Source organism: Triticum aestivum, chromosome 4A, assembly GCF_018294505.1.
Source record: "Triticum aestivum cultivar Chinese Spring chromosome 4A, IWGSC CS RefSeq v2.1, whole genome shotgun sequence".
Classification (NCBI taxonomy): Eukaryota; Viridiplantae; Streptophyta; class Magnoliopsida; order Poales; family Poaceae; genus Triticum; species Triticum aestivum.
Genome location: NC_057803.1, coordinates 713,388,982 through 713,461,070, shown reverse-complemented (window position 1 = coordinate 713,461,070; position 72,089 = coordinate 713,388,982). Strand labels below are relative to the sequence as shown.

General features: G+C 45.0%; 4 protein-coding genes and 2 pseudogenes across 4 annotated transcripts in view; 3 read left to right on the top strand and 3 right to left on the bottom strand.

Moving 5' to 3' along the window:
* Positions 1-3,596, bottom strand: part of LOC123088294 (uncharacterized) — a 3,719-nt gene extending 123 nt beyond the window's left edge. The window contains exons 1-2 of the mRNA XM_044510486.1: positions 2,850-3,596; positions 1-1,759 (exon numbers count right to left, since the gene is read on the bottom strand). The exon at positions 1-1,759 is cut by the window's left edge and continues 123 nt beyond it. Of these exons, the coding sequence (XP_044366421.1) occupies positions 35-1,759; positions 2,850-3,542 (2,418 nt within the window). The 5' untranslated portion in view covers positions 3,543-3,596 and the 3' untranslated portion in view covers positions 1-34. The remainder of the gene's footprint in view (positions 1,760-2,849) is intronic.
* Positions 3,597-11,604: 8,008 nt separating this feature from the next.
* On the top strand, positions 11,605-12,486 carry LOC123083330 (uncharacterized). Its single transcript, XM_044505396.1, has one exon. The coding sequence runs from the start codon at positions 11,645-11,647 to the stop codon at positions 12,320-12,322; it is 678 nt and encodes a 225-aa protein (XP_044361331.1). The 5' UTR covers positions 11,605-11,644; the 3' UTR covers positions 12,323-12,486.
* Positions 12,487-30,456: 17,970 nt separating this feature from the next.
* On the top strand, positions 30,457-32,444 carry LOC123083329 (aspartyl protease family protein At5g10770-like; annotated as a pseudogene).
* Positions 32,445-39,395: 6,951 nt separating this feature from the next.
* LOC123088293 (succinate dehydrogenase subunit 8A, mitochondrial) lies at positions 39,396-41,834 on the top strand. Its single transcript, XM_044510485.1, has 2 exons — positions 39,396-39,632; positions 41,500-41,834. Exons 1-2 carry the CDS (start codon positions 39,534-39,536, stop codon positions 41,575-41,577), a joined length of 177 nt encoding a protein of 58 aa, XP_044366420.1. The 5' UTR covers positions 39,396-39,533; the 3' UTR covers positions 41,578-41,834.
* A 3,530-nt stretch (positions 41,835-45,364) lies between these two features.
* On the bottom strand, positions 45,365-47,874 carry LOC123084372 (uncharacterized; annotated as a pseudogene).
* A 1,308-nt stretch (positions 47,875-49,182) lies between these two features.
* On the bottom strand, positions 49,183-51,569 carry LOC123083328 (glutaminyl-peptide cyclotransferase). The gene is made up of 7 exons (XM_044505395.1): positions 51,375-51,569; positions 50,998-51,054; positions 50,610-50,645; positions 50,331-50,395; positions 50,136-50,199; positions 49,522-49,576; positions 49,183-49,429 (listed from the first exon to the last, which is right to left on the bottom strand). Exons 1-7 carry the CDS (start codon positions 51,531-51,533, stop codon positions 49,278-49,280), a joined length of 588 nt encoding a protein of 195 aa, XP_044361330.1. The 5' UTR covers positions 51,534-51,569; the 3' UTR covers positions 49,183-49,277.
* Between the last annotated feature and the right edge of the window lie 20,520 nt (positions 51,570-72,089).

The following is a 72,089-nucleotide window of genomic DNA, read 5'->3' as shown; positions in this document are numbered from 1 at the left end:
TAGGCCAAAACGCACACGGAGCAAAGACATCATACTACTTTTCCGGGCGGGTTATTCCAGTGTGGGTGGTCAAGGCCCAAAGCACGGTGATGAACTCGCCGCCCTGCACCAGCACACTCTCGTGCCCCATCACACGCTCCTCGTCGCTCGACGGCGCCAGGTACACGAGGAGCTCCGTCCACACGTCGGCAAGCAGCTTCCATGTCTGCTCCCGCTGGGTGTCGCGGTCCCCCGTAGGTTCCTCCCTCAGCATGTTCCCTAGTTTTGTGCCATTGTGGACCACCTTGCCGTCCTCCCAGGCCGCCGTCGCCTCCCTGTTGGGGGCCGCCATGACCTTGTCGACCCTCGAGCGCCAACACAAGAGGTAGTAGGGGGCGCATTTGAGCGTGGCCTTGAGCTCCTCCTTGGCGGCCTCGAAGACGTGCTCTGACTTTTCTTGGTTGTCCGGGAGGAGTTCGGGGTGGAAGGCCACAAGGTAGGCGCAGTACTTGGACAGCCTCGTTGCCACCATGTGGTACTGGGAAGCCTTGCTTTGCTTTCCCTTGTTAGGAGAGTACTTTGCCTCCATGATGCTGGTGGCGACGTGCCAGGTGAGGATGACCTCCGCGAGGCTATCGCTCCGGCACGCCGGCAAGAGGTCTTCCCTGTTCACGAGAACAGAGCTTCCATTGTTGAGATCAGTGCCATCATGGATGTGCTTCACAAGCGATTCCATGATGGCGTGTTTGGCGCCTTTTGGCACAGGTGCCGTCTCAAGCACCAGAGAGAACATGGATGGCAGGCCGAGGACGAGCGGCCACCGAAGGTTTAGCAGTGAGAACTGCTTGAAGCCAAGGACGGGCTGGCTCAACTTTTTGCGTAACCATAGGATGCGATGAACAAAGCTTGTGAACATCTGGCTTTTACGCCATGACTGCTTTGTCACATAGCTATGGATCAGTGACACCATGAACCAGTTTGAGAGGAGGAAGACGATGAACTCCCACATCTCCTCGTAGAAAAAGATGGCCAGGAGGAGGAAGGTGATGGCGAAGTCCACCGTCGTGAAGAAGGCCGACGGATTGGAGATGGACTTGACAAGGAGGCACATGGTGGTGTTTACGATGCCCGACTTTATGGCGAAGTTGTCCGTGGTGATGCTGGCGAAGGCGAAGCCCGCGTCGCCGAAGCCACAGAGGACGACCGTCATGACGCACAGGCCCAGCACCACCACAGGGAGCAGGAAGTAGTTGGCGAGTAAGAAGAAAGGGCTCGCAAGGACGACGGGGATGACGGAGTGGTAGTACTCACACAGGAAGTTCACTTCGTCGTTCATCATCTGGAATAGCTCCGCCGCCGCCTTCTCTGACCTGTCATGGTAGACGCCGTCGAAGAGTAGGTCACGGCACTCACGAGTCTCTTCCTTGGTCACCGGCGGCAGGTGCTCGAATCTCCTCCGTAGCAGCTTGAAGAGCGCGAAGGAGAAGCACAGCCGCCTGAGTCGCAGCCGTAGGGGTTCCTCGAGGTTGGAATAGGCATGATCCCAGATTTTTCCAACGGTGAGAACGGTGTCGTTGGGGGATATATCCTTCAGCTTGTAGCCGTCAGCAGTTGGTTCTATAACCAGGTCTTCTTCACCCATGACGATGAACTTGCACCTCTTCAACATGGCCTCGCCGCCACCACCTTGGTTATTTCCGGCAGCCGCCCGGTGCTCAACGTCCTCAACGTCGAGGACATGGGCCGACGGCGAATAGTGCTGCTGGTGATCTTGCTGAGCCTGTTGTTGAAATATAATAAGTGAAGGGCGAGCGTTATGTAGGAAAAAAATGGACGAGCATTAAAGCACATGCATTGTCAACTTTTTTAGTTATTGGTTAGCCCATGTAATTTAATACTTCTTCCTTCGTCTCAAAATAAGTATCTCAACTTTAATACTATCTCCGTTTTCTTATAAAGGCCACTATGAAAAATACATTTTGCATCTATATAAGGCCACCAATAGTAATCGAGGCAAAAAATAATGATGTTTTCTCGTACTAGTAACTTGTTTAATATTTACATGCATGTAGTCATAATGACACATACCTACTTTCTACTTATTCCTTCCTTGCATGTATGCAACATATTAATAATCCTGGTGAACAAAAAGAAAAATTAGCTTGCAAAGCAATCATTAAATTCTGAAAACTGCTCTAGGCACGATACAACTGGCAGATCTATGCATGCATGACATCTAAATCCTGCGGCCGGCGCCCTCTTCAATCATGCATATGTCTGGCCAGATTTTATTATCGTCCGTGCATCGTCCAAAGTCTGTCGTGTGCATAGCACGACTTTTAAATTTTACCTTGGTGCCTGGAATCTGAGTTTGTGGACTTGTCTAACCAAAAAAGTTTTCGCCCCGCTTTATATATAAAGCAAACCATCAAGCCACAAGGTCCAACAAGAGTTCACACTGATGCACGCACACACATAGCTGCACACAAGATAGCACAACACAAAGTACAAGAAGGTTCTGCTGAGGTACAACTCAACAAGCCTAGAAAAAAAAGGAAAAAACAGCGATGGTGCTGATGAAGAGAGTACAACTTTATACTATAGCTAGCATAAAGTTAAGAAACTTATTTTAGGACCGAGGAAGGGAGTTGTACACAATAGCTACATGTAAGTTGTCTTACTTTTAAATTTACGGTAAGTCGCTTTTGTGGGAGGAGAAACAATTGGAGGACTTAGAAAGCAAGAGGATGAACAATAAAAGGGCGACCGTTGGATCTTTATCTAATGCCCTAGAATTGGTTCAAAAAAATCTAATGACTCAGAAAATTGTCTAGCCTAAAATAAATTTTCAGGCCACTCAATAGTAATACCTGTGGTTGTGGTCGACCTGGCTGCAATATTTGTGACATGTAGGAGGTGATGAGACGCGTGTTCTTCCCATGTGCGTAGGATCGCTTGCCAACCTCGGTGAAGGCAATCCTCTGCACCACCTTGGTGGCGCAGAGCACCCAAAAGATGCCGAACACGGCCTTGCGGCCGACTCTCTTGAGGTTGAAGAAGACGAGGCTGCCGAGCCAGACAACGCGTCCGGCACGCTGGATGGTGCCGGAGTAGCCGCGCATGCGGATCTCGTCCACCTTCTTGCGGAGGAGCTCCACCAGGAGCATCCAGAGGAGGATCAAGCCGGCCTGCAGCGAGAGGTCTGGCTCCTCGCGGCGGCCAACCCCAGCGGCAGCGGCCACCTTGCCGGCATTCTTGGCCTCGGACAAGAGGTAGGACATAACGGGGAGGAAGAGGGAGAGCAAGGAGGAGAGGAAGATCCGGACCTTGGGGTCGAGGATGGCGCTGACGTCGGAGAAGCGGCTGAAGAGGTTGAGGTTGAAGAAGATGCCGGCGAGGGCGAACATGATGACGGAGGCGGCCACCATGGACGACTCATTGCTCGTGTCGGTGTACGAGGCGGTGACGTTGCCCACGTACTTGTCGACGCTCGCCGACGTGTTGGGGTCGCAGAAGCGATGCAAGAGATAGTCGCCGGTTGAGTTGGGCGCGAAGCTGATCATGGCGTTTCAATCTTGTCTTAGTTTTCTACGTGCATACGTAGCATGCATGCAGCTAAGTTTTTGTAGTTGGCTGGCGCAATGCAAAAGCTGGTGACCTTGCATGCACGCCAGAATACTTGTGATGGGCATCGCGTGCTCGAATGGCAAGGCTTTTGATTCGTTTGATCGCGCTCCATCGAAAGCTAGATCAGCCACGTAATGTGTATGACATCATTGCTTGCCGTTGCTCCTGATTCCATAGCATACCTGCTTTCGTCTCTCCCACGATAACACTTCCTTTTTTTCTCTTTATAAGATGGAGATGGAGCGGATGATGCAAATGCGAGAGAGGCTACGTCCAGATCGGCATGGAAATATTTAATCAGTCTTGCCAAGTCTTAGTCCATTTGAACTTGATTATGTCTTAGTCGATGCATATGCTATATTCGTGAGATTTTATGTTGAAATCTATGAGGAAAAATGATTTTTCTTTTCTTTCTTACATGTTCTCCCACTTAGCCGTGAGACCTAGCCACACCTATATTTAATATTTAATAGGTGAACGCGTGGCATACGCTGCTCCATCCTTTTCGTCCACTAGCTGCAGCTGCATCCGGCACATCGCCGGATAAGATGGCCACAATACGTTAACTCGGGAATGTCCTTCAACATTTTCCGAGGAAATTGCACTAATAGCCAACATTTGAGTTTGAGTAACGAAAATCATACTCCCTCCGTCTGGGTGTATAAGTCATTCGCGTAGTTCTAGGTCATCGATTTGAGAAATTAAATATGTGTTATATGTCATGAAAAGTATACCACTAGATTTCCACGCGGATGTAGTTTCTAAATATATATTTTTTGTCACATATAATACATATTTAGATAGTTAAATTATCGACCTAGAACTACGCGAATGACTTATACACCGGGACGGAGGTAGTACAATAGATCAACTAATCAGTAAAAAACATTGCTTCGATTAATGACTTAATAATGAGAAATAGGACTTGCAGGTCCCAAGTGCCAAGTGGCTAAAGGAACGCTTGGATTGAGCCTAGTCAAGCCGAGCTCAGCTCTAGGATTTTTTTTTATTTTACAATATTCAAAGTTTCAACAATACTGTTTGCAAATCTGTCTTTTTGCAAGAAAAACAAAAACCTTTGAGAAATTTAATAAACCCGGACAGAGGAATTACATGATAGTCCAAACAGGGTATTTTGAAATCTTTTTATTTTCTTTGAGTCAAAATATTTAGATTGATAACTTGTAAGTACCATATATTTATATAATAAAATTTAATGGCGACGAAGACTATGGCAGAATTTTTCACAAAATATAGGAACATATGGTCATTGGTTTGGTGGGTCCGCTGTTAGATCTATGTAACCTATCCGTTATTTTGCGAACCTACATTATGTAGCATCAAAATAGAAATCTCATGTATTTTCCAATCAACCGCGTCACATACAAACCAACTATGTTCTCGAAAGTCCTCTTCTTATCTCATTGGTGTGTTGGTCTTGGTCAAAAATAAATCATGCTCCAAAATGCTACTCCCTCCAATCCATAATAAGCGTCATAGTTTTGAACTAATGTTGAGCTAACCTTAATTTAAAGTTGCAACACTTATTTTGGATCGGAGGTAGTACCAAAATCAAAGGTTTTAAAGGACAATCTTTTCCAGACCTATACGAATGTGATTTCATCGCAAAAATTTGCCCGCATATGAGACACACATCAATATTTGCTTACCAAGTTTTCCCTGTTTTTTTTTATTTTACTGTTCACCCGAGTTGAAACGAGCTCAAGCTAAGAAACTTCAGGTCCCTATGTTCTACTACACATACAACTCTTTCTTTTGATCGTTGTTATTATAACCAAGTAAGTATCCAATGGCGAACAATGATTCACATGTATGAAAAGCAAGAGAAGCTCAACTCAGTTTGTGGATTGGCGTTGAAGCGGCCAGGCATGAATGTATGTGAGCCTGCCAGACTGACTGCATAGTGGGAAACTAGCCGCTAGTGACATATGGGACGACTCTTCAATAGTTGGGCTATGCCCACCATACACACTTGGTTTATACAATGGCTAAAAGTTATCATAATTTAGAAGCTCGGTTCAACATGTGTGTTGCATTTTAATAATTAGATCTACAAAGAAACCAAGAAAATCAACCTGAGCCATACAACCGCCGGGCACGACAAGTGTCGTAGAAGGAGTCTTCCATCTGGTTGTACTCACTCCTACTCTCCTAGCACTTGTCGTGTGTGGAGACACTGAAAAGTAACGTTGTGCCTTTTTTTAACTTAATATTTGCTTAATATTCACTCCTTTTCCAACTATATTGAATCTTAGGTCTAGCCAACCGTAGTATATAGGCAAGCATCATGTGTCATTTAAGCATTAAGATAATGTTGCACTTCAATTAAAGATGAGACAGGTGATAGCGGTATCATGCTATGATACAACATCATAGCGCACAAAACATTGAAACTTAATGGCAAATAGGTCTTTTACACAAATTCACACTGGGATTATACAAATAAATAAATTAGATGGTACCATTACACTAGACTATGATGCTACGCAATCGGAAGATACAAAGTAAGGTGGTACCATGAAGTATGATACTAGCCAGTAGCCACTAGCAACAACTTGTATATCAAGGAGGAGTTACAATGAGATGTTTATGCTTCACGTGTTGATTCATCGTGCTTCAGTGTCCTAGCACAGATGTAATATGAAAATATAATTACAAGTCAAGAGGCACTATATTTTGAAATGGATGAACTATGGTCTGGCATCTACGGGGGCATATAACATGCATTAACACACTTGATATGTGCTAGTATAGTATAGTATATATACTGGAACTAGATTAGAAATGGGGCATATCTAAAATTCATAAAAAAGCTTGAAAATATATTCAAGATGTAAGGATAATATACAACTACATGCCATATAATTTCAACTCCAAATCCAATCAACAACTAGATTAGAAAAGAGCCAATCCATGTTGTGAGTAGCACCATATTGAAATCAGAAGTTAGTGTTATCATGATGGCAATGTTTATGATTGTTATTTGGAGTTGTGTATTTAATTTGACCTGAAAAGCTGTCACACAGTGCACTGAAAAGTGTAACATACTACTCCCTCTGTAACTACAGTTCGAACTATAAAACATCTTATATTTAGTTACAGAGGTATTATATACTACATGTAATTGCTGCAAAAAAAATTTAAGGACAACCTAATACTGAATTAGGAAATTTAGCCCAAAACTCAGTTTAGCCTCACTAGCAAACCAAACAGACGGTGGTGCGTGCAATATGCTCTGGGATTTTATTCCTCATTTCACCAAAGGAAAGGTAAAAGGCAGCAAACCATCAAGGCTACTGACAATAGTTCCGAGCGAAAATATTGTCACCTTCAAGGATAGTTCCAGGAGATCAGGACATATCCTCTCCTTGATTAGCAAGTTCAGAAAGATGGGAATATTGTGCCCTTATGATGTTCTAGAGAAAAGCAGGACAGTTGGCACGGATGCATGGCTTAATGGCCATACCACGCGAATTTTGATCTCCACATAAGGGATGGACACATACACACACGCGAGGTATATATACTTGTGGACCGCTTATGCATCACTTAAATGAAAAGTTTTTATTTTCAGTCAGATGGATAGGAAACGGACGGCCCGACAAACTTAATGAAAAATGGTTCCCCCGCTTTGTATTACAAAGCAACCATCCGAGACAACCAACGATAGATGCTGGGGCAGAAACAACACAGTCACGCCCAAAAGAAATGCAATAGAAAATACAAAAGAAACAAATGCCGATAACGGCGGATCGACAAAAACGGCGAAGCCACGTGGCCGCTGCGTCCACCGAAGATCACCCACCAAGCTCCGAGACTCCAAAGCGCCGGTACCAAACAACACCTCCAAGAAGGGACACGACAATGACGACGCTGCTGCCAAGGGTTTCCCCCGGTACGTGGCGAGGAGAGAGAAAGGGTAGCCCCGACGCCCTCTAGGAAGATCCGGCGGCACCCTCAGGTGCCACCACGTCGGTGTCGGCCAAGCCAACAGGGATTTCTCCCGATCCCAACCTTCACCTCAGGAACTCCGGAGCTCGCCACCAAACCGACCACCACCCTACGTCAACACGGTCATGAAGTTTCCCACGCCATATCACCACGGCACCACGAAGTATGGCCTGCACAAAGAAGAAGACGAGCCGAGACTAGGGCGGCAGCACCGTCGGCACGCGGGAGGGCTCCAACTCCACCGTCCTCGACGGTAGCCGACCAGACGCAATGGCAGGAGCCTACTAGGCCCGTGGCCCCACAGGCCCGGCAGGGCGCTCAAAGGCCCGGACAACTCCCGCCTTCGCGCTGCAACCGGCACGCCGTCGGTGTCGCCGCCCCTGTCCAAGCCGCTCCCGTGCTTCCCTGCACAGAGGGTGTCAAGGTCGCGCGGGAGCCGGCCCGCAAGGGCCTAGATGGGGCCCTATGGGCCAAGATCTGGGCCGGGGTCGCGGCACCGACCGCGCAGCACCACCGGATAGCCCCGCCGCCAAGTGGAGGCACCACCCCTGCGCTCTACGTCGGCCGTCGCCGCTAGGACACCGGACCTCCATCAGCTGAGCACAACTGCCGCCTCCCTCCGCCCCGGGAAGGAGGAGCACGCGCGGGAACAGGAGGACCCGCTGCCGCCGACACCACCTGGCCAGATCCGGGGGCGACCGCCGGCAGCGGTGGGAGGAAGGAAGGAGGGGGTGGACGAGGGGAAAGGGAGCGCGCGTCGCCCCGGCTGCCTCCTGGGGAGACGGCAAAGGCGGCGGGACGGGGGGGAGGGGAGAGGGGGGGGCGGAGCGGGCCGGGGCGCTCGCGCCGTGCGGCCGGCGGCGGCGGAAGAAAGGGGTTGGGGCGTCGCTGGCGGTGGGGGAAACCCTAGCGAGAGGAGGAGTCGGGGCCTTGAGCCCCCGCCAATCTTCTTCTACCTGACAACATATTTTTTTCACTATTCAACTTTTTTCCTCCTAATGCCCTGCCACCAGCACCGGCCTGACTGCAGCACTCCCCCCCCCCCCCCCCCCCCCCCACACACACACACACTCTATGGGCAGCGGTGCTTCGATGGGCTGCTCGCGGTCCCGCTCTCCCCATGTGGCCGCACATTGCTGTGTTGTCGCCAGCCCGACCATCCCTTTAAACTCCCACCTCATGTTCTTCTCATGCACTGGCTACCCTCCTCCCCTAGAACCAGTAAACACTAGGACTTTCCTCCACTTGCAACGCAACTGCCGCGTCATCGCCGACTCTAGTTCATTCCTAGCACAAGCTCCGCTGACGCTCGCCATCACCTTCTTTGTCTGCGTTTCTAGGGACTTGGCAAAGTGGAAAAACAACTCGACGGTGCGTTTGCCAAGTTCGGCCCTCGGTGTAGGGGACTTGGCTGGGCTTGGTCGACAATCAGTAATACTGCTGAGTTCTTATTATCAGGAACTTGGCAAGCCGGAAAAATGACAATTGACGAGTACATGTTTGCAAGAACTCCACAAACAAGGGGTGGTTGACAGGACGGGCCGTTAACGGCGATGACACGTGGTGCTCACGTTTGCCAAGTTTCAACTCAGCACACGTTCAACGCATGTGGTGCTGACGCATTGCATATCATGTTTGTCGAGTTCCTCCTTACAGGGACTCGGACTCGGCAACCTTCGCTGAGTTTTTAACTCGGTAGATGTTCTATGCATGTGTAGCTGACGCGTGGCATATCGTGCTTGCCTCCCCTGGCAGGTACTCGGCAATCATTCATCGAGTTTTGAACTCAGCAGACGTTCTACGCATGTGATGCTGACGCGTTGCAAGAAAATGCCTTTTTTGGAAGTGGTGGATACACACATGACAAAAAAAAACATATCCATCCAAACGAAGGAATAGTTGTTGAATATGGCCCAAAACAACTAATAAAGAACATGTACCTTAAGGAATTAATCAAAGAAGGCTAGTGAAGCTCCGCCATAATAGTTCTGTAAGGGCATAAAATATATCCTCCACATCGTTTGTAAAAGACAATACATGTCTTCATCAAAACATTAAAGTTTGATTACGCACTTAACAACTTTAAACCAGCTTTACAAACCTATTTCTTTACTAACACAAGTATTCATAGATCGTCACGATTACAGAATACCTGGAGCACACAAGAAGAAATGCCAAAGTACACATCTACTACTTGTGTATCTCCTAAACATCTCAGGAGATGGAACCAAAACAACCAAATAACAGCAGACCCTAAGGAAAATCAAGAAAAGAATACCACATACACGCACTTGCACCAGATGAAACGTGCACATCAACATAAAGCCACCAAAAGCAAAATGTCATTAAGCAGTGCAATTGATTGGCGGCGCGGTGACGTTGGATGACCCTTCTACCGGGAAGTAGACGCGAGGGCAGGAGACCTTGATGTCGTACACCCTCGTGCGGAGCCTGCCAACTCGGAACCGCACCGACGCCGACACCACCACCGTGAACCCTGTCCCGTTCAGCCGGCGGCTGACGAACAACCCGGACGTGCCGGTGGCCAGAACGCCGACCGACGCATTGAAGATTGCTGGCGCCGTGCCCGGCCGCAGGTAGTCGTCCGTTGGAGGCGCGGCATAGACCTTAGCATGCATCGTGTTCCGCCCGGCCGCGCTCGTGCTGTTCTTCAGGTCGACGAAGACGCTCCGGTACCGCACCGCCGCGCGCTTCCGGCTGCCGTTCGTGGCGGTGATGGTGAGATTTAGGTACGGGATCTGCTGGGTGCCACCCTTGATGGCTCTGGGATCGCTCCTTGAGGCATGGACGATGGAGAAGCTGATGTGGGCGGGGCCGAGGATGACGGAGACGATGATGATGATGGCGGTGACGGCGAGTGTCCCGCCGAGCGATGCCAGGATGTAGTTCCTGGGAGTCCAAAATTTGGTCTCATCGGCCGTAGCCTTGGTGTTGGTGGTAGGGGTCGTAATATCAGAATGCATCTTGCAGCTGCTGCGTGCACGGTGGCCGGCCGGTGCACGCCTTGTAGCTGCTGCGTTCATGCACGAATTAGAATAAAGTGCGTTGCACGCTAGGGTCCTAATTAAGCAAAGCACTTCTTTTTGTTCGCTCTGCAGATCTCTGTGTGTGTCTCTCACTCGTTACACTCAGAGTCGAATCGCGCTCACATATCTAATTGCGTCGTGGTCTTGTTCACCATGGAGGGCTTAAATCAAACAAGCCCTTTCTCTGTAAAAAAAAGATAATTCAAGGCAGAGCCCGGGCTCAGATGAGCCTGGTGAACAGTACCCAGATTTGAAATAAAAAATGTTAAAAAAATTCCAAATTTTTTTGTGGTGCAAGATACTCCTGTGCGTGAACCCCGTGCCAATTTTTTTGAAATTTGGACATTCGAGAACCCCGTGGAAAAGAGACAAAACCAGGCATGGCTCATCTGAGCCCGGGCATCAAATCGCCGCACTAATATCCCTTTTTTTACAGTGTCCTTTTATTTTTACGGCATGGCTTTTCCAGAAAGAGCTGTCCTTTGAAAAAAAGTACTACTTTGAACCACATCACATAGTTGAATTGTTAGGAGAACAATGATATCCTCACAGTGGTACCCTTAGTTCACCAAGGTTCAAGTTCTGGACTTTAAACTGCTACTCGCATTTTCTTAGATTTATTCCAGTCTTTCTGCGATGTGCGTTCATTAGAGCCAACATTTCCGTCGACTACAAAGACATCTGTGACGACTTTGTCAAACTCAAGATAACGTGCCGGCTCAATCTCTCGAAGATGCTCATAGAGATAAGATGTGATGTGTACGTTCATAACGATGAGTGTATGCGCATTTGCACGAGTGTGAAAAAATTATTACTAGAGGTGGGTGGCCCATACATGCATCATCGCATGTGCTTACTTTGCGTGCGGTGGCTCGCGATGCCATGTAGGAATACGTGTCGGTCCGTCTATTAGAGCCCATGTAAATATGGTGTAAGGCTTGCTATATATTCGTCCATGTAGATGCGTACACGCCGAAGCTGCGCCGACGGGAAAAGCAGGTAATCCAAGACTCCTACGCATGTCGCCGACGGCAGACGATGCCCTCGACGGTGGCGACGAGAAATCAATCTTCCGGTGCCTCGACGCGGCGCGCTACGTGGTGGCCGCGGCGGTGACCGTGCTCATCGTGACGGTCATCGTGTACGCCATCACCGTGGTGCTCCGCCCAGCGGAGCTCTATCTCGGGGTCGTCGGAGGCTCCGTCTCCGTCTCCGTCTCGGTTGTGGGAGGCGACAAGCCTTTCAGAGCCGTGGTCAACGGCGACAACCTCACCTTCTCGCTGACCGTCCGGGCCATCAACCCCAGCGGCCGCGTCACCATCTACTACACCGGCATCGTCGCCAAGCTCAAGAGCAACATGTCGTCGGACTCTTTCCTCACCCTCAATTTGCCCCGCGTGGCCTTGGGGCCGCAGTCGAGTGTGGACATCACCGTTGCGATTAGTACGTTCATGATTGTTCCTGAGCAAGGGTACTATTTCAAGCTGTTGGCCAACGGCACCAGCCTCGACGACGCCATGATTTTGCTCACCGGCACCCGCACCGTCGAGATTTACTCCAGCAAGTACAAGCCCAAGGAGACTGTCGTCTACTACTGCTCGCCCATCGCCATCGGCGGCGGTGAGGACAAGGACGACGACAGTACGGCTGCAGTCGACGTGCGGTGCACCGATCAGAATCAGCCGGCCAGCATCTAGCTAGGCGACGTGAAAGGTCGACGGATGCGCGCGTGTGTGTCCAATGATTGTTAATACTTCCCGTTTGTTTTCTTGATTCGCCTAATTGACTGTAGATATTTAATTCATGTTGGTGTGAATGATTGATATAACTTTTGTTGTCTTTCAAAGGGGTGAATGATAAATTTCACAGCGTGCAAACTTAATTTGAAAACGACCAACGCCGTCCACCTTCCTTTTCTCCCTGACATCTCTTAACTGCTTCAACAGGCTACATGATCATAACTGCACTCACTGACCCATTTATCTTGCTTGCTGCAAATTCATCAGCTGGGCAATGCGAATTTTCTTTCTGATTTCAGTACAAACATAACATCAAATGGCATAACAATTTTAATTTCCTAGGTTGTGAAGTATTTTGACAGCAAATATTTTTGCAAGCATAACAAAGAGGAGGAAGTAGGGTTCACCATTAGGGCTCGGGGACGAGGGCCGCAGCGTCGGAGTTGAGGTACGCGGCGGCGGTGGTGAGGGCGATGGCGTCAGGAAAGACGGTCGTGAAGTTCGGGACCAGGACGACGACGCCGCCCGACAGGAACTATCATTTTAGGTGGCTGTTGTGATCTATGATAGATATTCATATACTTTGAAAACACGGTCATATATTTTCCTTAAAAATAAAAAAGTAAATTAGAACAAAAACTTACCAGAAAACAATAAAAGACAAGAAAAAAGATGAAATGGTACAAAAGGTTTTTTACAAGGTGAAGAGAAATTGCTACATACAAATAACATCAATAAAAGAGAAAAGAAATAAAGAAACGTAAGGAAAATGTAAATGGGCCTGGCCCAGTACTACACGATTTGCTTGCCTATTCCCTGCAGCGAGCGGACAATAGGATTTGTCAGCATATCCTAGCTGCCTTATTTGGGCAACTAGTTAACAAGCGCTCCTTCGGAAGGCTCATAATGATCAGCGCCACTTGGTGCGCTCTCAGCCGCAGGCCTCGTATCGCGCTCTGCGCGCTCCCTCCGGATTTTTTTTCTGCACGCGTTTTCAGCTTTCTAAACGTTTTTTTTTTGAAGTTTCGGTTTTTCACTGGTCTTCCTTAACTTTCGGAACAAAAAAATCAAACAAAAAAAATCACAAAAAATGTGTTTCTTTTTTTATTATTTCGCAACGGTTTTGCTTTCGCGGGATTCATGGTCGTGACTCTTGGAAACGGGAAAAAACGTGTTTTCTATTTTTTTTTTCTTCCGCGAGAGGCACAGTTTTGCTTTCCAGAGAGGCACAGTTGTACTTTCGCGAGAGGAACGGACGTGCCTCTCGGAAACGGAAAAAAATGTGTTTTTTGTTTTTTTTCCTTTCGAGAGAGGCACGATTTTGCTTCCGTGAGAGGCACGATTGTGCTTTCACGAGAGGCACGGACGTGCGTCCAAAATGAAAAAAACGTGTTTTCTGTTTCTTTTTCTTTCGCGAGAGGCACGGTTTTGCTCCGCGAGAGGCATGGTTGTGCTTTCGCCAGAGGAACGGCAGTGCCTCCCCTGAAATGAAAAAAAAAACATTTTTTCTCTTCTTTTTTTCCTTACGGTTGTGATTTCGCAGAGGCACGGGTGTGCCTCTTTCGGAAAGTGAAACACCCCATGCTTCCGGTTTGTTTTTTTCGTCCGGTTTTTTTCGTGAAAAAAAGTTTGTTGAAGCCTATCAACATGGGATCTAGTTTTGAAGATCTCGACGCGAGGAATCCAGCAGTGAAAACGATTCGAGATTTGGGCTCACGGTTTAAGAGATAAAACGTTTTGAATAAACGAGTCCACGAAAAAAGGGAAAACACCCAGGTTGCGACAAGTGGTGCACATGCAGCGCGCCACTTGTCACAACCTGGGAAGTTGGGAGTGACTTTTGCACCGAGCACTCCTTAGCTAGTGATTTCGCCTTATTTGTCAATAGATGACCAAACGTCTACAGCCTCGCCTATATGGATTGGGTCACATGCTGCCCGGTAAACTTTCTTTTTTTTGCGTCTTGCAAAATGTTTGTTAAAATAAATGTCAAAAACATGTAGGGGTATTTAAAATATTAGGAAAACATGTTCAAGAGAAATCCACATATTAGAGAAACATCTGCAAGTATCCATAATATAAATGTTCACCTATATTCAATGAATTGTTCATATCGTGCTTAAAATTTGTTTTCTATAATTTTTTTATTAAAACTCACGTGTATGAAAAAAAAGAGTGCATGCACATATAAATATGTGTTTGTATGATTCGATAAAAAGGAAAACATCACAAACAAACTAAAAATTATAATTAGAAATGGTAAGAAATAAGACATCCGGAAGGAACAAAAAAACCAAAAGAACCCAAAGGAACCAGGCAAAAACCGAAAAGGAACTGTGAAATGGACCAGGCTCATTCTAGCACTGCATTATGCGCGTCGTCGACATTTTGATGCCGTAAGTGTTAAATATGATTTGGCCACATATAGCCGTATCTGAATAATGTTTCATGAAAATACGCGCTCTGTGTCCCAGAAACCAGGCCCTACCAAACCAACGCAGAACAAAGCAAAGCAAAGTAAAGCAACGCAAATCAAAGAGAGCCGGATCAGATGTCGATCACGATCCTCAAAGCAAAGCAACAAGATGCCAAACCAGTGCTTTGGCAGCGAAAGATAGCCATCCAGATGCTTGTATATGTGCATGCTGCTAGGCTATCATTGCACGCACCCTGTCCCATTATTTAGCTCGCCAGTCGGTCACCGCGATCGTAGGATTATCCTTAACGCATGTAACACGCGCAAAGAGAATGGTACGTATATATACGATACGATCGACGTTGTAGTAAAGGAAATCGTGTAGGTCAGCAAGCTGGGAATATGATGCTTTGCGTTCGACTGTCTTTTTTTCTTTTATCATATGCTTCTTTTCTTTTTCTGCGGGGAATCACATGTAATTTTATAAGTTACTCGGCATCTTGTCAGCATATGAGCTTCTGTAATGACCTTGTCAAATTGCTATTTCTGTTTCTCACAAATTCATTTTTTGGGAAGGCTATTTGTTGTTTCCAAATCTATTAAGCTTCATCTAACAATTCACGTACTTATCGTAGAGTTCTGACATAAGATGAAACTTAAGAACTCATTTTTTTCGAATGTTTGTTACTAGCTGTAGAACTTGTTATCTATTGACAGGAAATAAATTATCCAGTGATCGATGTCGGTCTCAAAGATGAGATTTGGACCCGTCGACAAGTGGCACTTCCTCCCTAATTAAATTGCATAATTTTCTCTTCTAATCCGAATGGTCTGAATATGCAATAAAAAATATCTCTTAGTCCTGCCAATCCTAGAACATTTATTTGGCAGAACCTCTTCAGAGAGGCAAGAACTCTGGCATTGCATCAAGAAGAGAATTGATCAAGTTTCTGAGGGAAACCAGATAAAAAAACCTACAAAGTAGCCCACATTATAAGGAAAACTAGGTCAAAAACCGCACACGCAACAATGCCTCGTCAACCACACGACCCTGGGCAACAATCGCAACAAACACACACACCCAACTTTGGAGCCGCCGCTTCGACATCCCCCACCCACTCTCGATCCGCGGTGCCACACTATCAGGCATCTTGTAGCTATTGCTACATGAAACAACCTGCGGTCCTGTGCCAAACTTCCGGGGCTGCAACCCCAACGTACCAGCCAAACTGACCCCTCGGACCATGTTGACTGGACCGACGAATATGTTACCCTCGCATAGCATTGCATTGTGTTGCACATGGTTCCGTACAATGTGTGTGGGCAATGACCACCTACAACACACATGATTCCCCAAAGTAAGCATGCGGTGCGGACGAACCACCAGACACTATTCTGTTGTCGACAACGTGTGCGATGGGTGGAGTAACCGACACACTGCCTGCATTGCATCATGTGTGCTGAATGACCTCATTGTTGGAAATATGCCCTAGAGGCAATAATAAAATGGTTATTATTATATTTCTTTGTTCATGATAATTGTCTGTTATTCATGCTATAATTGTATTATCCGGAAATCGTAATACACGTGTGAATACATAGACCACAACATGTCCCTAATGAGCCTCTAGTTGACTAGCTCGTTGATCAACAGATAGTCATGGTTTCCTGACTATGACCATTGGATGTCATTGATAACAGGATCACATCATTAGGAGAATGATGTGATGGACAAGACCCAATCCTAAGCATAGCTCAAAGATCGTGTAGTTCGTTTAGCTAGAGCTTTTCCAAATGTCAAGTATCATTTCCTTAGACCATGAGATTGTGCAACTCCCGGATACCGCAGGAGTGCTTTGGGTGTGCCAAACGTCACAACGTAACTGGGTGACTACAAAGGTGTGTTGGAAATATGCCCTAGAGGCAATAATAAAAGGATTATTATATTTCCTTGTTCATGATAATTGTCTTTTATTCATGCTATAATTGTATTATCCGGAAATCGTAATACACGTGTGAATACATAGACCACAATACGTCCCTAGTAAGCCTCTAGTTGACTAGCTCGTTGGTCAACAGATAGTCATGGTTTCCTGACTATGGACATTAGATGTCGTTGACAACGGGATCACATCATTAGGAGAATGATGTGATGGACAAGACCCATTCCTAAGCATAGCACAAGATCGTGTAGTTCGTTTTGCTAGAGGTTTTCCAATGTCAAGTATCTCTTCCTTAGACCATGAGATCGTGTAACTCCCGGATACCGTAGGAGTGCTTTGGGTGTACCAAACGTCACAACGTAACTCGGTGACTATAAAGGTGCACTACAGGTATCTCCGAAAGTGTCTGCTGGGTTGACACGGATCAAGACTGGGATTTGTCACTCTGTGTTACGGAGAGGTATCACTGGGCCCACTCGGTAGTGCATCATCATAATGAGCTCAAAGTGACCAAGTGTCTGGTCACGGGATCATGCATTACGGTACGAGTAAAGTGACTTGCCGGTAACGAAACTGAACGAGGTATTGGGATACCGACGATCGAGTCTCGGGCAAGTAACATACCGTCTGACAAAGGGAATAGTATACGGGGTTGCTTGAACCCTCGATATCGTGGTTCATCCGATGAGATCATCGAGGAGTATGTGGGAGCCAACATGGGTATCCAAATCCCGCTGTTGGTTATTGACCGGAGAGCCGGCTCGGTCATGTCTGCATGTCTCCCGAACCCGTAGGGTTTACACACTTAAGGTTCGGTGACGCTAGGGTTGTATGAATATGAGTATGCAGCAAAGCGAATGTTGTTCGGAGTCCCGGATGAGATCCCGGACGTCACGAGGAGTTCCGGAATGGTCCGAAGGTAAAGAAAACTATATATGAAGTGCTGTTTCGGCCATCGGGAAAGTTTTTGGGGTCACCCGGTATTGTACCGGGACCACCGAAAGGGTCCCGGGGGTCCACCGGGTAGGGCCACCTGTCCCGGAGGGCCCCGTGGGCTGAAGTGGGAGGGGAACCAGCCCCTAGCGGGCGGGTGCGCCCCCCCTTGGTCCCCCCCTGCGCCTAGGGTTGGAAACCCTAGGTGGGGGGGCGCACCACTTGCCTTGGGGGGCACTCCACCACCCTTGGCCGCCGCCCCCCCTTGGGAGATTGATCTCCCAGGGCCGGCGCCCCCCCTGGGGGCCTATATAAAGGAGGGCAGGGGGAGGGCAGCCGCACCCCAAATCTTGGTGCCTCCCTCCCCCTGCTACACCTCGTCCTCCTCCCGCAGCAGCTTGGCGAAGCCCTGCCGGAGTTCTGCTGCATCCACCACCACGCCGTCGTGCTGCTGGATCATCATCAACCTCTCCTCCCCCCTTGCTGGATCAAGACGGAGGAGACGTCACGCTGACCGTACGTGTGTTGAACGCAGAGGTGCCGTCCGTTCGGCGCTAGGATCTCCGGTGATAGAATCACGACGAGAACGACTACCTCAACCCCGTTCTTTTGAACGCTTCCGCTCGCGATCTACAAAGTGGTATGTAGATGCATCTCTTCTTTCACTCGTTGCTTAGATGAACTCATAGATGGATCTTGGTGAAACCGTAGGAAAATTTTTATTTTCTGCAACGTTCCCCAACTGTGGCATCATGAGCTAGGTCTATGCGTAGTTCTCTATTGCACGAGTAGAACACAAATTTGTTGTGGGCATAGATCTTGTCAACTTGCTTGCCGCTACTAGTCTTTTCTTGCTTCAGCGGTATTATGGGATGAAGCGGCCCGCACCGACCTTACACGTACGCTTACGTGAGACAGGTTCCACCGACTGACATGCACTAGTTGCATAAGGTGGCTAGCGGGTGTCTGTCTCTCCTACTTTAGTTGGAGCGGATTAGATGAAAAGGGTCCTTATGAAGGGTAAATAGAAGTTGACAAAATCACATTGTGGTTATTCGTAGGTAAGAAAACGTTCTTGCTAGAACCCAATTGCAGCCACGTAAAAGATGCAACAACAATTAGAGGACGTCTAACTTGTTTTTGCAGCAATTGTCATGTGATGTGATATGGCCAGAAGTTGTGATGAATGATGAATGATATATTGTGATGTATGAGATCATGTTCTTGTAATAGGAATCACGACTTGCATGTCGATGAGTATGACAACCGGCAGGAGCCATAGGAGTTGTCTTTATTTTTGTATGACCTGCGTGTCATTGAAGAACGCCATGTAAATTACTTTACTTTATTGCTAAACGCGTTAGCCATAGAAGTAGAAGTAGTCGTTGACGTGACAACTTCATGAAGACACAATGATGGAGATCATGATGATGGAGATTATGGTGTCATGCTGGTGACGAAGATGATCATGGAGCCCCGAAGATGGAGATCAAAGGAGCTATATGATATTGGCCGTATCATGTCACTACTATATAATTGCATGTGATGTTTATTATGTTTTATGCATCTTGTTTACTTAGAACAGCGGTAGTAAATAAGATGATCCCTTATAATAATTTCAAGAAAGTGTTCCCCCTAACTGTGCACCGTTGCTAAAGTTCGTCGTTTCGAAGCACCACGTGATGATCGGGTGTGATAGATCCTTACGTTCACATACAACGGGTGTAAGACAGATTTACACATGCAGAACACTTAGGGTTAACTTGACGAGCCTAGCATGTACAGACATGGCCTTGGAACACAGAGACCGAAATGTCGAACATGAGTCGTATGGAAGATGCGATCAACATGGAGATGTTCACCGATGATGACTAGTCCGTCTCACGTGATGATCGGACACGGCCTAGTCGACTCGGATCGTGTAACACTTAGATGACTAGAGGGATGTCTAATCTGAGTGGGAGTTCATTAAATAATTTGATTAGATGAACTTAATTATCATGAACTTAGTCTAAAACTTTTGCAAAAATATATCTTGTAGATCAAATGGCCAACGCTCATGTCAACATGAACTTCAACGCGTTCCTAGAGAAAACCAAGCTGAAAGATGATGGCAGCAACTATTCGGACAGGGTCCGGAACCTGAGGATCATCCTCATAGCAGCCAAGAAAGATTATGTCCTAGATGCACCGCTAGGTGAAGCACCCATCCCAGAGAACCAAGACGTTATGAACACTTGGTAATCACGTGCTGATGATTACTCCCTCGTTCAGTGCGGCATGCTTTACAGCTTAGAACCGGGGCTCCAAAAGCGTTTTGAGAAGCACGGAGCATATGAGATGTTCGAGGAGCTGAAAATGGTTTTCCAAGCTCATGCCCGGGTCGAGAGATATGAAGTCTCCGACAAGTTCTATAGTTGTAAGATGGAGGAAAACAGTTATGTCAGTGAGCACATACTCAAAATGTCTGGGTTGCACAACCGCCTATCCCAGTTGGAGATCAATCTCCCGGAAGAGGCGGTCATTGACAGAATTCTTTAGTCGCTCCCACCGAGCTACAAGAGCTTTGTGTTGAACTACAATATGCAAGGGATGGTGAAGACCATTCCTGAAGTATTCTCAATGCTGAAGTCAGCAGAGGTTGAAATCAAGAAAGAACATCAAGTGTTGATGGTCAATAAGACCACTAAGTTCAAGAAGGGCAAGGGTAAGAAGAACTTTAAGAAGGACGACAAAGATGTTGCCGCGCCCGGTAAGCCAGTTGCCGGGAAGAAGTCATAGAATGGACCCAAGCCTGAGACTGAGTGCTTTTATTGCAAGGGGAAGGGTCACTGGAAGCGGAACTGCCCCAAATACTTAGCGGACAAGAAGGCCGGCAACACTAAAGGTATATTTGATATACATGTAATTGATGTGTACCTTACCAGTACTCGTAGTAACTCCTGGGTATTTGATACCGGTGCCGTTGCTCATATTTGTAACTCACAGCAGGAGCTGCGGAATAAGCGAAGACTGGCGAAGGACGAGGTGACGATGCGCGTCGGGAATGGTTCCAAGGTCGATGTGATCACCGTCGGCACGCTACCTCTACATTTACCTACGGGATTAGTTTTAAACCTCAATAATTGTTATTTAGTGCCAAGTTTGAGCATGAACATTGTATCTGGATCTCGTTTGATACGAGATGGCTACTCATCTAAATCCGAGAATAATGGTTTTTCTATTTATATGAGAGATATGTTTTATGGTCATGCCCCGATGGTCAATGGTTTATTCTTAATGAATCTCGAACGTAATGTTACACATATTCATAGTGTGAATACCAAAAGATGTAAAGTTGATAACGATAGTCGCACATACTTGTGGCACTGCCGCCTTGGTCACATTGGTGTCAAGCGCATGAAGAAGCTCCATGCCGATGGACTTTTAGAGTCTCTCGATTATGAATCATTTGACACATGCGAACCATGCCTCATGGGCAAAATGACCAAGACTTCGTTCTCCGGAACAATGGAGCGAGCAACCAACTTGTTGGAAATCATACATACCGATGTGTGCGGTCCAATGAGCGTTGAGGCTCGCGGAGGATATCGTTATGTTCTCACTCTCACTAATGACTTGAGTAGATATGGGTATGTCTACTTGATGAAACACAAGTCTGAGACCTTTGAAAAGTTCAAGGAATTTCAGAATGAAGTAAAGAATCAACATGACTGAAAGATAAAATTCTTACGATCGGATCGTGGAGGAGAATATTTGAGTCAAGAATTTGGTACACACTTAAGAAAATGTGGAATCGTTTCACAACTCACGCCGCCTGGAACACCTCAGCGTAACGGTGTGTCCGAACATCGTAATCGCACTCTATTGGATATGGTGCGATCTATGATGTCTCTTACCGATTTACCGCTATCATTTTGGGGATACGCTCTAGAGACAGCTACATTCACTTTAAATAGGGCACCGTCTAAATCCGTTGAGATGATACCGTATGAATTATGGTTTGGGAAAAAACCTAAGTTGTCGTTTCTAAAAGTTTGGGGATGCGATGGTTATGTCAAGAAACTTCAACCTAAAAAGCTCGAACCCAAGTCAGAAAAATGCGTCTTCATAGGATACCCTAAGGAAACCATTGGGTATACCTTCTACTTAAGATCCTAGGGCAAGATCTTTGTTGCCAAGAACGGATCCTTTCTAGAAAAAGAGTTTCTCTCGAAAGGAGTAAGTGGGAGGAAAGTAGAACTCGATGAAGTACTACCTCTTGAACCGGAAAGTAGTGCAGCTCAGGAAAACGTTCCTGTGGTGCCTACACCGACTGGAGAGGAAATTAATGATGATGATCAAGGTACTTCTGATCAAGTTGCTACTGAACTTCGTAGGTCAACAAGGACACGTTCCACACCAGAGTGGTATGGCAACCCTGTCCTGGAAATCATGTTATTAGACAAGGGTGAACCTTCGAACTATGAAGAAGCAATGGCGGGCCCAGATTCCAACAAATGGCTAGAAGCCATGCAATCCGAGATAGAATCCATGTATGAAAACAAAGTATGGACTTTGACAGACTTGCCCGATGATCGGCGAGCGATAGAAAACAAATGGATCTTTAAGAAGAAGACGGACGCGGATGGTAATATTACCATCTATAAAGCTCGACTTGTCGCTAAGGGTTATCGACAAGTTCAAGGGGTTGACTACGGTGAGACTTTCTCTCCCGTAGCGAAGCTGAAGTCCGTCCATATCATGTTAGCAATTGCCGCATACTATGATTATGAGATATGGCAGATGGACATCAAAACGGCATTCCTTAACGGTTATCTTAAGGAAGAGCTGTATATGATGCAGCCGGAAGGTTTTGTCGATCCTAAGAATGCTAACAAAGTGTGCAAGCTCCAGCGATCCATTTATGGGCTGGTGCAAGCATCTTGGAGTTGGAACATTCGCTTTGATGAGATGATCAAAGCGTTTGGGTTTATGCAGACTTATGGAGAAGCCTGCGTTTACAAGAAAGTGAGTGGGAGCTCTGTAGCATTTCTCATATTATATGTAGATGACATACTTTTGATGGGAAATGATATAGAATTCTTGGACAGCATTAAGGCCTACTTGAATAAGTGTTTTTCAATGAAGGACCTTGGAGAAGCTGCTTACATATTAGGCATCAAGATCTATAGGGATAGATCGAGACGCCTCATAGGTCTTTCACAAAGCACATACCTTGATAAGATTTTGAAGAAGTTCAAAATGGATCAGTCCAAGAAAGGGTTCTTGCCTGTACTGCAAGGTGTGAGATTGAGCTCGGCTCAATGCCCGACCACGGCAAAAGATAAAGAAGAGATGAGCATCATCCCCTATGCATCAGCCATATGATCTATTATGTATGCCATGCTATGTACCAGACCTGATGTAAACCTTGCCGTAAGTTTGGTAGGAATGTACCAAAGTAATCCCGGAAAGGAACACTGGACAGCGGTCAAGAATATCCTGAAGTACCTGAAAAGGACAAAGGACATGTTTCTCGTTTATGGAGGTGACGAAGAGCTTGTCGTAAAGGGTTACGTCGACGCTAGCTTCGACACAGATCTGGATGACTCTAAGTCACAAACCGGATACGTGTATATGTTGAATGGTGGAGCAGTAAGCTGGTGCAGCTGCAAGCAGAGCGTCGTGACGGGATCTACATGTGAAGCGGAGTACATGGCAGCCTCGGAGGCAGCGCATGAAGCAATATGGGTGAAGGAGTTCATCACCGACCTAGGAGTCATACCCAATGCGTCGGGGCCGATCAAACTCTTTTGTGACAACACTGGAGCTATTGCCCTTGCCAAGGAGCCCAGGTTTCACAAGAAGACTAGGCACATCAAGCGTCGCTTCAACTCCATCCGTGAAAATGTTCAAGATGGAGACATAGATATTTGCAAAGTACATACGGATCTGAATGTCGCAGATCCGTTGACTAAACCTCTCTCGCGAGCAAAACATGATCAACACCAGAACTCTATGGGTGTACGATTCATCACAATGTAACTAGATTATTGACTCTAGTGCAAGTGGGAGACTGTTGGAAATATGCCCTAGAGGCAATAATAAAAGGATTATTATATTTCCTTGTTCATGATAATTGTCTTTTATTCATGCTATAATTGTATTATCTGGAAATCGTAATACACGTGTGAATACATAGACCACAATACGTCCCTAGTAAGCCTCTAGTTGACTAGCTCGTTGGTCAACAGATAGTCATGGTTTCCTGACTATGGACATTAGATGTCGTTGACAACGGGATCACATCATTAGGAGAATGATGTGATGGACAAGACCCATTCCTAAGCATAGCACAAGATCGTGTAGTTTGTTTTGCTAGAGGTTTTCCAATGTCAAGTATCTCTTCCTTAGACCATGAGATCGTGTAACTCCCGGATACCGTAGGAGTGCTTTGGGTGTACCAAACGTCACAACGTAACTGGGTGACTATAACGGTGCACTACAGGTATCTCCGAAAGTGTCTGTTGGGTTGACATGGATCGAGACTGGGATTTGTCACTCCGTGTTACGGAGAGGTATCACTGGGCCCACTAGGTAGTGCATCATCATAATGATCTCAAAGTGACCAAGTGTCTGGTCACAGGATCATGCATTACGGTACGAGTAAAGTGACTTGCCGGTAACGAAACTGAACGAGGTATTGGGATACCAACGATCGAGTCTCGGGCAAGTAACATACCGTCTGACAAAGGGAATAGTATACAGGGTTGCTTGAACCCTCGACATCGTGGTTCATCCGATGAGATCGTCGAGGAGTATGTGGGAGCCAACATGGGTATCCAGATGCCGCTGTTGGTTATTGACCGGAGAGCCGTCTCGGTCATGTCTGCATGTCTCCCGAACCCGTAGGGTCTACACACTTAAGGTTCGGTGACGCTAGGGTTGTATGACTATGGGTATGCAGCAAACTGAATGTTGTTCGGAGTCCCGGATGAGATCCCGGACGTCACGAGGAGTTCCGGAATGGTCCGGAGGTAAAGAAAACTATATAGGAAGTGCTGTTTCGGCCATCGGGAAAGTTTTCAGGGTCACCCGGTATTGTACCGGGACCACCGGAAGGGTCCCGGGGGTCCACCGGGTGGGGCCACCTATCCCGGAGGGCCCCGTGGGCTGAAGTGGGAGGGGAACCAGCCCCTAGCGGGCGGGTGCGCCCCCCCTTGGGCCCCCCCTGCGCCTAGGGTTGGAAACCCTAGGTGGGGGGGCGCACCACTTGCCTTGGGGGGCACTCCACCCCCCTTGGCCGCCGCCCCCCCTTGGGAGATTGATCTCCCAGGGCCGGCGCCCCCCCTGGGGGCCTATATAAAGGAGGGCAGGGGGGAGGGCAGCCGCACCCCAAATCTTGGCGCCTCCCTCCCCCTGCTACACCTCGTCCTCCTCCCGCAGCAGCTTGGCGAAGCCCTGCCGGAGTTCTGCTGCATCCACCACCACGCCGTCGTGCTGCTGGATCATCATCAACCTCTCCTCCCCCCTTGCTGGATCAAGACGGAGGAGACGTCACGCTGACCGTACGTGTGTTGAACGCGGAGGTGCCGTCCGTTCGGCCCTGGGATCTCCGGTGATAGGATCACGACGAGAACGACTACCTCAACCCCGTTCTTTTGAACGCTTCCGCTCGCGATCTACAAAGTGGTATGTAGATGCATCTCTCCTTTCACTCGTTGCTTAGATGAACTCATAGATGGATCTTGGTGAAACCGTAGGAAAATTTTTATTTTCTGCAACGTTCCCCAACAAGGTGCACTACGGGTATCTCCAAAAGTGTTTGTTGGGTTGGCACGAATCGAGACTGGAATTTGTCACTCCATATGACGGAGAGGTATCTCTGGGCCCACTCGGTAATGCAACATCATAATGAGCTCAATGTGACCAAGTGTCTGGTAATGGGATCATGCATTACGGTATGAGTAAAGTTACTTGCCGGTAACGAGATTAAACGAGGTATTGGGATACCGACGATCGAGTCTCGGGCAAGTAACGTACCGATAGACAAAGGGAATTGTATACGGGGTTGCTTAAATCCTCGACATTGTGGTTCATCCGATGAGATCATCGAGGAGCATGTGGGAGCCAACATGGGTATCCAGATCCCGCTGTTGGTCATTGACCGGAGAGGCGTCTCGGTCATGTCTGCATGTCTCCCGAACCCGTAGGGTCTACACACTTAAGGTTCGGTGACGCTAGGGTTGTAGAGATATGAGTATGCAGTAAACTGAAAGTTGTTCGGAGTCCCGGATGAGATCCCGGACGTCACGAGGAGTTCCGGAATGGTCCGGAGGTAAAGAATTATATATAGGAAGTCAGGTTTCGGCCATCGGGGAAAGTTTCGAGGGTCACCGGTATTGTACCAGGACCTCCGGAAGGGTCCCGGGGGTCCACCGGGTGGGGCCACCTATCCCGGAGGGCCCCATGGGCTGAAGTGGTAGGGGAACCAGCCCCTGGTGGGCTGGTGCGCCCCCCTTGGCCCCCCCTGCACCTAGGGTTGGAAACCCTAGGGGTGGGGGGCGCCTCCATTTGCCTTGGTGGGCAAGCCACCCCCTTGGCTGCCGCCCCCCTTGGAGATCCCATCTCCTAGGGCCGGCGCCCCCCAGGGACCCTATATAAAGAGGGGGGAGGGAAGGCAGCCGCACCCATGCTCTTGGCGCCTCCCTCTTCCATTGCTACACCTCTCCCTTGCGCAGAAGCTTGGCGAAGCCCTGCCGAGATCGCTGCTGCATCCACCACCACGCCGTCGTGCTGCTGGATCTTCATCAACCTCTCCTTCCCCCTTGCTGGATCAAGAAGGACGAGACGTCATCCCAACCGTACGTGTGTTGAACGCGGAGGTGCCGTCCGTTCGGCGCTAGGATCTCCGGTGATTTGGATCACGACGAGTAAGACTCCCTCAACCCCGTTCCCTTGAACGCTTACGCTCTATCTACAAGGGTATGTAGATGCACTCCTCTCTTTCGTTGTTAGATGAACTCATAGATTGATCTTGGTGAAACCGTAGAAATTTTTTATTTTCTGCAACGTTTCCCAACACTCATCCCACACGATGTGTGTCTTCAATCGTGTGTCACATGGGTCCGAACACAGATGTTTTAATCCTCGAAATCGTGTGCATGAATGAACCCATCCCATACGATTTTGCATTTCACTCGTGTGTGATACACCGTCTAAACACAATGGTTTCTGTCCTACAAAATGTGAGTGTTACAGGCATCACGTGTGTTGTTCCGGCTGATCGTTTGCGATAGGCCCCCCATCACACATGTTTACTTCCGGGCGTATCGTGTGCGATACCTATCACACATGGTTATCCCCTAGCATGCGCAATGCACCCCCTATCGCACACGATCGCAGGGCGATAGTTCAATTGCTTGTGCTATAGGGATTATTGCATAACCCAGTCTCCACTAATGTTAGAACCAAAAGCTACTAGAAGAATCTCCACATGAGAGCATAATAGATAGTGACAGTAGGCAAACAACAAAGACATCATCTCGTCATGATTGGACTCACCGTCACCCTCCAGCCGTGCACTGCCTTGGACTTCTCTTGCTATCATCTCGAACATTTTTACCCCCTATCTCAGTACATATTTATTTCGTCACCCAAAATGCTTGACAATATAATGATCACTACTTAGCAAAGAGTACAAGGTGTTCAGTCCTCTTGTACTGGCCGAGCCGTAAAGATACGTGTTTAGGAATTAGAAACTGTGGTGACCACGATCCGATGCTCCTCTCAGGTCGCAAGGCACGCAATAGAGAAAAGAGACATATACAATCCCCATTGTAGTAAGTGAAAGGAAAAGTGTAAAAGAAGCTGGAATACGATCCTATGTACTCCCTCCGTCCGAAAATACTTGTCATCACAATGGATAAAAGAGGATGTATCTAAATGTATTTTAGTTTTAGATACATCTCTTTTTATCCATTTTGATGACAAAATTTTTCGGAGGGAGGGAGTATATTGCTATCCTTTTAGTCCACCTGCAGCAAAAGCTAGTCCACAAGGAAAAAAAAGCAGTCACTGTTCACAGCATCGTTAATGACAGACAATTAGGTCATGAACTATGGTGGCATATGGATATATATGCCTCATGAGGAAAAGTAGGTTAAGGCAACTATATTGATTTTTTCTCCCCACCGCAAGCTACTACTAGTGGGCCTCATCAACGAATAGAAAACATAGACTTTAGTACACATGCATCTCTACTCTCCACTTTAATTTTTTTTACTTTTTACACCGGCCACATTTTTTCTGCTCAAACACCCGCCTCCTGCAGAGGATCACTCTTCACTATCTGAATTTACTTTTCCTGACATCCGATCCTACATGGCATACGGAGCATCACCCTGGGGCTATACATTGACCATGCCCTTATAAGCTAGCCAAAAAGAAGGCAGGTAGTTGGGAAAATACTGCCAAATAATTGTTCGGACATCCTATCATGTGACATATGTGGTAAGCAATCTAAAATGTCCCAAAATAAGTTGGCCCGATATCCTGGGTTTTAGAAAAAAATTGGCCGATGATCCATTTTTTTGTCAACAAGAGATCCAAATTATGACCATCTAAGGCGCACTAGTAATGCTTTTACTATTCGTCAGTCACTTTCTTTCACTTGTTTCAGTGATTTTTATCCCGACCGAACTCAGGAAACGAATTTGTGTCATGCACAAGTGCCCATACGAGCTAGCTGCACCATGCATGCACCGGGAACGTACCTGGTGCAACGGTGAATTTGGTGCTGCCCGTGCATTGATCTCGGTATCTCACTTTATAAACACTGAAAAAATATGAAATTTTGTGAGGGGGTAAGTATGACACATTTCTACCATAGTACACAATTTTATTTTCAAATTTGATGTACATAGTTTTTTTTAGAAAATTAACGTACATAGTTAGAAACAAGAAAAGACAAATCATGCTGTAAATAGTACCTAATGCAACACGGGCCTTGAATTCAGCCCATTTTCTATATCATCGGTGAATTTGTCTTTTTTTTTCTAATAATGAGTTTTCAATTTGGACCTCAAATTTTGTAGTATGGCAGATTCTTGTTGCTAGTACAATATACTTTTTTATTCAGAATTTTCTGGCATTTATAAATTGCATTTTATTAACTTGGTGCACAGGTAGCACAAGAGTGAAGTGCATTGTAGGTCCCTGAACTATTTCAGTCGTGTCACGTAGGTCCTCAAACTATGAAAATCATCATTCAGGTCCTCTAAATGCAATAAGTGTGTCATTTAGGTCCAAAATCAGTTCCAACACTAAAATAGTCCGATGACGTATATTTTTCCAAGTATGACACACTTGTTGTACTATGAGGACCTGTATGAGTTTTTTTATAGTTTAAGTACCTATGTGACACACTTGAAATAGTTCAAGGACCTGCAATGCACTTCACTCTTTCCCATGCATGCACCAGTGCACATACGTGATAGCTTCTCATACTTTATTTTAATCCCGTCAAAAGACAAAGACACAATGCCTAGGATGTGCTTTGCTTGTAAAGCCGTGCATGTTTTGGTGCCTAGAGTGTGCTTATCAAAATCCTGGTTCTGCCACGAATTGACCTCTGGTTGAATGGTTAGGTAAACAGCGGCATTCCTATCCTAGTAAGGATAGGATCCTAGACTTGATACCGGTGCTCACATTGTTATGGCTTTATTTAAGCCCTTTCGATGATGTGCGTTTAATGGGAGGAGACGTTCGTGTCGACTTCAAAGGCGTCTATGGCGACTTTGTCAATATCAAGATAGTTTGCTGGCTCAGTCTTTCAGAGGTGCTTATAGGGGTAGGATGTATGTATGCATTCATAGTGGTGTATATATGCTTCTGTATGAACTTCTGCATACCGTGTTTAAAAAAAATCTTTAGTCCGCCGGAGGAAAATGGAAAACCCAAGGGGGGCTCCATTGAATTTTATATTGTACTCTTTCTATAAAGAAATATAAGAGCGTTTGGATTTACAGAGGGAGTACAAGGCCTAAAATCAGAAAAATAGATCCACTGCGCCATAAAATCAGAGTTTCTTCTAAACCTCCGAGCGGGGTTGGACGAGGCGTGTTGGAGGGACGTACGCCTAAGAAACTGTTAAGGTGGTATGCTTTGTAAGGATGTAATTTCTTTTAAAGCGTGAGCTAACCCTGGCGATGAACACATGCTGCTTAAAAGCATCGCTAGCCCTACAAAACCTTTTCGTCAGAAAGGGTAAAGCAATGCCGATTGAACATGATACAACTCGCCAATCATAGAGCCTATTTCTAAGGGCATCTCCAAGGGAAACTGGGATACCCTCAAAGTTTCGGTGTACGTCCGGGTTGTGGTGTCTGGACTTCTTATGACAACTTTTGTTATCCAATAGGAACCCCATCAGTCTGTGAAGTGGTTTGGACGTCATTTTCCTTGGCAAAACCGAGATAAACATGGGAAGCTATACCGGTGTCCGGACATTCACTTGACCAACAAAAAGCCACCATGCGGCCCTCCTTTTTTTCTTTCTTCTCAGATGTATGGTCCCCTCTCATCTCTCTCATCCCAACCGGACAAGTAAGGATTAATTTATAAAAAAAGGTTGGATGGCTCTCTACCGCATCATGTCTGTAGACCATGTCCGAACATAAAAAGGACATATACGGAAGTTATTTGCCAGCCCCCCTTGAAGATGCCATAAGGCACCATCCATGCATATTGGCTGAGCAAACCCCATGCTATGGTCTTCAAGTGACGTCACCCACAAATCATAGTACTATCACACACGCCTCGGCATGCTAGTATATATAACAGGAGCTGGGTAGTGTGCTGAGAGAGGCATTGGTCACTGCACACGACAGAAAGAACAGCTAGCCTAGGCATGGCTCCCCTTGTGCCATTGTTGCTGATGTTTCTCCTCTCTAGCTCCTCTACTACATCATCATCCCTCGACATTTCCCATGCAGTAGCAGCAAGCGTCGGCGACGAGCTCAACCACTACGTCGTGGTGGAAACTAGCTCGCTCGAGCCAAGCACCGTCTGCCAAGGCCACAAGGGTAATTAACCGAGCTATCTGTATATCACTGTCATGCGTTGTGGACGTGGCTTACCATGCGTATCTATGCAGTGAGCCCGCCGGCTAGCGGCAACCTTGCTGGCGGCGCCTGGGTGCCGCTGAGCCATCCTCATGGTCCTTGCTCCTCGGCGGGGCACAATGTGGCGCCGCCGTCATCCGTGGCGGACACGCTCCGGTGGGATCAGCACCGCGCGGGCTACATCCAGAGGAAGCTCTCCGTCGAGAACCCCCTGGCGGACGCGCCCGCCCAGACCCCCCCAGTCATCTGAGGTCAATAGCGAGCCCGCCGGGACGTTCGCAGTGGGAAATGAGGTGAATGAAAACGCTATAAAGTTAGATCATGGTTATATTAACCAAAGGCTTGGTAATACGTGAGATCTTACGTGGAGAACTGTGGATTATGAAATTCACGATGCAACATTAATTGATTGCAGGCGCCTTCATCGTCATCCGACGTTGCTCCGGCAGCCACCGGCGGTGGGAAGCTGCCTGGAGTGACCCAACACATGGTGATCGACACGGCGAGCGACGTGCCGTGGGTGCAGTGCGCGCCCTGCCCAAAGCCGCAGTGCCACCCTCAGACGGACGCAACCTACGACCCAAGCAAGTCCGGGACCTATGCTCCCTTCCCCTGCAGCTCCCCCATCTGCCGCCAGCTCGGCCCGTACGCCAACGGCTGCACCGGCGCCGGCAACACCGGCCAGTGCCAGTACCGCGTCCAGTACCCCGACGGGTCAGCCACCTCCGGCACCTACATCTCCGACGTGCTAACAATCACCCCCACCCCGGCCGGCACGGTCAGCAGCTTCCGCTTCGGCTGCAGCCACGCCCTACAGCGCCCCGAGCTCTTCAGCAACACGACCGCCGGGATCATGTCGCTCGGCCGGGGCGCGCAGTCGCTCTCGTCGCAGACAAAGGGAACCTACGGCAACGTCTTCTCCTACTGCGTCCCGCCGACGGCGAGCCAACGTGGCTTCTTCACTCTCGGGGTACCGAGGATCGCCGCCTCCAGGTACGTGCTGACGCCCATGCTCAAGAGCAAAATGGCCCCGTCCATGTACCTCGTGCGCCTGCAGGCTATCACCGTCGCGGGGCAACGGGTCGCTGTTCCGCCGATGGTCTTTGCCCCCGGCGCGGTGATGGACTCCCGCACCGTCATCACGCGCCTCCAGCCCACGGCGTACCGCGCGCTGCGCGACGCCTTCAGGGCCCAGATGAGCGCGTACCGCGTCGCCCCGCCCAAGGGCCAGCTAGACACCTGCTACGACTTCACCGGCATCCGCACCCTAAGGCTGCCCAAGATCTCGCTGGTGTTCGACAGCCGGAGCAACGGCGGTGCTGCAGTGGAGCTTGACTCGTCAGGGGTGCTGTTCAACAGCTGCCTCGCCTTCGCATCCACTGGCGGCGGCGACGGATCCACCGGGATCATCGGCTACGTTCAGCAGCGTACAATCGAGGTGCTCTTCAACGTCGGCGGCAGCGCCGTCGGATTCCGCCGTGGCGCGTGCTGAGCTACCTATCGTACTTGTTTGCTCGATCCATTTATGTACCGCCGTTTGAGGGGCATATCTATATATTGGCCGACAAAATAAGCCCATTTGATTCTTGTTTTGTTTGCTGTATCTCCATTTGACAAGTATTTTGTGTGCTATATCTTTGTCTGAACTGAAGCTTAATATTTATTTACTGGACTGTTTTATATTTAGTCCTTGTTCGAGTTGTACGCTATGACCATCGAAATGATTAAGTATTGTGCACCATGTACGACGCATTATAAAATGTCCATGCCCATCATTCATACTTTGACCCTTTTCTTTACATTTGTTGACTGGATATCAGTTCAAATTGCAGCAAAGATTATCATGGGTGACCATACTATTTGTTGAATATTGGAGCAATTTTTCATAGAAATTAATCCAGACATGAGATTCATAAATCATGATGAACAGGTTAAACATGATGTTCGAACAAACAAACAAACATACTAGACATGGAATCTGGTATGTACGATACCATGCGTTAGATCAACTGCTTGTAAGAAATATTGAGAAACAAGCCCTAAGAGAAGCGATATGAAAATGTACGGCGGGGTGGAAGAAGAGGCGTTTCCAATCGCAGCACCATCGCCGAGTGTCATGTTGTGGAGGAGATCATCGGTTTCGGAAATCGTTGGGAAAATAGTAGCGCGTAGCCACGTTGGAGAAGTGTCCAGCTGTTGCACAAGAGCAGTCTCCACAAACCTAATCACCCATCTAACAATAGGCAGGGTTTTAGAGGCCTGCTATCTCAATTTGTCGCAGTGCACGCTGAGAAGCGAGATGGGAAAGCGGTAGGCGGCTCAAGACTCGGGAATGAGGTAGACACATAGGAGATGAAGTGGCGGCCTCTATGGGAAGCACAAAACCAGGGACAAAGGGAAACAACCAAATAATTGTTCAGTTTCATTTTTCATTAGTGCAAAAATCGTTTCAACTTTTATTTTCCTGCATGAAAAAAAGAAGACAACGCGTACATGTGGCATAGATTCTAGTTCGATCACGCCACACGTCGCACAGGCAAGGCCGGCAGCGGAGGAGGATTACACGTGTATGTGTCCTCTGCTCAAACTCTTTTGTTAGAACTCTTCTCAAACTCTTAGTGTTGTGTGTAACAACCCATCTTATATGCTGTCTACCACACCCTCCACTAGCGGGTTGAGACTAACCTTTTCACACTCTCATTGTCAAGCATGAATGGCCAATATGGGCCTCTGGATTTTCTAGGAATTGTTGAAAATAACAAAATAGGCTAAAGATCAATAATTCCGACACTATTTCTCCATATCTTTTTTTAATCTTATATTTCTGCATCCATATTATGTGGCATTGTTGCCTTTAGTTTCAAACAAGAATTTGCAAGAACAACTAAAAATACACAACATGGAAAGAAAGTTGATTATCCTTAGTCCTTACAAAATGTATCGAGAGGATGATTGATCATACAATGTACACTATTCATGGTTCTGACATGAAGTGAGCAATGTTATTGCTACATATTAATTGTACAGAAATCTTACAAACTTGGAGGTGTGGCGCAATTCCAAATAAAGTACAACCTTGTACGAAATCAGCGACACTTATTTTGAAACAGGGGACTAGTACGTAGAGCTTTTGTAGAACTTTTAAATAGAAATATGATTTATCTTTCAATATATTATCATGCTCGGATATTGAGTTCACGTCTACGCTGGTAGCTACGCACGCATCGTTAATTCTCTACAAGTGGCACTTATTCCCAGGGCAGAGGAAAATATTATACAAAGAAAGAAATGCAAACCGCCGTCCTAAAATAGTTGACTTAGATTTGTTTAGATATGGGTGTATTGAACATTCAATTGTGTTTGTACGTCCATATGTAGATAAATATGAGTCAACTAATTCGGGACAGAGGGAGCACTATTTTTTACTTCCCTCCATTAGATCTCACTAGTGTTGTTGCATGCAAACATTTACGTACGAAGTTTCTAATGCTTTTGTAACGAAGTTGTGAATTATAAACTGTTTCAATATTTTTAGCTCCTTGCGATGACATCTTTCAATATTTAGGGCCCGTTGGAATGCCCAGATCATTATGGTCTACGGGTGTGAATGTAATTTTTATTATTTTTAATGTTTGTCTTACTGTCATGATTAAACATGAATAGATAGAAAGTTTCACTGCAAAAATCAATCGAGCACCCGACCAGCTCGTCTGGCATCGTGTTGCTTTGCGTGCCCATGACCCACGTAATCCACATCTGATCCGCGCGGCCTCCGCTTTCGTTTTTGTTTGCCGGTATGCTTTGCCGGTATGGCTCGTTCATCTGGTGCACAAAAGGCACATAAAAAAACGTCTCATACTTTACAGCCAAGACAGGTCCGCTCTTTCCATTTTTTTTAACATCAGTATAGACACAAGCGCTCATATACACACGCATACATTCACCCTTATGAACGCACACACGCACATCATACCCCTATGAGCACCTCCGAAAGACTGAGCCGGCATATCATCTTGAGATTTACGAAGTCACCGTAGGCGCCTCGTCGTCGACGGAAACGTCTCCTCCCACTGAATGTGCATAGCCGAAAATCCTGAAATAAATCCAGGAATAAATGCGAGCACCAGGATTTGAACCCTGGTGGGCTGGGGATACCACAGACCCTCTAACCATCCAATCACAGGTTGGTTCGCGGTCCGCTCTTTCCATTGGAGATAAATAGATCGATGCTTTGAAAAAGAGCTTATCGATGCTTCATGATTAAGGTGATAAATTCGTCTCCGGGATTCGATCTCTGTTTGGTTGTGCCACCTGCTAAGAAGCTTTCAAGAAAGCCTATGACCCCACAAATTATACATACAGGGTAATAAAGATAGCATTGGTGCACAACCTATCCGTGAACAGGATAGGATAGAATGATTTTGCTCCTTTTTCCAATGGGGCCTAGAAAAGGAATTGGCTGATGCATTATTTCTGTCTTTGCCCATACAACGGCAACAACTGCCGCGACCGTTAGATCCAGGCATAAGGGCCCGGATCCCACGCGTGTGGTCGCTTGATTAGCCGTACTTGGCCTCCCGTCGTGTTGTCGAGTAGGCCACCATCAGATCCGCATCTAGGTCAACAGCCGTTGGCCGATGCCCTACCCTCAGGCCGAAGCCAAGCCACACCGGCACCGTGAGCCATTGTTGTACACCCGACCTCGCCACTCTACCCTGCCTGCCAGATCCGCACCCGATTCATAGGCCACGCACCACCACACACGTCCGCGGCCAGCCGGAGAAGGGCCCCGCCACCACCTTCCCGGAGCCATGCGGACATTGCCCGACGGTGCCTCATGAGGCGGCGAGGGGGAGGAAGGTGCGGCGGCGGGAGGGTGCTGGCGGCAGAGGAGGAATTTCGCGGCGTTGTTGGATGAAGGGAGGTGGCGGCGGAAAAGTTTATAAACCGAATATTTCATTCAATGTGATGAGCTTTGAATTACAAATAGCAACATTTACTCTGACTAGGTGAAAGAATAGTAGTGGTAAAAGAATCTATTCCTGACTAGCCGTATGAGAGATCTCCAAAAACAATGTGATGAGCACCCGATGGACCAGCTCGTTTGGCATCGGGTTGCGTTGCCTGCCCTACGTAATCCACACCGTATGCGCGCGGCCTCCGCTTTCGTTTTTCCTTTGCCTGGATGCTTTGCCGGTTGTGCACCACGGGCTCGTTTGTCTCGTGCACAGAAAGCACATCAAACGCCTTATACTCGTTGATGCCAGCCAAGACACAGACAGGTCCGCTCTTTCCATTGTACTAGTACACCATGACTAATAACGTGATAATAGATCGATGGTTTAAAAAGGAACTTGTCCCCTAAAGAAGGAACTTGTCGATGCTTCCTGCATGATTAAGGTGATAAATTTGTTCCATCAAAAAGAAAAGGTGATAAATTCGTATCCTGGAACCGATCTTGGTTTGGTTGAGCCACCTCCTAGAGCTTTCAAGAAAGTTATACAGGTAAAGATAGCAGAACGTACAGGTTATGATTGATTCAAACCTTTTCTTTTTTGACTATGGAACAAAATTCCATTAAGCACTAGGCTCAATAATATTGCTGGGGACTGAGACTCGGAAATTCACACGGGCACGCACCTGCCAAGCCCTGCTCAGTCGCTCGATTGCCTCGCAATTCGTGAAGTAGTTGGATCTCACATGATGGCGCAGTAAGTTTTAAGTTTCGATCATTGAAACTTATGAGGTTTCAACTGAAACTTGAGATTTTCTCGCTCACTTATACCAAGTTATATATATATATATATATATATATATATATATAGTCATTTTTTTGCCGGTCATATGTATAAAATCGTAATTTTAGGACGCCGATAACTGCCACACGTGTGGTATATTCGACATGCGTGCACACACCGTGTGTGGTGTGAGCAGGAGGCAGCCCACACGGGATGTGTGTGGACGAACATTAGAATTGCCCACACGTGGGCACGGCTACTTCGTGCCACACGCCAACAAGTACTACTCAACTCCATCTCGCGCGTGTGGCACGAAGCAAAAATGCTCACACGTCCTGGCGCAGCTACGTTAGGTACACCGCAGGATGACGAATTAGTTGCCATCCTGGTTGACAGATGTAGTTATCCGGGATGGCAAGTGTAGTTGTAAAAGCATGTCAACTCTATCTATTTTGGTTAACTATAGTTGTCATGAAACAAATTGTTGGGATCCCCCAATTGTTTTCCCTGACCTAGCCGCCAGGAGCGGCAACCAGGCAGGCGACCAGCTTTCCACCGATCTTCACCGGCGCGATCGTTGGTCCCCTCTCCCTCCGTCTGCTGCTCCAGCGGCGGGAGGGAGGGGGGACCCCGTTCCTCCGCTCTGTAGTTAGGTTTTGGTTTTGTATGTCGTGGTGCGTCGTTGGGGTGGTGGGTGCGGCGTCCGGACGAATAAATCTGCCTCAGCTCCACTCCCACACCGGCAGTGTCCTTCATGGCGGCGTCTCGGAGTTGATGGCATCGTGTGTTTGCTGATCCTTCAGATCGGTGAAGTCAGGGTCCATGGATGGTGTCGACGAGGCGGTGGTGGCGACTCCATCAGGTGTGTCTCTCCTTCTGCTCTGTCCCCGTTGTTGTGGCGTTGTCTTCGACGTCATGGTGGAGTAGGAAGGTTTTGTCGTCCGGGAGTACGCGCAGACGACGGCCTGCGCAGTTGACAGCTGGAAGATGGTGCATCTTGTGCTGGGTGTGTGGTTGGAGGCTGACAACTCTGGTTTCTCCTCCGACGTTGTAGTTGTGCGGGGATGTCAGGTCTGGAGTTCGATGGCGTGTCCGGGGACACGTTGCCCCGGTCTGATTCTTTCAACGGCAATGGTTTTGCTTTTGACAAACTACTTTGGAGGTCCGTAAAGCTGCAGATCAACGATGGAGCCGCGTCGAGCTCGGATGAAGAGGTGATTTGTCTTCTCTCTCTTGGTGATCACTTCGGTGATGCCGAAGGAGAGGAACAGGCGCTGGTTTTTTGTGTAGGATTATCCTATCCTTTTAGTACTCTAATGTCGGTGATTACGTGTCTTGTAACCGGATCTTTATTTTATGAATGAGAAACGTATTACCTCGCAAAAAAAACTATAGTTGCCATGTCTAATTTATGATAGTTGCCACGTGTAATCAAACCGTAGTTGCCGTGTGTGATTAACTACTTGCCACATATGGTCAAACAGTAGTTGCCATGTGTGTTTACCTAGTTGCCACGTGTGGTCCAAACCATAGTTGCCATGTATTGTTAATCACAGTTGCCATGTGTGTTTATCTGGTTGCCACGTACGCGCAACTGCAGTTGCCATCTAGCAAAAAATCACAGTTGCCATGTGTGTTTACCTAGTTGCCACGTTTGCCTAACTGCAGTTGCCATCCACAACGTAGGAGTGTCGTGTGAGCGAAAAGCAGTTCGCCCACACGCGCATGAAGTAGGTGGCTGACTGTGTGGGCAGAAACTAGTTCGCCCACACAGCACAGCTGGCAAACAACATGGTGCGAGCGTGTGGGCAAACTCTCCAACACCCACACACCAGCCCCGTCCTACGTGACACACCAAATCCACCTTTTCGTGCCAAGATTCGTGCAAAAGGCATTGGACGACGATCGAGACGTGTGGGCGAGTTGGATAACGCCCACACGTGTGGGCGTTAGTGTTTCCGTAATTTTATCGGTCGTTCATACTATCAAATTTTGTCAAGCTGTATTCAAAATGGGTCTTATTTGGAAGCCCTCCTCATGAGAAACTGGAATATGGAAACAAAACTTCATTTGAACATCTATAAGTAGTTGGGCATCAAGCAAAGTAACTGGGGATCAAGCCCCAGGCCCAGGCCCTGGGTCATGTCAATAGTAGGAATCAACAACATGAGCGAACAATGAGAGATAAATTAGTAGATCAACATAACATGCATGATGAGGTCTTTTTAATTAGGGCTGCGGGATTTATGTACATATATAATTTGTTTAATATGTGAATAAATAATATATAAAGCCTATTTGTCAGAATATATGCGGGTTCATGGGTACATGTGTATGGGTTATACTAAACCATACACGTACCCACTATACCCGATGGGTATGAATTTGTCCTATTTATGTACCCATGAATATTATATTGACCCATACCCTTGTCCTAATAGAGTTTTTACCCACAGGGTACGTACATGGGTAATGGGTACCCACTGCCATCCCTAACTCTAGTCTACTACCATGAGTATGCCATCGGAGTTTGAGCTGCGCTACTATGTCAATGTAATTTGGTTGCTTGATGCCTTCAAGTTTCTTGTGTTGCCAAAGCTGAATGTTTTGTTGGTTTCCTTGTGTTTCAAGAGGTCTTTCAGTTCCGGTGTACACTTGCTTCTATCTCCATGTGCGCATCGCATTTGATCCGTTTAATTTCCCAGAACCATTTGTACCTAGACTCTATGTATTCATTTCAGCTTGTGCCAAGAAAATATGAAAGCACCCAATTTCGACCATTTCCGCTTTAGATGCATTGGCCTCGTTAAGTTTTTTTTTTTTTTTTTTTGAGGGAGTGCATTGGACTCACGATGGATGCTGGGCCAGCCCTTCATGTTGGGCCGGGCCGTGGAGCTGACAACAGACAGACAGACCTCGGCGTGGCCATCCCTCCTCCTCTTTCTCTTTCCCCTTCCCCAAACCTGCTGCGGTCTCTGCTCCGATCTCCCCCGAATCCAAATCCAAATCCAATCCGCCGCGGAAGAAGCGAGGATGATCTACCGCAACTGGTCCCTGCTCTCCTCCACGGTCGTCATCTGGGGCAGCGTCGGCGCCGCCGGCCTCGCCGGGATCTTCCTCTTCGGCGGCAAGGTAAACCAACCCCTTCCCTCCCGAAACCCCGTCACCGACCCCCCCACCTCCGCCCGACGGCCGCGGTCGTTTTGGCCGGTTGGCCGCTTGGTCCGCGCGTCCGCCCCGGTAGATCAACTTAGATCCGTTTGCTGCGCGCGCCCGCTGGACTGTGGATCTGGCGGCTCGCTCGCCTCCCTCCCGGTAGGGGTTGGCGTTCCTTCCAGCCTACCCCGTTGCTAGTTCTAGATAGATTGGTTTCAATTTTCAAGGACCGGAGTTGCACATCACAATTAATTAGTCATGCTGTCTACTGGTTTCGGTTATATCTTACTATTTCAGAGGACAAGACCTGGTTTCCCAATTTGTAGCGACACCAAAGTCAGAATATGTTTTTCGGTTCGAGTAATCGTCTATTTTCACGGGATGTAAAAAATCATAGATTGCATGTCAGAACAGACATTATGATGCACTACATAGCAGCAAAGTAGCAAACGTTGTTGTAATCAAGCAAAGGGGTCGTCTCTTCATGCTTTGGTGCTATCCGTAAACAGAGTTTTTTGGGAGGCTACGCACATGGTTGTGTAGGCTAATGTTGTAACTTACCGGGTCTTGATTTGTGTAACATGCAAAGTGCAAGGCGCATTTACTTCTTGCTATCATTAGCGTTAATGATAGCAAGAGTTGCAGCTCAACTATATGTCCTGTTTTGATATAGTGTTAGGTGTATACCCACATAATTTGCAGATTGCGGTAACGGGTATATATCGAATTGAATAGTGATGGACTGGTCAAGTGGGTAATAATACAAGATTTCCAATAAGTAACAGCGTTGAAAAGCTAAACATGCCTTATGATGGCAAAGTTGCTATGTGTTCTTTGCCATAATAGGTTCCTCTTTGTATAGATGTTTTGAGAGAGTGGAGTTTCTGTTATGTCTACCGTTTCCTGCTTAATGGATTGCTTTGCCCATTTGTCAGTATAGCTGTTTAAGACTGCAGAGTTTCTGTTATGTCACCCACTACTGTATAATGGGTTGCTTTACCTGTTTGTAAAAGAAATTCGTTAAGATATATACCTTTCAAGTTCAGTGTTGGTGTATTTTGGTTGAAATACTGAGGACTTGTGTACTCACATTGGACTAGGCATCTTAATACTCTATATTCTAGATGCTGTCTTTTAAAATGGCACATATACCTTTGCTATATGCAATTTGGTATGTTTTTGGTTCCTAGTTATGACATTATTTTGGTTTTTGTCTGTACCGATTATGTTAATTTCTAGCTCTTTACTATTGACCTTTTGGGATTTCTAAGTTCAGTATATAGCTGGATGCAAAATTGCGTTTTCTGACGTCTTATAATGTTCTTCTTTAAACAATAAAAACAAGATCCAGTTTCTTAGCAGCTGGAAGTTATTTTATCTACCTCTTCCTTCCTTGTATGCCTCTGTATATTTCATTTTTAATCTTATTGTTTTTACCCTAAGCCACAAGTCTTAGTCATATTCCCTTGGAACCAACATAATGCTCATGTAGTCACCTCTCCTTGGGATGCCCCATAAAACCAAGCCTAGTGAATACTGAGATGTGAATTGTACTTCTTAAGTAACTTCTTTTTATACGCTATCTCAAGTGATCCTTTTCAAAGGTATTTCAGCGCGATTAATGTATGGGAAATTGCAATGTGTAGTCTATAGAGTGCATCCTCGTGATGATTACACACACACACACATATATATATATATACTGTGATAGTTTGATTACTTGTACGCACATGATTTCTTTTGCTCCTTCACTTATGTTAGCATTGCTACCACTGTTACAGAACTTGTGAGCAGTTGCTAACCGGTGGCTGAGGTGTAATCATTCTTGCTTTCATTTTGGCAGGAGAAATTCCAGGGCTATCTTTCTCGCGAAGGCGAGAGGCTGAGGCAGCAGGACAGAGCCATGATGGGCAAGAACTAGTGCAGACCACGGCTCACTTTCGACGTGTCAACATGTGAACTAGACATGGAACGAAGTATCTCTATGATATAGAACATACAAATTATCTCTGCCTTCCAATGCCACCTTTTGCTTCTGCCCCCCATGAATAATACTGACGCGGATGTTCATTCTGTTCCCCCATGAATGTTCTCGACGCCATGTTTGCTCTGTTCCCTTTGGTAGCCTGCTGTTTGTCGACTTTGTTCTGGCGCTCTGAATAAGTTTTGATACTGATATACCATCGCTGTTGAGTCGCAATACTTTTTTGTCACTGGATATGTTATAGAGTCGGTGTACATTCGGCCGGTGCTTGGGCGGATGAATTATGTTTGCCAGACAACCAATCATTTGAAAAACACCAACGAAAAAACATCCGAGCGGACAACAAGTGACCCTTACATATTCCCTCTGTCTCAGTGCATAAGGCAATTCTGCGTAGTTCTAGATCATCAATTTAACTAGCTAGATATGTATTATATGTAATCAAGAATATATTTAGAAAGAGGTAATATCACAAGTGGTGCATAAATTTGCCATGGATGTTCACTTTCGTGCATGAACTTGAAAAATACACCAAACAAGTTCTAAAACTTGGCATAAACGTGCAAATATGATGATAAGTCATTCGTAGATGTAGAATGTGCTGACGTGGCACTAAACTGACGTGGCATGAGGTCCACTTGTAGCACAAAACAATATTTTAGTTGTCTGGGTTCTACCATGCGACTTGAAGATTGCCGGCCACCACCGTTGGCCACTAAACCAAGGGAGTTTTCACAGCAACCAAGATTTTGCTTCCGCGAGAGCACAGTTATGCTTTCACGAGAGTCACGCCCGTGCCTCTCAGAAACGAAAAAAAAACACGTTTTCTGTTGTTTTCCTTTCGCGAGAGTCACGGTTTTGCTTCCGCGAGAGTCACGGCCGTGCCTTTTCGGAAACAAAAAAAACACGTTTTTTCTTTTTTTTTCCCTTCCGCGAGAGTCATGGTTTTGCTTCCACGAGAGGCACAGTTGTGATTTCGTGAGAGGCACGGGCGTGCCTCTTTCGGAAAGAGAAAAAACTCATGCTCCCGGTTTGGTTTTTTCGTCTGGTATTTTCATGAAAAAAAGTTCGTCAAAACCTATCAACATGGGATCTAGTTTTGAAGATCTCAACGCGAAGAATCCAACGGTGAAAGCGGTTTGAGATTTGGACGCATGGTTTGAGAGATAAAACATTTTGAATAAACGGATCTACGAAGAAAAGGAAAACTCTTAGGTTGCGACAAGGGGCGCACATGCAGCGCGCCACTTGTCGCAAGCAGGGAAGTTGGAGTGATCTTTGCAATGAGTACTCCCCAACTGGTGATTTCGCTTACTTATTGTAAGGGAAAATACATGTGCTACTTAAATGGGTTGCAGACGGTGCTGCCAATTTAGCATATGTTATTTTTTTTTTGAAAAAATCAGTAAATTATAATTTACAAAGTAGTAGCATGTGTATTAGTGTGATTATAATTTACAGAGTAGTAACATGTGTAAATTATAATTTCACATTTTTCTTTAAAAAAATCTGTTAATTTTGAACACATTATTTTTAAAGAAAAATGTGAAACGCCTATAGATTATAATCGTAATAAACACATGTATTATTTAAGAAAAATCTATAAACCAGGCCTATGCCATGTTGTGGGTTACAAATATTCATGTGCACACAAAATAAATACATAGATGTATGCACGTATTACTTAGAATATGCTATTTTGAGTCAAATCTATGAGTGTTTAAAAATGTTTAGTAACTACAATCAATTCAAATATAAAATCATTGATTATATTTAAAATTATTAATTTTTATAAATATATAGTGAATACAAATATTTTTATACATGCATGGTTATATTGAATTTATAGAAATTTATGGATAACAACATAAACCAATATTTATGCATATTCAATGGTGTAGAATTTCACTCATAGTTAGCATTCATAATTTTTATATAATGAATAATGTAAATATAATCCATGAGTGAATATTCATATCTAAATTTGAAATTTTAAATTATGAATTAGTTTCAACTGTACAAAAAAATTAATAACATACTTATGAATTATAAAATGTGCGTATAACTATTCAAATATTTGAACTGTAATTTTTAAAATATTTGCATTATTTAATATTATACAAACATCATTGTAATTAATATTTATTATTTCAATTATAGGCATGTTTTTCGATAATGCATAAATATTTTTTAAAATACATGAACATTTTTAAAGAATTTATTATTTTTATTTTATGTACAACATTTATAATTATTGATACCACACGACTATTTGAAATTTATTTGTATTACTGTGATTATGACTTATATGCATTTTACAGTTTTAAAAAAAATTAACATGTGCTAAATGGGCCGCACCGAGTGCAACCCTTTAATAAAACAAAAGCATTTTTACTTCACATTACATTAAGAGTAAGGGGCGTTTTAACCACATAAAACTTTGGTTTTGAGTGGTTAGCCAGGTCGCTCCTACGCTTCAGGTCAACTTTCCCTCTCTACTGACAGGCAGGACCCGGTAGTCAGACACATGGTATTTAACTGAAATCTTGTTTGGTTGCTAGAAGTGGACCCATGCCACGTCAGCCAAATACGGTGCCAAATCAGCACACTTTATGTCTATAAATGAGATTAGCACCGTATTTGTATGTCCATATCAAGTTTAAAACCAATTCATGCACTAAAGTGAACATCCATGACAAATTCAAGCACCACAGACGATATTACCTTATTTAGAAACTACTACATTCTTATATGAATCCAATTATATGATATCGATAAATATAACACATTTTTAGTTAGTCCAATCAATGATCTAGAACTACACGCACGCCCTATGCATCGAGGCGTAGGGAGCACTTGTTTTATAGTTTTTCATTTCGGTTAGAATGCCACGATTAAGTTCCTTTGACGAGTACGAGTAGATATGAATTAACTCACACACACTGATTTGTATTACAAGAGCTCAGCTTAGGGCATTTCTAACCGACCCCTTAAAAGTTAGTGGAGTAAACGGCGAAGCTATCGGGGTCGGAGCAGCGCCAGCAGGACCCGTCGCGGGGCGCCCACTGCCTGCCACTACCATTGAAGCCTTGTCATCGTCACACGAGAGCCATCACCTTAACTCGAGGAGGAGGAAGTGCCGCCGGAGGAGGGGAAGGGGTGCCTGCATGAGACAAGTTACGCGCATCCCCCAACTCGGCGCAAGTCCCACGCCCAATAGTAGCACCAACAACAGACTGCCCGCGCTGCCGGTGGGAGGGGGCTGCAGGGATGGGTGCCCAGGATTGCATCCATGACACGTTGCATCCACCGCTGGACCGGCAGGGGTGGGGGCGACAGCTGGAGGCGGGGGGCGCCCGCGCCCGCCATGGATTGAGCTCGGCAACGAGTGGAGCTCGGCAAGCCCGAGCTGCGCGGAGGGGCCAAGCCGATGAGGGGAGGCCGGATTCGGGCGCACGCACGGCCAAGGCGCACCCGCGGCTTCGCGGACCAGCAAGCAACCGCCATGGGGGAGGGTGGCGCTGGAGTGTGCTAGGATCTAGATACGCCCCATTGCCACCTTCATGGGTTCCGCGCACGGCTTCACTGGTCGGCCCTCCGGCGGCGGCAATGCAGGGGAGGCCGCCGGAGGTGAGTGCTACCGGCGGCGGCTAGGGTGCCCCCATGTCGCCGGAGGAGGGTGGCGCGGGGGACAGAGGAGCGACGCGGGGGCGATAAAAGATGTTTACTTTTCTGAGAGATGCCAATCAAAACATGCATATCATAACCGCAATAACACAAATTTTCATCATCACGTTTTCCAAATTAAAACATGCAAAGTTCACCAAAAAGACAACACTTGAAACACAATGGTTGATCCAAAATTACCACAAACATAGTATATGTATATGTTGTGGATCGAGCCAACCTATGGAATATACCACCACCCCCTCGGCGGCCACCACTCAAACTATGTCATCGGCAAAGAAATCAACTCCACCGTCCTCTCGGTGACCATCACCACCGCCATCCTCTAGGCCACCACCACCAACACCACCAACACCGTCATCAACACCACCCCCTCTCGGTCACCACCATCAACATCACCCTCCCTCGGCCACAACCATCACCACCATCACCGCCACCACCCTCTCAGCCACCACCAACATTACGAAGAGAGAATTCCAAGATCTCTCCACGAGTGAGCTCCCAATACTTTCTCGTGGTTTCATCCACTGTGTTTGGATTCATGAACATGATAACACATTTTTCGGCCTTCTTGGAATCACGAATCCTCTCCTCCTCAATTGCAAGCCTATGCTCCTTTGCCTTCAACTTTCTCTCTTCGGCCGCCAACTTGGCCTTCCATTTCTCATCCTCCAACGCCTTGGGATTATTCAACCTCGCCATCTTCTCTTCTTTGCGTTCGGCCGCCAACACCTTCTTGGTCTCGATCATTGCCACAAGTTCTTCTTTGTAAGTGCCACCGAATGCATTTCTCTTATTTCTTTCATTTGCAGTCTTGTTTCCTTCCGGTCTATTGTTGGCATCTTCATCAACCTCAGCGTCCTCCTCAATGGATATGCTCAACCTCGATCTCTTTGGAATGGTCCCCCATGATTTTTTGGATCCACTTCTCGTTCTTGTATATCTCTTTGTAGCAATGATGCAACATGAAGGGCTTGTGGTCGAACTTGGTGTTCCTATTCTTGAATAGTTCTTGGATGTAGGGGCCATACTACGCCACTTGCACACCACTCGGTTGGTCCACTTGGTTGACGCAGCCGGACCATCGGTTGCATTGGTCATGAATGGTGCTCCAATGATACCCAAGAGAACCTTGCGTATGGCTGATCACACATCCACAGAGGTGTTGTAGTGATTGGTAATTCTCTCCCAAAACATGGTATTGATTTGATCCATTCCAATCATTGCATCCATGGAGATCGTGCACCAAGCATCAGAAAGAGTAATATCCTTCTTTTGGTTGTAATTTTGAGTGTGACACCTTGGCACCTTCGTGCTTGCTTCGGTCACCTCCACAACCACCTATTCCTCGGCTTCCTCTTCCCTGGCCTCCTCCTATTTCCCGGTCACATCTTGTTCCATGTCTTGGTTCACCTCCGAATGATCCCAAAACAAGTCGTTGTTGAACTCATCAAGTCCATTGGTGGCAGAGGACTCCAAAGAAATGAGGAATTCGAGCGTGTTCATCTCTGGACTAAAATAGCAAAACAAACACTACCAACCATCACTAGCGGCCACCAACAATCACTATTGGAAACCAACAAATGTGAGGTTTTTATTTTTACCTTGTAGGCATTTCGTCAATGTGATAGCCTGGATTAATAGGGATGATAGAATACTCATATCAATAAGGAAATCCTTATTTTCCAGGAGCCCATTAGGAAAGAACTCCAAACTTAAGCGTGCTTAGCTTGGAGTAATTTTAGGATGGGTTACCGACCGAGAAGTTGGTCCTGGGTGCGCACGAGTGAGAACAAAGTGCGCATGAAAGACTGGTATTGATGTGTGGGGCCAGTCTAGATCCCACCTGGAGTAACGACCACCGGTGAGTGTGCCCGGGGCATTATAATTTGGTATCAGAGCCGACCCTCGTGGGTACGTGGATATTTGCGAACAGGTCCGCGGTCATGTTGTGCATGACATTTGTGACCCGTCGTGGCACACGGCATGGCACATGTGCCGGACTAGATGCATCGACGTATGTGTCAAGATGGACCGTTCATGTGGCCTAACGAGGACGTTGGTTCCTCTGAGTGGGGGTGTATGTGATAGCCTGACTTGATAGGGATGATAGACTACTCATACCAATAAGGAATTCCTTCTTTTCCGGGAGCCCATTCAGAAAGAACTCCAACATTAAGCGTGCTCAGCTTGGAATAATTTCAGATGGGTGATCGACTGGGAAGTTGGTCCCGATGCGCACGACTGAGGACAAACTATGAAAGAAAAGACTACTATTGATGTGTGGGGCCAGTCTGGATCCCGCCAGGAGTAACGACCACCGGTGAGTGTGTCTGGGGTGTTACAATCAAGCACTTGGTGTCCACGATGCTTGTTGTCGGTTGCGGCCGCCACCCACGCCGAAGTAGTTCCCTTAGGGGTCGCCGGAGTAGTTGCATGAAGTGCCAGCCTAGGATGAGGAGCCACTTTCGCCTTCTTCTTCTTCTTCTTCTTCTTCTTCTTCTTCGCAGCCGCCTCGGCGAGCGCGGCGGCTGCCGCCAACGTCATCTGAGCTTGTTTGGCTCCAGGGGGAGGTTATGGGCCGTTGCCGGGGAGGCGCTGGCCATCCCGAAGGCCATTGGGGCGGTTGGAGGAGGAGCTTGAACAAGGTGGAATTTTTATCCCCAACCTCTTCTTCAGCATGGGCTGCGATGCATGGTGATTTCCAGCGACAAAAAGCCGACGGTGGTGGTCGGCGGGATGGGGGAAGGGTCCGTGCTATCCATTCCGGCCGAACAGATAGTCATCGGTGGCGGCGTTGGGGTGCGGCGGATGCGTCCATGTGAGACAGGGTGGTACGTGGGGGGGGGGGGGGGAGAAGGAGAGGTGCCAATTTTACTCGACGGCCGCACGAGTGAGATAATTTTGGGATATTTGGAGGGATATTGAGAGTTGGAGTAAAAATTTACTCCACTATGACATTTAGGGATTGGCTAGGTGCGCCGTAAGGGGGTAAAACCAATTTTTTACTCCCTTATGGACTTTAAGGGATCAGTTAGAAATGCCTAAATGCATCTCCAACGCCAATTAGCAAATTTCCTCCCGCATCCGTCCGCGGACAGGGACGGAAACCGTCCATCAAATGCTATCCTATATGTCCGTGAGGGCAATTTGAAATTCAAATAAAGTCCAATCCACATACCGTGCCGGATTGCATGCTCAATCACAGCCAAAAAGTGGCAAGTATGCTTAGTTTTTACGTCCCCGAATCCAAAAGAACATTAGTCCGTGCAATTTTCTTCCCTGTCGGACCGACAATCCCAGCGATCTGCTCCAGATCAAGGTGTCGTCGCCGCCATGTAGGTAGCCTCTGCCGTGTCCTCATTGCCTGCCGCTATTAACTAATCTTTCCGCCGCTGCAATGTTTGGTAGAGGACGGATTGCACGATCATTCTTGCGCCTGCATCCAAAGAGGCCACATTCAAGCACAACATCTTGGCCTCTTCCGCTTTGACGCGGTGAGTTTACCGCATAGCCGAGATAATCTTTCGGGCGAGCATGATCCTCGGATCCTCCAGCACGTTTGCCTCCTCCATCTCTGACATGTTCTCCTCGGTTCCATGCGTCGGCGACAGAAGGAAGGAGATGGTGTGAGAACATGTTTGATGGTCGGCGTTGGACATGCCCTTATACATGATGCATTCCCCTTTCCTAATACAATGTACTGTTGTCTATTAATCTCAAACAAGATTTTACAAGAATAATTTAAAATATATACTCCACATGGCAAGAAAATGTTGTGTGCCTTGACAATTACAACAGTTCGAAACAAAATCATCCTTGCAAGACCCAACCTTTACATCTGGGGTATGAATGCATGCCTAGTTCTGGAATGAAACTAACTAGCAGCTCACACTAGATCAGTACAACTGGACACGTCGAAACCATGTAATCCGGTAACTGGCCAGCGATCACCTGGTAACCGACCAGCCGGCTTGTTTGGGCAAATTTCCGGAACCCGGAATTATGATCCCTGGACATAGCTGCTCTATAGACCCATCTGGTGGCCCCTCAATGTGACGTAGCTTAATCTCATATAGCGTTGGCCATAATTTTCCGGTCACTGCAAGTGCCGAAAGGGTTCATCATGGTTCCCAGATTTTAGAATTTAAGAGGTCTGGCAACAAACAGAGAAATGCGAGCACTAGAACTCACCGAACAATCTGCGGTTGTCTTCATCCCAAGCTTGGGATGAGTTTCTACCAATGGCCTATTTTGCAGTACCAATCACCAATCCCCAAAAGGATGACACACAAGGAAAATCGTTAAATCTTAGTAAAAATTGAGGCATGCTACTTCATCACATTTTGTGAAACCCTTTATCCACATTTTGTCTGGATCAAGCATTTACGGATGACACTACGGAATGATGTGGCAACAATATTCTAATGGAAAATGTTCTGGCCCTCCAGCCGTTGATGAACATATTAGTTAATAAAAAATAAAAATTGGTACTCTAGAATGACTATTCAGCATTTCGAGGAAGGAGGAAGTAGACAACTAACCTTGAAGACATTTGCCCACACTTCACCATTTATGTATTCAAGTTCATTAAGATACCTAACGCCATTATCTTGATATTTCACAGTCACCATCCTCATGACTACATCCCAGGAAATGCAAAATATTTTTTTTTTTAGAAAAGAGGGATGACCCCCGGCCTCTGCATCCGGGAGATGCATACGGCCATTTTATTGATTATTCTGGCTGGGAGTTCACAACAGAAACATGTAAACTATATCAAGCAGAGAACAGGGGCAGGAACATACTTTACTAAAGTTGTGTCGATCGTACGTAAATCCAACATTCGTCAACCAAGTAAGTTGAAACAATCTACAGATGGAAGTAAAATAATAGATGAGATAAGGCTGTACATGAAAGAATATAAGCAAATAACTACCTATATTCAAGATAGCAATTGTTGTGCAAAGACTCTGATACAAAATTGAGGTTAATCTAGCAACCTATCGCCGAGAAGTGTTAGACCTTCTCCAAACATTTTCTCGTCCATTTGGTGCCGAACTAAAACCTGAGAAATGGCAAAATGATAAGCAACAAGTTCTGTTGTACTCCCTCCATCCTAAAACAAGTGTCGCTGGTTTAGTACAACTTTGTAGTAACTCAGCGACACTTATTTTGGCACAGAGGGAGTAGTTCAGTGCGGAATGAATAGCAGAGGTCGGATATGTGGCAAACATTAGACTATGCTACGATAAATGTGATAAGAGAAGTATTTATCGTACCTTTCCTGTCTGAAGATCAACCTTTCGCACGGATGACTGTTGAAGAACCAAGAGGGAGATACATATTTAGTGATTTTAGAGAATCAGTTAATGATACAAGAAAAAAAAACACATGCAGCATAAAAGGATTATGCATCGATCATGTATAGGTTCTTACATAACTCGGAGTAGTTGCTACGTGGGAGTCATCGAAACCAACTGCAGTCAACTAAAAGTACACCTAATTGACTGCCACTGTCATTTTAATCAAACCAAGAGAGCTTCAGACCGCATACTGACTATGAACCTAATCTGCTAGTGGTATAGAAACATCGTCGCTTGAGGGATTGATCTAGGGAAAGATTACATGGAGGAAAGATATGAAGTCAGCAAGAAGGGAAACATTTACCTTGCCAAAAAGGCCAGTGGACTCGAAAAGAGTGTCATTTCCTCCATACAAGAGGCCCTGCAATGCAAACACAATATGGAGATTAGATCCTCATTTCTTCCAACCTATATCATATATAAAACTAACTAATACATTATTTGTAGTTACATGCCAGTCAATTTGCTTGATTTCTTTGCATTGAACGACAGGCTTAAGAACACAAATAAATAAACTTCAGGCATAATAATCACTAAGAGACATACTACTACTTAGTATACTTACTAGTACTAAACTAGTACAGTAAGTACGTACTAGTAATCACACAAGTGGTTAGGAAGTAATTCCACACGGGAGGCCATGGGATGGGAATAGGATCAATGGCAAAGAAGCGTAGGTACCTCTGTGAAGGACTCCGGATCGTGAGGGTACTCGCGCATCAGGTCGAACGAGTAGAACCTGGTGGCGAGCGTAGCAGTTGGTGGGAGCCCGAGGAGGGCAAGGAGCATGGCGGGGATAATGAAGATAAGTACCGGGTGCCGGACGAGGAGCGGCGGCATGCGGGCAACGTCGGGAAAAAATGATGCGACTCAAAGCGTCGTCGGCAGCGGATATGCATGTTAGTATCTATATGTATCTATTCATATCTATATCTATATCTATATATCTATATTTATATCTATATCTATCTATCTATAATTATACTTATACTAATTATGCACTACTAATACAAAAATAGAAACCATTTATTTTGTGGGTCCGAATTATATGGTTCAGATCTAATCTTTTCCCCATTACGGATAATGAAAGCGCACGTTTACTCTCACGCCGGGAGTGGGGTGGGGGGGGGGGATGAGAGATTATTAAAAATTCGTCAAACTCTGATGAAGTTGACGAAATAGCAACAAAAGCGAAACTAAGCCACCGGACAAACATAAGGCATGCACACATGATACATACAAATGAAGAACATGCAATCATACAGTCATTCAAGCACGAGGAAGATGAACTGAAGAATTAGAGTACAACAAGATGAAAATATTCAGTTCAAGTTCTGCACAGGATAGACCACAAATTCTTACACAACAGAACAACGTAAAGGTAAGGGTTGAGGAATTTGAAATCACATAGGCTCGATGAAGACACAACAATTTGGTAGACCAGTTCCAGTTGTTTAATCAACTGTACGTCTGGTTGGAGCAGTTGAGCGTGAGCTCTGAAAGCAGTCCTCACTGTATTCCTCTTGAGTCAAGGTCACTTAGACTTCGCCTAATCATTCATGGTAAGTCTTCAAGATAGACTTCTAAAACCTTAACAGACTTATTCACCGGCACACCACAATTACTCTTGGGTGCTCAGAACTTAACGCTTAACCGTCTGGAAGAATGATAGTCTTCAAAGGTAACAAGCGTCGGATCACATAGATCAATCTCTTCAGTGATGCTCAATCACTTTGGCTCTAGTTGGGGTTTTCCACACTTAGGATTCTCTCAAAGTCGTCGGATGATGGTTTGCTCTCAAATGACAAATGTCAAGCTCTCTCGGAGCAGCCAACCGACAGGTGATTGTCGGGGGCGGCTATTTATTGACCGGAGGCAACCCGACATTAATTGTCATAAATGCCCTTTGGACATGACCATTGACAGGTTAAGGATCCATTCGACAGCTGGCATGCGGTGCAGCAACGGTCGGAGATTTTAGCTCTCAATTTCGTTGGGGCACTCAATTCCTCACGATAGGCATATCGCACTGGCGAAATCATAACTCGTCAAAATGACTAAATTCTTCAAAGACCAGATGAACTTCGTCACTGTGCTAGCAAAGTCGTCAGCTGTTCCAGAGATTTCCAATGGCTTCACCCGAAGCGGCTTCTGTAAGTATTTGTTTGAGCATCACTATGACAATGTGAAATATGTTTCACCTAGACCCCCCTTTAACAGTACGGTTTTTCCCATGACTCAAATAAGAAAAGAAACTATGAAAACAAAGTCTTAAAGCTTCAAAGTCTTCACATCAATTTCTTCAGAGGTCGTACCAATTTCTTCACTTGAAGAAATACATTTTTAGGGGTCGTCTTTTCTGGGTTAAACCAAATCTTTAGGGACTATAACTTTTGTGTACACTCGCAAACACATTAGTCCCTTAACCTATTTGTCTTCAATACTTCAAAACTACTAAGGGTGCACTACAATCACCTCCTTTTTGGTGATTGATGACAAATTGGTTAAGTTTTCAATGGGAGTAAATAATGAAAGTGTAAGAACAGAGTATGAAGAAATTGGCTACAAGATATTGAGGAACTCCCCCTGAAGATGTGCATATGACACTTGTGTAGAAAATGCTAGCTATGGCGTGTAAAAATGGCCTTGCTGGCATGGACACACCACACCACCACTATGGCGCCATTGTTAAATACTAGTGATGGCGTTGGTGCCCACGTCAGCAGTATTATACGTATTACTAGCCTGCCAAAAATGCCACCATTGTAATATCTCATCTAGGGACACACAATGTATTTTGCACGCCACCAATGTTGCGTGCAGGAAAAAATATATTTTTTCACACCATCCAACATTTAGCATTTCTCTACTACCTAAAAAGAACGTAATGTTCCCTCTCCCCTCTTACGTCTCCCACCCTTCGTCCATCCTTCTCTTGTACGACCCCCACCCCACCACCAATTTTCTTTTCTCCCTCCACCGGTTTTCTTCCTGGTGGTTCCCTATTTGCTGGTTTTATTCACATCAGGCTGGACAGACCCACTATATTTTCGGCAACGAAATAATTCATGTATGGTAACCAATCTTTTGTTTGGTAATACAAACACGATCAGTATGTACATGTATGGTAATGAATATCTTCTTTGGTAATGCAATAAACGCAATGAAGGTCATCAATTTACTTTCTTCTTTCAACCAAATCGGTAAACAAATCAGAAGGAAACAATCACGTGCATATACGGAAGATAATCATGGCCCGCGCGTGTCACGCAGGAAGAAATTGTCGTGATCCGCGGAAAAGAAGGAAATAAATCTCTAGGCTGCTCGCACTCCCCCATCAACGGCCCTGCACATGCACTCTCGATTTGGATTTTCTGAAAGCGTGATTCATATATCACTTTGTTATCCCCTATGGCCGATCGCTGTGGGCACGTTTCATCTGAGGGCAGTTGGGATCCCGGGACTGGCTCGCCGGTGTACTGCGCCTCAAGGTCGTCCTTCTCAAGATGCTGCGCCACGGCCGACCACCATGTCCGTAGCTCCCGATGTGGGCAGCTCCTTGCATTCATGTACGTGCATTAGCAATCAGCAGATCAGCTTTCTAATTGCGCTTATGTGTGGTAACAAAGCAGAGAGATCACCAATAAAAAGGTGGCAGCAGCAGCTACTGCTGCAAGAGCAAGACAAAGCGAGAGCATGTGACTCCAATTAGAGATTCAGGTAATAACAATCATTCAGTAGTGAACAGTGCTTATCTTCTCAGATCATGCTGATGTTGCCCATGAGAAATGATTTGGGGGAAGCACAGATTCAGGTAGTGAAACAGTTAAGGACTACAAGCTCAAGACATTCAACAATTCAAGGCATGCACTAATGTCCAGATTTCCATACATTCTAGTATGTTGATATATATTAGTGTATAACTTGTAAATTGTAATCATATGCCATGGGCACTGCTAATGGGATTTCGTCTCCAGAGACTTGACCGTCATGGAAAAGCAAGGCGACATGGATGGAAGCTGGACCACTACGGGACTGCCAGCTGCAAGGTAATCTTCTTCCCTAGGATGTCATGGTATGATATGATTTTTAGTTCTTGTTCCTCCGTCTATCTAAACACCTAAGAGATGTTCAACGAAATGACTCTACATGCTGCAATTAAGAGTATAACGGAGTTGTTGTTCTCTTTATGTTCGGTAGAGGCTCATCTTACTTCGATATGCTAGCTCAAGGGAGAAAAAAGAACATGGAGAAAGGAGCCCACCTCGTAGAAGTTAACTCCTAAGTTACTTAAGATGTGACATCCACTTAATTTACTCCTGATTTACTACTCTGTATTTAGCCTGATCATTGCATGCATCTTTGATCATTTTTGTAAATAAGAAATTTAATATGTCGTCTCCTGTGCAGGTGACAGTCGTTTCACTTGCAAATTAGACATACAATACACTTCATCTCCCAAGATATGTGAGACCATTTATAGATCTACTAAATCTAGAAAAAATATGGTGCGCAAGCGAGGTAGACGACAATACGATTATGTATGTGCCAGTGTTCGAAAAACACAAGCAACTATTCCCTCTGTAACGTAATAGAAGACATTTTTTGACATTGTCATAGTTTTAAAAAATATCTTGTTATAGAGGGAGTAGAACTCAATCTTGGGGTTTCATCGCCCGCTCATATTCTGTCCATATAAAAACGGGACCGAAGGATGCATTACATCTTATATTTGCTTTCTAGCTAAATGTTTTTGAACAAGACATGATTCGGCAAGATGTGCATGAGGACTATAAAGGTATATATTTTTCATGATTGTACTAAACTTTTAGAATATTTGTGCCCTGTTGTAACGCACGGGAAATTTCCTAGTCACATTAAAATTAAGCACATATAGAACATTACGCAGTAGAACAGTACCGGTTAATAGAACATTACGAGTTAATAAGTGACAATCTCACAAATAGTTGTAGATCACTAATAAAACGACAATCATCGTCTCTTGACAAACACGAGCTAAAACAGTAGTAAATAGCGTTAATAAGCATTTTATTTAGCATCGATGGCCCCGCCACACACATACTTGTAAATGAGGTCGATGACCAAATCATGACGCTGGGTGTTCCTGATAGTAACTAATATGGCCTGTCCAACCCGGAGATTCTTGCCAGCAATGATGAATTGCTATTTAGCCCTGTCCCATTTTGAGCACCGCAGGGTGGAACAACTTCCTTGCTAAATAAACTGCTTATTAGCGCTACAAGATCGTCGATGGCGCGCGTTGCTGCGCCCATCTATTTTGTCAGTTATTTGGGGTATAGAGTAATCTGTATAATTTGTTCCGGATGCTTTTAGGTATCGTGCTTTCTTGTAGCTTGTGCTTGACTCCTTCATTTTAAAATTGGTATGTAGTTGAATAAGAATCTGATAGCTTATCAAGAAAGTTGTGTCATGAGCTTTTTTATTTTGTATTAAGTCGAGTAGACTTGGTTCGAGCTTGGGTTTCGAGTTTATGAACTTTGAATTAGGACGGCTGATAAATGTTTTGTGACAGATCATGGGCTCTTTTGCCTCAGGATGTCTCATGTGTATTGTTTTTAATTAGGATGGTTGATGGACACATGTTTTTGATAAAGCGTGTACTCTTCTGGCTCAAGATGACAAACGTTACCATGACCCTCTATTCTTTCATAGAGTGGTAGAATTGAACGTGTATAATGGTATCAAACATGAAAGGTTGATGAAATACTTATTAAGTTGTTTGTCCAGTAACAAAATTAAATCTAACTTTCTATATCAACAAAGCATTGCACAATACTTTTTTGGGGGACAATATGACGCTTGTTCTTTGGAGGATAATGCGACAGAACATATAGTATGATAAATATGTCAAAACAACAAATAGTTACAAGTATAAGATGAAATGTGTGCAGCTTCCAAAAGCAGCTAATAAAAACGGGTGTATGCTAGTAAGGTTAAGAGATAGCATTACAACCGTGCGATGTCATTCTCAACCCGTAGGCTGCAGATCTGCTGCACACCACACTCCAAGACCTCTACTAAACTAGAATGTGTGCAACTTCATTACTTTTTCTGTTACTCTCCACCACTCTTAGCCTAGTAGCTTCCTGAATCGTCTTGTTTTCTTGTTTTTCTAACACCCTTGCAGTTGAAGATGCTGGTCTATACATTTTCAGATCCTCAATAAAAACAGCTCAATCTCTATCGGCGATCACCGGTAGGCTCAATATACAATGACGCCAGATTTCTTCCATGCAAAATACAACTAGACTGCATCTTTGCAGCTCTGAATGAGGGAACATGCACATACCACAGAACTGAACCCGTGGCATGTCGCAACCCATGAACATTGGCATGTTTCACTAATATAACTGGCATGAATGTTCAGCTTCGGCCAGATTTTGTCAGGTTTCATCCTGCAAATTCTAGCTATATTGAGCCAAATTGAACAAGCTACGCATCTTGACAAAAAACACTTTCCACACCCATGAATAGGTGAAGCACAACAACTTACACGCAAAAAAACTGGATAGGAGTTAAGGCATTGTTCTATGGAAAACCTCATATAAATGATATATTTCTAGGCTAAAATGTAAATGTGAGAAGATTTCACTACAAATTGGATGTGCATATTACTAAGATCAAGAAGCTACTTAATTAGCATACCCACAACTTTAATAGAAGACTACATGGCAGCAACCAAACTGCTGCAGCAACTCACAGCAAGCCTTGGAGTGTTCTAACAATTCTTCATGGGGTATAGACGCATAGGCCATTGAGATAGCTTTGCATGAGGCCCTTTCAATGTGCACTTGTCTAGCAAAGAGGATTTAGTTTTTCCGAGTCTCCCGAATTACATACGATTCTCTGTATTGATCATGGCCTCAAAATCTAAGACATAATGACATTAATAAACCAATAGAAGTTGTGTTAGTTACAAGATTAAGAATATACATCATAATGTCAATACAAGATGCTACACATCAACTATCTAATTTACAGGGTAAGGGTGCAGTCGATATTCAAAGGCAGAGTGGAGTACACAAGAGTGTCATGATTTCAAAACTTTATAAGCACTACTGTCCTAAATTGTACTTGAAAGTGAAAGTACAAATAGAAATCTAAATATTAGATGGGAGATCAAATGAATGGGCCTGAAATAATTTCCAAGCTAAGAGACTATAATTAGTAATATTAAGTTTAAGAACAATACCTATATCAGCAGATTTTCTGGGTTACACTAAGAGAGCAGTGCAAGATGTATGAAGAGCAGCCGCTTAAAATGGAAAAATATCTTCAACAGTTAAACCAATTTCTTGACATGGTAGTAGAGTAGTTTAGCAATGGTAGCAACTCATTTTTTCACAAGTAATATATATCGCTAGCTACTTGAGAACATAGATAGATCCGGAGAAACCCTTGCAAAGGATTCCATTTGAAAGAGATATCTTGTGAACAAATGCATCAATAGTGCTACCTTGGTCTGATTATGAACAACCCATTATCAATTTATCATATAAATAAAAACAGTACGAATTGTCTTCTAGTCTTCTGCAAATAAATTGTGTGCAAAGTTATGCAGAAATGCCATACAACAGAAGGTAGCACCATGACATGTAAATATATAATCTACACAATCGTGTGTGGAATAAAAACATGGAAGGATAAGATCTGACAGTACAATTGAAGTAATTATCTATCCAGAAGCCACTAGATATTATGAGCTGAAGAATTTTCTAAGTAAAAACGAGTACCAATCTCCAAGATCTAAGCAAATCAATTGACAAAGGCCAATATGAACAACAACTATTTTGGATTGAGAGGATATGAGGACAATGTAATTGTTTGCTGGAAGAAGGAATCGTACATAAACAACAAGAAATAAAGGGAAACCTAGCAGAGCACCATGCTTATGGATATTGCGCCGTAGGGGGGGGCATCTATAATTCTATATACGCACCTGCATGGAGGCAGAGAAAAGGACGGACACATCACCAGCGATAAATACCTGAGAAACTGATTGCATCCTTCCTCTAAAAAACAGATTGCATCCTTGAAATCTGCATGGAGCAGTTTCAATCGAACCCATAGTCGGTTGCATCCCTCGTGGCGGCAGATCGATAGACCGATCCCCACCCTTCTCTCTCGCAGCGGCCAACCCATCCCCTTCACCTTCTCTCGCGTCGAGCGATTTTGTTTGGGAGGGATAGCGATTGGTCGATCGACTGTATCTCCACTCCTAATGTCTGAGTTGTTGAATAGCCTCCACGGTTTATTTTCGTCCCACCACTTTCAACCGTTTTTTTTGCTGTTTTTTTTCGTCCCCTCCCCTCTACGCATGAAAAAAAACCACTCCCGCAGCAGCAGACATAGAAAAATCCATGTACCTGCGCCCTCCTTCAATACCTAGCTATCCCTAGGTCGTCTCCCGGTCTCCAACCGCAGCCGCAGCCGCCGCTGCACCCCCAATCCTCGATCTGGCTCTTCACCTCATGCCAATGCGGTGTCTCTCGGTGATGACCTCTTCCTCACGCCCTCGCCCTCACCCTCCTCCTCAAGACGTCATCGTCGCCTCCCTAGCCCACTACCATGATGACCGATTTGGCGTTGGCGCTGTAGATCACCCTGTGGTCCATGACCTCGCCCATCTCTACTCCTAATGTCTAAGTTGGTGAATAGCCTCCACGGTTTATTTTCGTCCCACCACTTTCAACCGTTTTTTCGTTAGTTTTTTTCGTTCCCTCCCCTCTACGCATGAAAAAAAACCCACCCCCGCAGCAGCAGACATAGAAAAATCCACGTACCTGCTCCCTCCTTCAATACCTAGCTATCCCTAGGTTGTCTCCCGGTCTCCAACCGCAGCCGCCGCCGCCGCCGCACCCCCAATCCTCGATCTGGCTCTTCACCTCACGCCAACGCGGTGTCTCTCGGCGATGACCTCTTCCTCATGCCCTCTCCCTCATCCTCCTCATCAAGACGTCATCGTCGCCTCCCTAGCCCACTGCCATGATGACCGGTCTGGCGTTGGCGCTGTAGATCACCCTGTGGTCCATGACCTCGCCCAGGTATGAATCCCTCCTCCACTTCTTCTGGTTTGATTTATATTTGCGTCTGATTCGGGCGTGCATGCAATTTGCTACAATCTAGCGATGGAGATGCAAGGAGAAGCCGCTGTGGGTGCAAGGGGCCGTGAGGATGCCCACTATGAAGGTGCTCAACATCAGTTTTTTGCCTCTCTCTTTTCATTTGGTTGGTGTGGTTTGCTGATGTTTCGATTTGTCTTCTATGTGCTTCTATTCTGAATAATCTACTTGCCTGTCTGTCTATTTTTCTATTCTTGGTGGAGCATCTGCGTGCATATATGCAACCCGTATTTTTCTTTGGATAAGGTTTCAGATTGATAATAGTGATAACTCTCAGCTGGTACGGAGTAATACATTCTCTCGGGATAGTCAGGTATACCTCTCACATTTGAATACAAAACTGCAATTTTTCTTATGTTAATTTGTCTTGAAAATGTGGAGTCATCAATATGACTGGTTGTGTACGAGTACTTGTTACGTAGAAGAGCATTCAAACTATGCTATCAATACTATGAAGATTAGAACATTCAGAATATGTTTCCAAGTGTTAGTAAATGTATTGCTGGACTATAGTGCAAGCATCTTCTATATTGTTTGCAGCAATTCCAAAGCTTTCAACGTCTGAAGTGCTGCATGTTTTTTAGATCAATGAAGTGTTGTAGTTAAGAGTTAACTACAGAGTGCCAAGATATTAAACTCCAATTTCACATGGGCCTCATATAATTCATCAACTATTTTGCATAGTAAGCATGGGAGGATCTCCTGGTGGAGTTTGGGAGAGGGGATGCACTGGGAGGAGGAGACGTCATGGTGGCCAAGCACGGATGCAGCAGAAGAGGTAGGGTCGTTGCCGTAAAATAAGCGGGTCAACGAAGTCTGTGAGGCAGAAGTGCCATAGCGTACAGGTGAGTCAGTAGGTGCTCTTTTCTTATTTTTCAGTCGGTTCCGATTTTGTTGTTCTTTTTTGCATTCAAGTACGATGAATATTTGTATTAGTATCTCTTCTTTCTGCACATCAGGTTGTTTTTTGTCTAAACCACTTTGAAGATTTATAGACCAAATTGTAGAAGGCCATATAGGGTCATGTGTTATTGATGTGATTAACGTTTTAAAACTACAAATCTATAATCTGAACCGAACTAAGTTTTCATTCAGTAAGTTGTAATTTTAGTCTAAGCATTGATTTTTAACTTCTCTCCTTGTATATCTTGGTTTTAAACATGAACATTACTATATTTTGATATGTTCGGTACTTACACATGACCATACTGAGGATTAAGTATATTATCATGTAACTGAACCGATTAACTTTGTAATCTCATGTAAATATGCAGCGCCGTGACCCACTTGAAGGAGAGAAGGAGAGGGGTTGCCTCCCGTCAATCTCATCCCATCCCTTGTGCCAGCCATGAAAGAGAGGAGGGAGAATAGAGAGGAGCGCGGTGGCATTCGCTGATGCTGGCCGGTTGATGCATGATTGACATGTCAGTCAAGGGTCCCTGCATCTATGGTGGTCGGCTCATTGTGGTGGTCGACCACGCGCAGGTACACACATAGGCATACCGAGATCGTTATTAATTAATCCATATTGTTTCATGTCCAGGTCAATGTTTATTTGGGGGAAGTGTTGTTGATTTTTTTTATTCAACCATGAGTGTTTAGTGTTGAGTTTGAGGGCATTTTTAGGTGTTTTAGTTGAGCTAGCAAGGGAGCGTAGTGGATCTGTCATCATTTTTTTGAAATGGGTGAAAGATGTTCAGCGTTGGCTCTATATTTTCAAGGGCATGTGCTACTCTGAAGATGCTTCAGCTGCATTTCTGTTTACCCATCATTCAGTGGCAAATCTCTGATTCCTCACGGGCTGCAGATGATGAGTACTCACATTTTTGGTTTTATTGATTTTGTCAGACTGATGGGTGCATGGCAAATTTTGGTCTTACTTATTTCGTCTGAGAGATAATGAGATAAAATGACACTTGACCCCCAACTAACCACGACTAGCTTAGCTTCACTAGCCGCCATTAACTAATCAGTCACTCAACTCGTAGCTTGGTGTCGTTCTGAATGATTCCATATCCCTTACGTAGATTCAACTGGATGCTCTTGCTTGATCCCTACATTATGCCCTACTCCTACCAAATTATTAGCAAGTACGTACTCGATCCATGGAATCTGCCGAGAAATGTATGCACCTTTTCCTTGTATATCGATACTAGAGGCATCATTTTGAAGTTAGTATTAATTCTGTGATACACTACATTTTGAAGTTAGTATCCATTCATTCTGTTCTTGCAAAATATTTATTTATATACCTTGCTATCATCTAATTTGTCATGTGAGAGGAAAGGTACGGTGCTGTCGATCCGTCCTGCCTGTGGATTCATTGGACACGTCTTGGTGGAGTGAGCACTTATCAAATTCGATCTGGTTGCTCTGTCTTTCAAGTTTCAAGGCGGAATCGGGGTCAGTGGGTTGGGACGAATCGACCGTTGTTGTCATGTGAGATCACAATAATGTAGTCAAGCAAGGTAAATGAAATTGTTGTATAATAACGTCCTTGTGTTCTTATGGATCACCTTAGGCAGAGTCTCCATGTAAGCTTCTGGAACATTGTTGCCTTCAAGACTTGGTTGGCAAGCTCCTTCTTCTGGTGCTGAAGCCATCTCCTCGTTGAGTCTGACAGACCCTCGGGAGGGACCTTGACCGTCAGGAGCCACCATTTGTCACTCTGCGGCGTGTCACCCTTCTCGGATTCATTGTCATTTTTCTTCACATACCAAAACTCCTGCTTGTCGCTGAAACTATCGAGGTAGTCCTGTTTGACATCAGAATGTGCAACGGTAACAAATTAGCAACTCAGGTATCTTCACATCAATCTCGTAAACAATTCAGAGAAGGGTGTGGAGTTTTATATTACAAGGAGCATTCCATCAAGCTTGCACAATGTCGGGATATTCATCAGCAGATCTCTGCGCTGGTGAGTTATCATAACCTGCTTGTCAAAAAAGAATAAAATTGTACTATTATAATTAGTTGTAACTAGTCGTCAACCCGTGCATCTGCACGGGCTAGCACTTTCATAGTGTTTGGTCTTAAAACACTTCATAGATTAGATCCTATATGTGCACGACATTTAAGCAAAAGTCCTCTCTTGGGAACAAATGGGGAGCGGAGAATTAACTATTTTCTCATGCCCTTTTTTGGGGAAATTCTTATTCCTTAAGAGCCATAGATTATTCAGATTTGATGTTGTTTTCTTAACCAATAAATTATTACAGAATTACTTTTATTATTAATGTGTCGGGGAACTTTGTAATAGATTATTCGGATGTAAGTTGTTTGTACCAAAACATTCTTAAAGAATTTGTTCTATGATTGTTCCTAATTTTTAATACTTATTATCCATTCTATGAAACTATAAATATCCCTCATATGAGATATTTGTGGTGAATGACACATCCAGATTTTGTATTGTTACTGTAGTAATTAGGTGTTATTTTGAAGGTATTTTAATAGCTATAATTTTCTCTTACTTATAAGGCAAAATAAAGTCATGCATAGATTTAATATACACGCATAAAATATGTATTGACAATCTGCACATGCCAAGAATCATGTGGATCCATGTAATTCATGAATCGCATGCGTGGAAAAGTAATATAGATGTCAGAACAGTAGTATTATTTGCATCTTATATTTACTAATTGAAAGCACCATACAAGACACCACGTTAATCCTAGGAATTAATAACTTTTAGCCTTCCGATTATTTTACTGAGTGTCTATGGCCGTTGGATGAAACCTCTCATATCCCACGTATTCCAATCGTCATCCCCTTGGACTCTTTGTATTTCCCACGCAAAGCAAAAACAGAAACCTCTCCTATCCCACGTACGCCAATCGTCCTTCACCTGGTCTCTCTCTATTTCCCTTGCTGAAAAGAAAAAACAGGAACCTCTCCTATCCCACGTACGCCAATGGTCCTCGCCTTGGTCTCTCTATTCCCCACGAAATAGAAAACAGGAATCTGAAATCTGAGCGCCTCTCCTCCTAGATTTGGCAGCAATAAGTTTAAATTGGTAACCTTCCGGCGATTGCTTAGGTGCCTGGTGGAGATGGGACAAGCAGCCGTCTCTGCCTCCCCGTGGCTTCTACAGGAACGCGTTGGCAGCATGCACGGCCTGCGATCTCTGCGGCAGCAGCATCACGTACGTGGTGGACCTCATGAGGAAGGACAAGGACACAAGGTGAGGATCGCAAGAACATCCAGCACCCTGCTCGCCAGGAAGTGAGCGGAGATCGTGTCGGACCTCTGCCATGCCGGGTTCAAAGACTGATCTGATGTGGAGAAAGCCTATTTTCAGCGGCCCTACCAGGGCGCACGGTCCTACAGATCTTTGCAGGTGTTAAAACCATCATCCAGCCCACGAATCACAAGGATGATTATGAGTCGTCTAATTGCCCTGGAGACTCCAAGGAAAGGATCAAATAGAGACATCTTTCGTACCGTCAGCCGGAAGCCTGTACTCAGCTGCGAAACAAGGTTCACTAATCTCGGGTAAGCATTATCAATTAAGTTAAAATCCTAGATGATAACCCAGTTGTTTGGATGCGACCAATGCTTAGTTTATTTTAATTGTACGTATAAGAATGGTGCATTATGTGATTTCTCCTTTCCCAGGTCAAATCAACTTATGGAACAGAAGGTAAAGAAAAGATCATGTTATCAGTACTGGTATACGTGTCATTGCTAGCAAGTTAATCTAGAGCTCTGATCAGTGTTTTATCACCATTTGCAGTATTATCAGATTTTGAGTCGTATGGTACAATGTTGTCTGGTGCGTCTCAAAAAAAAAATTTGTTATCCAGTGCTTCGATTTGTTGAGACTACTTCTACTGTTTAAAGTTCAATTTTTTTGTGACTGCTCGCCAGACCCCTATTCATACATTAGTTCATCTCATCATGGCGGCATACAGTTAGGTTGTATTCAATAATTCTGTATGTATGTTTGCTAGCATGAGGCATGAATGACTTTAGGTGTTCGACGCATGCCTAAAATTATAAGTTCCCATTCCCCTGTTCATTAAGTTTATCCATATTAATTTAGTGGAATACAAGGGTTGGGTCAGTTAGGAGAAAGAGGATTTTGGCCCCCTTGACCTGCATGTTGCACTTGGCATTGTGTGATCCTAATGAACCTATTTGTCAATCTATGAAGTTACCCCTGTTAAAAATATATAATAACATGGAATTATATATATACCAGTACATATGGCGGAAACCATCTACCATGTCATTGTATTTGCCAAACTTCGAAATGTTGTTTCTTTCAGTTCAAAGAATACGGATGTCTATTTGAGGTTATTCTTCAGCTTTTGTATGGGACATGCAGGCCAGCAGAGGAACACCATAATAATAGACACACTTATACAAAGTTGCAAGTTGAACCTCATATGTGATTGGCCAACTTTTATTGCTTACACATACTTACATTTAGGACCACCAAGATGTAGGTCAAGGGAGTGGCCAGCAGAGTGATTCTTTCAAATATATGACACTTCTACTTAATTTTTTTGTTTCCACATTATATTAGTACAATAATGCAAAATTACATAAAAATACCTAGCCCGTGCAGTGGCACGGGTTGATGACTAGTGCATAATAATTATAATCAATGCTCGAGCTGATTTAGCATCTAGACTAAACTTGCAGGACACCACAACATTGCACCTGCGGACGTCGGATCCAGCCATAGCCCGGCGTTTAGGAGGAGCTCGTCGAGCCGGCCAATACACGCCGTAGATTCATGAAATCAGTCGCTCAATCCAAAATGATTTATCTTGGTCGGGTAAATGCACTCTTCCACTTCCTGACCAATTAGTTAGTGAAGTGGATCGGCCTTTCCTTGTAGAATAATGGCATGCTCCCATGTTTATATTGTTTATTAGGAGCAGCAAGCAAAGCAGTACAAATTTTGACTGTATTTAAATTCGACAAAATACTTGTGGAGCCGCGGGGTATATCAGAATTTTCCGAGATCACTTGGATGTCCTTTGCTTTTCAATACCATGAACACATTCAATATTGGTAATGCTTACGTTTATTTTTTAGGACACCCAATAATAGTGTTTGGTCGTATGCACTATATGGGAAGAATGATAAACTAATTATTGGGTACATTGGCCGGCTTCCCCTATGCTCTCTGCACCAACAAAACTCGCCAAGAAAACAAACTTATAATTTAAGTGGCCCAATGTCGCCAGCTCAGGAAATTAAAAATGTAATCTGATTCCTCAAAATTGATTTATTTCTCAAAAAAAAATCAACCAACAGCTAATCTGATTTCCTAGGTTCTTCATCTCCACGACTATATCCATTAGTCTTGAGTCCTGACTCGACCCAAGTCTTTCCTTGCGGTGTGTCTCATCTAGCTGTCAGTTTCGATCAACTCCACATCTATAGTTGACAAACTTCCGCGTCAACCTTCTTTCAAAAAATATATATTGTATCTACAAAACATGAGAGATTTATTTTTTGAGCTAGCATATAGAAAAATATATTAGGTGTATGTTAGATTGAATTCTAGGATAAAAAGAAAAATATATTAGGAGAACCGAGCACACTTGACTTGAAAGAGAAAAATCAGCCCCACCAACCATAGAGAGCACGATTGAAAGGGCAGGAGGCAGCGATCACGTACAGGAGTCCAGCTAGAGTTTAATCGGCAGAATATTTTAGAGAGTATCTAGAACTCATGTAGATGAGATATAATTTGGTCTCATTCACTTTGAGTTACGAGTTTGACCTTCATTTAAAACAATGTGGAATAGTTTCACAACTCACGCCACCTGGAACACCACAGCGTAATGGTGTGTCCGAACGTTGTAACCATAATTTATTAGATATGGTGCAACCTATGATGTCTCTTACCGATTTACCACTATCCTTTTGGGGTTATGCACTAAAGATAGCTGCATTCACGTTAAATAGGGCACCGTCTAAATCCATTGAGACGACACCGTATGAACTATGGTTTGGCAAGAAACCTAAGCTGTCGTTTCTTAAATTTTGGGGTTGCGACACTTATGTCCAAAGACTTCAGCCTGATAAGCTCGAACTCAAATCGGAGAAGTGTGTCTTCATAGGATACCCTAAGGAAACAGTTGGGTACACTTTCTACCACAGATCCGAAGGCAAGATCTTTGTTTGCCAAGAGTGGAACCTTTCTAGAGAAGGAGTTTCTCTCGAAAGAAGTGAGTGGGAGGAAAGTAGAACTTGATGAGGTAATTGTACCTTCTCTCAGTTTGGAAAGTAGTTCATCTGAGAAATCCGTTCCCGTGATGCCTACACCAACTAGAGAGGAAGCTAATGATGATGACCATGAAACTTCAGATCAAGTTATTAGCGAACCTCATAGGTCAACCATAACATGATCGACACCAAAGTGGTACGGTAATCCTATTCTGAAAGTCATGTTACTAGACCATAGTGAACCTATGAACTATGAAGAAGCTATGATGAGCCCAGATTCGGATAAATGGCTTGAGGCCATGAAATCTGAGATATGATCCATGTATGAGAACAAAGTGTGGACTTTGGTGGATTTGCCCGATGATCGGCGACCCATAGAGAATAAATGGATCTTCAAGAAAAAGACTGACGCTGATGGTAATGTTACTGTCTATAATGCTCGACTTGTCACAAAAGTTTTTCGACAAGTTCAAGGAGTTGACTACGATGAGACTTTCTCACCCGTAGTGATGCTTAAGTCTGTCCGAATCATGTTAGCAATTGCCGCATTTTACGATTATGAAATCTGGCAAATGGACGTCAAAACTGCATTCCTTAATGGATTTCTAAAAGAAGAGTTGTATATGATGCAACCAGAAGGTTTTTTCGATCCTAAAGGTGCTAACAAAGTGTGCAAGCTCCAGTGATCCATCTATGGACTGGTGCAAGCATCTCGGAGTTGGAATATACGCTTTGATGAGGTGATCAAAGCATATGGTTTCATACAGACTTTTGGAGAAGCCTGTATTTACTAGAAAGTGAGTGGTAGCTCTTTAGCATTCTAATATTATATATGGATGACATATTGTTGATTGGAAATGATGTAGAATTTCTGGGTAGCATAAAAGTATACTTGAATAAAAGTTTTCCAATGAAAGACTTCGGTGAAGCTGCTTATATATTAGGCATCAAGATATATGGAGATAGATCAAGACGCTTAGTAGGACTTTCACAAAGCTCATACCTTGATAAAGTTTTGAATAAGTTCAAAATGGATTAGTCAAAGAAAGGGTTCTTGCTTGTGTTACAAGGTTTGAAATTGAGTCAGACTCAATGCCCGACCACTGCAGAAGATTGAGAGAAAATGAAAGTCATTCCCTATGCCTCAGCCATAGGTTCTATCATGTATGCTATGCTGTGTACCAGACCTGATGTGTGCCTTGCCATAAGTCTGGCAGGGAGGTACCAAAGTAATCCAGGAGTGGATCTCTGGACAACAGTCAAGAATATCCTGAAGTACCTGAAGAGGACAAATGATATGTTTCTCGTTTATGGAGGTGACAAATAGCTCGTCGTAAATGGTTACGTCGATGCTAGTTTTGACACTGATCCGATGACTCTAAGTCACAAACTGGATACGTATTTATATTGAATGGTGGAGCTATCAGTTCGTGCAGTTCCAAGAAAAGCGTCGTGGTGGGATCTACGTGTGAAGAGGAGTACATAGCTGCTTCGGAAGCAGCAAAAGAAGGAGTCTGGATGAAGAAGTTCATATCCGATTTAGGTGTAATACCTTGTGCATCGGGTCCAATGAAAATCTTTTGTCACAATACTAGAGCAATTGCCTTAGCGAAGGAATCTAGATTTCACAAAAAGACCAAACACATCAAGAGACGCTTCAACTCCATGCGTGATCTAGTCAAGGAGGGAGACATAGAGATTTGCAAAATACATACGGATCTGAATGTGGCAGACCCGTTGACTAAGCCTCTTCCACGAGGAAAACATGATCAGCACCAAGACTCCATGGGTGTTAGAATCATTAAAATGTAATCTAGATTATTGACTCTAGTGCAAGTGGGAGAAGGAAATATGCCCTAAAGGCAATAGTAAAGTTGTTATTTTTATATTTCCTTATTCATGATAAATGTTTTATTCATGCTAGAATTGTATTGATCGGAAACCTTAATACATATGTGAATACATAGACAAACACTCTATCCCTAGTGAGCCTCTACTTGACTAGCTCGTTGATCAAAGATAGTTAAGGTTTCCTAACCATGGACATGAGTTGTCATTTGATAATGGGATCATATCATTAGGAGAATGATGTGATGGACATGACCCATTCGTTAGCTTAGCATAATGATCGTTCAGTTTTATTGCTATTGCTTTCTTCATGTCAAATACATATTCCTCCGACTATGAGATTATGCAACTCCTGGATACCGGAGGAATCCCTTATGTGCAAATCAAATGTCACAATGTAACTGGGTGATTATAAAGATGCTCTACAGGTATCTCCGAAGGTTTTTGTTGGGTTGGCATAGATCGAGATTAGGATGTGTCACTCCGAGTATCGAAGAGGTATCTCTGGGCCCTCTCGGTAATGCACATCCTAAGAAGCCTTGCAAGCAAAGTGACTAATGAGTTAGTTGCAGGATGATGCATTACAGAACGAGTAAAGAGACTTCCAGTAACGAGATTGAACTAGGTATGAAGGTACCGACGATCGAATCTCGAGAAAGTAACATACCGATGACAAAGGGAATAACATATGTTGTCATTACGGTTCGACTGATAAAGATCTTCATAGAATATGTAGGAGCCAATATGAGCATACATGTTCCGCTATTCGTTATTGACCAGAGAGGTGTCTCGGTCATGTCTACATAGTTCTCGAACCCGTAGGGTCCGCACGCTTAACGTTCAATGATGATTTAGTATTACATGAGTTATGTGGTTTGGTGACCGAATGTTGTTCGGATGAGATCACAAACATGACGAGGAGTCTCGAAATGGTCGAGAGATAAAGATTGATATATAGGATGATACTATTCGTACACCGGACCCCCCCCCCCCCGGGGGGAATAATGGGCCTTATGGGCCATAAGAGGGGAGCACACCAGCCCACAAGGGGTGGAGCCCCCTCCCCCCTAAGGCAGGAGGCCGAATAGGAGAAGGAAGAGGGGGTTCGGCCCCCCTTTCCTTTCTCCCTTCCTCCTTCCCTTTTCCCCCTTCTGGTAATAAGGAAAGGGGGGGGGGGGAGGGAATTGGACTAGGGCCCCAAGTAGGATTCCTCGTACTTGGGGCGCCCCAAGGCTGCTCCCCTCCCCCTCCCACCTATATATACATGGGGAAGGGGCGCCTAGAATACACACCAATAATCGTCCCTCCACGGATTACACCCTCGGTCATATTGTCTTATGCGTGGAGCACTTCACCATCACCGTCACCATGTCATCGTCCTGACAGAAATCATCTACTTCCTTGACACTTTGCTGCATCAAGAGTTCGAGGAACGTCATCGAGCTGAACATGTGTAGAACTCAGAGGTGTCGTACGTTCGGTACTTGATCGGCCGGAGCTAGAAGAAGTTCGACTACATCAACCGCGTTGTCAAACGCTTCCGCTTTCGGTCTACGAGGGTACGTAGACACACTCTCCCCGTCTCGTTGCTATGCATTTCCTAGATAGATCTTTCGTGAGCGTAGGAATTTTTTGAAATTGCATACTACGTTCCCCGACACTGACCCCGTAACATGTTGATACTTCTTCTTTGCAACATTTTGCTTATTTATTTGTGACCTTTTCTTAGCATTCTCCAATTTCTTGTACTCCACAAATGCGGGCAACTGATCTTTTATCTTCGCATATTGACCGGTGAATTTTGGAGTCTCGGCTTTCTCAACAAACTATTCGTTCAATCTTTTCTTCTAGTTCTTGAATTGTTCTGCAATCTTCTTAAGAGCCCAGGCCTTGACTGTTCACTGTATAACTGGGTTATTTGGATCCTCCTCTGACGGTAGGCTGAAATTTGTCATGAACGAGTTCCAAAGCTCATCTTTCCGTCTATCATCGACATAAGAAACTTCACCGCCGTTCTTTTTATTCCATTCTTAGATGCTGATCGGGACGTTGTCCATAACAACGATTACACACTAATGTACGGATCGATCTTTGGTTCGCTTGGGAGCAATCGGTTGGCCATCTGGAGCGACTTCTTCGACCGTGAACCTTTCGTGCTCACCCAACCTTTTCTTCGGACAATGTCTCCTTATAGAAGCTTGGCTCGATTCATATGGCTAGAAGAAGAAAGAAGCGTTAATATATGTACATACAAAACAAGTAATGCATCTAGTCAGCAGAGGCTTAATTAATATATATACCTCGCCAGACTTTGCAACAGTTAAGGCTCCAACACCAGCGGAGCCGTCATGTCCTCCCTCCACCATTCGATCACCAGAGCCGTCATATCCTCCCTCATCCATTTTATCATCGGAGTCGTCATCCTCTCTTCCCTCACCATCGGAGTCATTGAGAAACGACAAGGTGATATCATCACCTCCGTCGCGGATTATATCCCACAACAACTCTTCTTGTTCTAAGTCTCTATCATGCTCCATAGTTTCCGCAAATATTACAACATGGCAATATACTACCATGGGAGATGGATTAGTGGCAAACATAGACCTAATCACAACAAGGAATCATATGCATATGAGCAATGGATTAGTGGCAAACATCATGCAAAGTTGACAAGTTTTAAAACAGTCAGTTTCAGAAAATCGTCGAGGACTGCTCTCCCCTCATGTCTGATGTGTTGTCCTATCTTTCAGGAGAGGATACTTTGCAGACTGCCTCTCTCATGCATGTCCGACATGCAAATAATGTTTTCTTATGCCTCAAAATCAAATTTACCGGGTTATGTTTAACGACCCCCCTCATGTCGAAGTTAATGGGGGTTATGTTTTAACGACCCCCCTCATGTCAAGGTTATCGGGGTTATGTTTTAACGACCCCCTCTCTCATGTTTTCATATGCCTCAAAATGAAAGTTATCGGGGTTATGTTTTAACGACAAGATGAATACAAGATTTATTCGCAAGATGAATACAAAATGAATACAAGATTTAAACACAAGATGAATACACAATTCAACAAATGAACCAACCATCATTCTGTGAACAAAACTCAATATACAGCAAATGGACACCTTTTTCGAACAAGGGAGGGACGGTCAGGGACCAACTGCATGGACATGCAACACCACAACCTGTAAT

Coding starts and splice junctions, on each gene's coding strand:
- LOC123083330 (XM_044505396.1), top strand. CDS start 11,645: ATGTCGCCGACGGCAGACGATGCCCTCGACGGTGGCGACGAGAAATCA.
- LOC123088293 (XM_044510485.1), top strand. CDS start 39,534: ATGATCTACCGCAACTGGTCCCTGCTCTCCTCCACGGTCGTCATCTGG. Junction 39,633..41,499: donor TCTTCCTCTTCGGCGGCAAG/GTAAACCAACCC, acceptor TCATTTTGGCAG/GAGAAATTCCAGGGCTATCT.
- LOC123083328 (XM_044505395.1), bottom strand. CDS start 51,533: ATGCCGCCGCTCCTCGTCCGGCACCCGGTACTTATCTTCATTATCCCC. Junction 50,646..50,997: donor CCACTGGCCTTTTTGGCAAG/GTAAATGTTTCC, acceptor GTTCTTCAACAG/TCATCCGTGCGAAAGGTTGA. Junction 49,577..50,135: donor ATCGACACAACTTTAGTAAA/GTATGTTCCTGC, acceptor ACTGCAAAATAG/GCCATTGGTAGAAACTCATC.